The sequence below is a fragment of the Manacus candei genome, unplaced genomic scaffold, assembly GCF_025592945.1.
Source record: "Manacus candei isolate 608988 ecotype Guabito, Panama unplaced genomic scaffold, ASM2559294v1 h1tg000242l, whole genome shotgun sequence".
NCBI lineage: Eukaryota > Metazoa > Chordata > Aves > Passeriformes > Pipridae > Manacus > Manacus candei.
Genome location: NW_026138290.1, coordinates 1 through 52,869, shown reverse-complemented (window position 1 = coordinate 52,869; position 52,869 = coordinate 1). Strand labels below are relative to the sequence as shown.

Below are 52,869 nucleotides of genomic sequence, written 5' to 3'. Positions count from 1 at the left end.
ACCCAAATCTCCCCAAAAACATGGCCAGAAACACACCCAAATCTCCCCAAAAAAATGGCCAGAAACTCACCCAAATCTCCCCAAAAACATGGTCAGAAACTCACCCAAATCTCCCCCCAAAAATGGTCAGAAACTCACCAAAATCTCCCCAAAAAAATGGCCAGAAACTCACCCAAATCTCCCCAAAAACATGGCCAGAAACACACCCAAATCTCCCCAAAAAAATGACCAGAAACTCACCGAAATCTCCCCAAAAACATGGCCAGAAACTCACCCAAATCTCCCCAAAAACATGGTCAGAAACTCACCCAAATCTCCCCCAAAAATGGCCAGAAACTCACCCAAATCTCCCCAAAAACATGGCCAGAAACTCACCCAAATCTCCCCAAAAACATGGACAGAAACTCACCCAAATCTCCCCAATAACATGGTCAGAAACTCACCCAAATCTCCCCAAAAACATGGCCAGAAACACACCCAAATCTCCCCAAAAAAATGGCCAGAAACTCACCCAAATCTCCCCAAAAACATGGTCAGAAACTCACCCAAATCTCCCCCCAAAAATGGTCAGAAACTCACCAAAATCTCCCCAAAAAAATAGCCAGAAACTCACCAAAATCTCCCCTCAAAAATGGTAAGAAACTCACCAAAATCTCCCCAAAAATATAGCCAGAAACTCACCCAAATCTCCCCCCAAAAATGGCCAGAAACTCACCCAAATCTCCCCAAAAACATGGCCAGAAACACCCCCAAATCTCCCCAAAAACATGGTCAGAAACTCACCCAAATCTCCCCAAAAACATGGCAAGAAACACACCCAAATCTCCCCAAAAAAATGGCCAGAAACTCACCCAAATCTCCCCAAAAACATGGTCAGAAACTCACCCAAATCTCCCCCCAAAAATGGCCAGAAACTCACCCAAATCTCCCCAAAAACATGGCCAGAAACTCACCCAAATCTCCCCAAAAAAATGGTCAGAAACTCACCCAAATCTCCCCAAAAACATGGCCAGAAACACACCCAAATCTCCCCAAAAAAATGGCCAGAAACTCACCCAAATCTCCCCAAAAACATGGCCAGAAACTCACCCAAATCTCCCCAAAAACATGGCCAGAAACTCACCCAAATCTCCCCAAAAACATGGACAGAAACTCACCAAAACCTCCCCCAAAAAATGGCCAGAAACTCATTGAAATCTCCCCCAAAAAATGGTCAGAAACTCACCCAAATCTCCCCAAAAATATAGCCAGAAACTCACCCAAATCTCCCCCAAAAAAAGGTCAGAAACTCACCGAAATCTCCCCAAAAACATGGACAGAAACTCACCTAAATCTCCCCCGAAATATGGCCAGAAACTCACCCAAATCTCCCCAAAAACATAGTCAGAAACTCACCAAAATCTCCCCAAAAACCTGGACAGAAACTCACCAAAATCTCCCCAAAAACATGGCCAGAAACTCACCCAAATCTCCCCAATAACATGATCAGAAACTCACCCAAATCTCCTGAAAAAAATGGTGAGAAACTCACCCAAAGCTCCCCAAAAAAATGGCCAGAAACTCACCCAAATCTCCCCAAAAAAATGGTCAGAAACTCACCCAAATCTCCCCAAAAACATGGTCAGAAACTCACTCAAATCTGCCCAAAAAAATGGTCAGAAACTCACCCAAATCTCAAAAAAAATGGTCAGAAACTCACCCAAATCTCCCCAAAAAATAGCCAGAAACTCACCCAAATCTCCCCAAAAACATGACAGAAACTCACCCAAATCTCCCCAAAAACATGGACAGAAACTCACCCAAATCTCCCCAAAAACATAGTCAGAAACTCACCAAAATCTCCCCAAAAACCTGGACAGAAACTCACCAAAATCTCCCCAAAAACATGGCCAGAAACTCACCCAAATCTCCCCAAAAAATGGCCAGAAACTCACCCAAATCTCCCCAAAAAAATGGCCAGAAACTCACCCAAATCTCCCCCCAAAAATGGTCAGAAACTCACCCAAATCTCCCCAAAAACATGGCCAGAAACTCACCCAAATCTCCCCAAAAAAATAGTCAGAAACTCATCCAAATCTCTCCAAAATTATGACCTAAAACTCACCCAAATCTCCCCAAAAACATGGTCAGAAACTCACCCAAATCTCCCCAAAAACATGGCCAGAAACTCAGCCAAATCTCCCCAAAAATATAGCCAGAAACTCACCCAAATCTCCCCCAAAAAATAGCCAGAAACTCACCCAAATCTCCCCAAAAACATGGTCAGAAACTCACCAAAATGTCCTGAAAAAAATGGTCAGAAACTCACCCAAATCTCCCCCAAAAAATAGCCAGAAATTCACCCAAATCTCCCCAAAAAAATTGCCAGAAACTCACCCAAATCTCCCCAAAAAAATGGTCAGAAACTCATCCAAATCTCCCCAAAAACATGGTCAGAAACTCACCCAAATCTCCCCCCAAAAATGGTCAGAAACTCACCCAAATCTCCCCAAAAACATGGACAGAAACTCACCCAAATCTCCCCCCAAAAATGGCCAGAAACTCATCCAAATCTCCCCAAAAAAATAGCCAGAAACTCACCCAAATCTCCCCAAAAACATGGACAGAAACTCACCCAAATCTCCCCAAAAAAATGGTCAGAAACGCACCAAAATCTCCCCAAAAACATGGACAGAAGCTCACCAAAATCTCCCCAATAAAATAGCCAGAAATTCACCCAAATCTCCCCCAAATATATAGCCAGAAACTCACCCAAATCTCCCCCAAAAAATGGTCAGAAACTCACCCAAATCTCCCCAAAAAAATGGCCAGAAACTCACCCAAATCTCCTCCCAAAAATGGTCAGAAACTCACCCAAATCTCCCCAAAAACATGGCCAGAAACTCACCCAAATCTCCCCAAAAACATACTCAGAAACTCACCCAAATCTCCCCAAAAACATGGCCAGAAACTCACCCAAATCTCCCCCCAAAAATGGCCAGAAACTCACCCAAATCTCCCCAAAAACATGGCCAGAAACTCACCAAAATCTCCCCAAAAAAATGGTCAGAAATTCACCCAAAGCTCCCCCCAAAAATGGTCAGAAACTCACCCAAATCACCCCATAAATATAGCCAGAAACTCACCCAAATCTCCCCAAAAAAATAGCCAGAAATTCACCCAAATCTCCCCAAAAAAATGGCCAGAAACTCACCCAAATCTCCCCAAAAAAATGGTCAGAAACTCATCCAAATCTCCCCAAAAACATGGTCAGAAACTCACCCAAATCTCCCCCCAAAAATGGTCAGAAACTCACCCAAATCTCCCCAAAAACATGGCCAGAAACTCACCCAAATCTCCCCAAAAACATGGACAGAAACTCACCAAAATCTCCCCAAAAACATGGACAGAAACTCACCCAAATCTCCCCAAAAACATGGCCAGAAACTCACCCAAATCTCCCCAAAAACATGGCCAGAAACTCACGCAAATCTCCCCAAAAAAATGGCCAGAAACTCTCCAAAATCTCCCCCCAAAAATGGCCAGAAACTCACCCAAATCTCCCCAAAAACATGGACAGAAACTCACCCAAATCTCCCCAAAAACATGGTCAGAAACTCACCCAAATCTCATCAAAAAAATGGTCAGAAACTTACCCAAATCTCCCCAAAAATATAGACAGAAACTCACCGAAATCTCCCCCCAAAAATATGGTCAGAAACTCACAAAATCTCCCCAAAAACATGGACAGAAACTCACCCAAATCTCCCCAAAAAAATGGCCAGAAACTCACCAAAATCTCCCCAAAAACATGGTCAGAAACTCACCCAAATCTCTCCCCAAAAATGGTCAGAAACTTACCCAAATCTCCCCAAAAATATAGCCAGAAACTCACCAAAATCTCCCCCCAAAAATATGGCCAGAAACTCACCCAAATCTCCCCCCAAAAATGGCCAGAAACTCACCCAAATCTCCCCAAAAAAATGGCCAAAAACTCACCCAAATCTCCCCCCAAAAACGGCCAGAAACTCTCCCAAATCACCCCAAAAACATGGCCAGAAACTCACCCAAATCTCCCCCCAAAAATGGACAGAAACTCACTTAAATCTCCCCAAAAATATAGCCAGAAACTCACCCAAATCTCCCCAAAAAATGGACAGAAACTCACCCAAATCTCCCCAAAAACATGGCCAGAAACTCACCCAAATCTCCCCAAAAACATGGACAGAAACTCAACAAAATCTCCCCCAAAAAATGGTCAGAAGCTCACCCAAATCTCCCCCAAAAATGGCCAGAAACTCACCCAAATCTCCCCAAAAAAATGGCCAGAATCTCACCCAAATCTCCCCCAAAAAATGGCCAGAAACTCTCCAAAATCTCCCCAAAAAAATGGCCAGAAACTCTCCAAAATCTCCCCAAAAAAATGGTCAGAAACTCAGCCAGATCTCCCCCAAAAATTGTCAGAAACTCACCCAAATCTCCCCAAAAATACAGCCAGAAACTCACCCAAATCTCCCCAAAAAAATGGCCAGAAACTCACCCAAATCTCCCCAAAAACATGGCCAGAAACTCACCCAAATCTCCCCAAAAACATGGACAGAAACTCACCCAAATCTCCCCAAAAAAATGGCCAGAAACTCTCCAAAATCTCCCCCCAAAAATGGCCAGAAACTCACCCAAATCTCCCCCCAAAAATAGCCAGAAACTCACCCAAATCTCCCCGAAAACATGGCCAGAAACTCACCAAAATCTCCCCCCAAAAATGGCCAGAAACTCACCCAAATCTCCCCAAAAATATGGTCAGAAACTCACCCAAATCTCCCCAAAAACATGGTCAGAAACTCACCCAAATCTCTCCAAAATAATGACCCAAAACTCACCCAAATCTCCCCAAAAACTTGGACAGAAACTCACTCAAATCTCCCCAAAAACGTGGACAGAAACTCACCCAAATCTCCCCAAAAACATGGTCAGAAACTCACCCAAATCTCCCCAAAAACATGGCCAGAAACTCACCCAAATCTCCCCAAAAACATGGCCAGAAACTCACCCAAATCTCCTGAAAAAAATGGTGAGAAACTCACCCAAATCTCCCCCAAAAAATGGTGAGAAACTCACCCAAATCTCCCCAAAAACATGGTCAGAAACTCACCCAAATCTCCCCAAAAACATGGCCAGAAACTCACCCAAATCTCCCCCCAAAAATGGTCAGAAACTCACCCAAATCTCCCCAAAAACATGGCCAGAAACTCACCCAAATCTCCCCAAAAAATGGCCAGAAACTCACCCAAATCACCCCAAAAACATGGTCAGAAACTCACCCAAATCTCCCCAAAAAAATGGTGAGAAACTCACCAAAATCTCCCCCAAAAAATGGTCAGAAACTCACCCAAATCTCCCCAAAAAAATGGCCAGAAACTCACCCAAATCTCCCCAAAAACATGGCCAGAAACTCACCCAAATCTCCCCAAAAACATGGCCAGAAACTCACCAAATTCTACCCAAAAACATGGACAGAAACTCACCAAAACCTCTCCAAAAAAATAGTCAGAAACTCACCCAAATCTCCCCCCAAAATGGTCAGAAACTCACCCAAATCTCCCCCAAAAATATAGCCAGAAACTCTCCCAAATCTCCCCAAAAACATGGACAGAAAATGACCCAAATCTCCCCAAAAACATGGCCAGAAACTCACCCAAATCTCCCCCCAAAAATGGTCAGAAACTCACCCAAATCTCCCCAAAAACATGGACAGGAACTCACCCAAATCTCCCCAAAAACATGGCCAGAAACTCATCGAAATCTCCCCAAAAACATGGCCAGAAACTCACCCAAATCTCCCCAAAAACATGGACAGAAACTCACCCAAATCTTCCCCCAAAAATGGTCAGAAACTCACCCAAATCTCCCCAAAAACATGGTCAGAAACTCACCAAAATCTCCCCAAAAACATGGACAGAAACTCACCCAAATCTCCCCCCAAAAATGGTCAGAAACTCACCCAAATCTCCCCAAAAACATGGCCAGGAACTCACCCAAACCTCCCCAAAAAATAGCCAGAAACTCACCCAAATCTCCCCAAAGAAATAGCCAGAAACTCACCCAAATCTCCCCAAAAATGGTCAGAAACTCACCAAAATCTCCCCAAAAAAATATAGTCAGAAACTCACCAAAATCTCCCCAAAAACATGGCCAGAAACTCACCAAAATCTCCCCAAAAACATGGACAGAAACTCACCCAAATCTCCCCAAAAACATGGCCAGAAACTCACCCAAATCTCCCCAAAAACATGGCCAGAAACTCACGCAAATCTCCCCAAAAAAATGGCCAGAAACTCTCCAAAATCTCCCCCCAAAAATGGCCAGAAACTCACCCAAATCTCCCCAAAAACATGGACAGAAACTCACCCAAATCTCCCCAAAAACATGGTCAGAAACTCACCCAAATCTCATCAAAAAAATGGTCAGAAACTTACCCAAATCTCCCCAAAAATATAGACAGAAACTCACCGAAATCTCCCCCCAAAAATATGGTCAGAAACTCACCCAAATCTCCCCAAAAACATGGACAGAAACTCACCCAAATCTCCCCAAAAAAATGGCCAGAAACTCACCAAAATCTCCCCAAAAACATGGTCAGAAACTCACCCAAATCTCTCCCCAAAAATGGTCAGAAACTTACCCAAATCTCCCCAAAAATATAGCCAGAAACTCACCAAAATCTCCCCCCAAAAATATGGCCAGAAACTCACCCAAATCTCCCCCCAAAAATGGCCAGAAACTCACCCAAATCTCCCCAAAAAAATGGCCAAAAACTCACCCAAATCTCCCCCCAAAAACGGCCAGAAACTCTCCCAAATCACCCCAAAAACATGGCCAGAAACTCACCCAAATCTCCCCCCAAAAATGGACAGAAACTCACTTAAATCTCCCCAAAAATATAGCCAGAAACTCACCCAAATCTCCCCAAAAAATGGACAGAAACTCACCCAAATCTCCCCAAAAACATGGCCAGAAACTCACCCAAATCTCCCCAAAAACATGGACAGAAACTCAACAAAATCTCCCCCAAAAAATGGTCAGAAGCTCACCCAAATCTCCCCCAAAAATGGCCAGAAACTCACCCAAATCTCCCCAAAAAAATGGCCAGAATCTCACCCAAATCTCCCCCAAAAAATGGCCAGAAACTCTCCAAAATCTCCCCAAAAAAATGGCCAGAAACTCTCCAAAATCTCCCCAAAAAAATGGTCAGAAACTCAGCCAGATCTCCCCCAAAAATTGTCAGAAACTCACCCAAATCTCCCCAAAAATACAGCCAGAAACTCACCCAAATCTCCCCAAAAAAATGGCCAGAAACTCACCCAAATCTCCCCAAAAACATGGACAGAAACTCACCCAAATCTCCCCAAAAAAATGGCCAGAAACTCTCCAAAATCTCCCCCCAAAAATGGCCAGAAACTCACCCAAATCTCCCCCCAAAAATAGCCAGAAACTCACCCAAATCTCCCCGAAAACATGGCCAGAAACTCACCAAAATCTCCCCCCAAAAATGGCCAGAAACTCACCCAAATCTCCCCAAAAATATGGTCAGAAACTCACCCAAATCTCCCCAAAAACATGGTCAGAAACTCACCCAAATCTCTCCAAAATAATGACCCAAAACTCACCCAAATCTCCCCAAAAACTTGGACAGAAACTCACTCAAATCTCCCCAAAAACGTGGACAGAAACTCACCCAAATCTCCCCAAAAACATGGTCAGAAACTCACCCAAATCTCCCCAAAAACATGGCCAGAAACTCACCCAAATCTCCCCAAAAACATGGCCAGAAACTCACCCAAATCTCCTGAAAAAAATGGTGAGAAACTCACCCAAATCTCCCCCAAAAAATGGTGAGAAACTCACCCAAATCTCCCCAAAAACATGGTCAGAAACTCACCCAAATCTCCCCAAAAACATGGCCAGAAACTCACCCAAATCTCCCCCCAAAAATGGTCAGAAACTCACCCAAATCTCCCCAAAAACATGGCCAGAAACTCACCCAAATCTCCCCAAAAAATGGCCAGAAACTCACCCAAATCACCCCAAAAACATGGTCAGAAACTCACCCAAATCTCCCCAAAAAAATGGTGAGAAACTCACCAAAATCTCCCCCAAAAAATGGTCAGAAACTCACCCAAATCTCCCCAAAAAAATGGCCAGAAACTCACCCAAATCTCCCCAAAAACATGGCCAGAAACTCACCCAAATCTCCCCAAAAACATGGCCAGAAACTCACCAAATTCTACCCAAAAACATGGACAGAAACTCACCAAAACCTCTCCAAAAAAATAGTCAGAAACTCACCCAAATCTCCCCCCAAAATGGTCAGAAACTCACCCAAATCTCCCCCAAAAATATAGCCAGAAACTCTCCCAAATCTCCCCAAAAACATGGACAGAAAATGACCCAAATCTCCCCAAAAACATGGCCAGAAACTCACCCAAATCTCCCCCCAAAAATGGTCAGAAACTCACCCAAATCTCCCCAAAAACATGGACAGGAACTCACCCAAATCTCCCCAAAAACATGGCCAGAAACTCATCGAAATCTCCCCAAAAACATGGCCAGAAACTCACCCAAATCTCCCCAAAAACATGGACAGAAACTCACCCAAATCTTCCCCCAAAAATGGTCAGAAACTCACCCAAATCTCCCCAAAAACATGGTCAGAAACTCACCAAAATCTCCCCAAAAACATGGACAGAAACTCACCCAAATCTCCCCCCAAAAATGGTCAGAAACTCACCCAAATCTCCCCAAAAACATGGCCAGGAACTCACCCAAACCACCCCAAAAAATAGCCAGAAACTCACCCAAATCTCCCCAAAGAAATAGCCAGAAACTCACCCAAATCTCCCCAAAAATGGTCAGAAACTCACCAAAATCTCCCCAAAAAAATATAGTCAGAAACTCACCAAAATCTCCCCAAAAACATGGCCAGAAACTCACCCAAATCTCCCCAAAAAATGGCCAGAAACTCACCCAAATCTCCCCAAAAACATGGCCAGAAACTCACCCAAATCTCCCCAAAAACATGGTCAGAAACTCACCAAATTCTACCCAAAAACATGGACAGAAACTCACCAAAACCTCTCCAAAAAAATGGTCAGAAACTCACCCAAATCTCCCCCCAAAATGGTCAGAAACTCACCCAAATCTCCCCAAAAATATAGCCAGAAACTCTCCCAAATCTCCCCAAAAACATGGCCAGAAACTCACCCAAATCTCCCCAAAAACATGGTCAGAAACTCACCAAATTCTACCCAAAAACATGGACAGAAACTCACCAAAACCTCTCCAAAAAAATGGTCAGAAACTCACCCAAATCTTCCCCCAAAAATGGTCAGAAACTCACCCAAATCACCCCAAAAACATGGCCAGGAACTCACCCAAACCTCCCCAAAAAATAGCCAGAAACTCACCCAAATCTCCCCAAAGAAATAGCCAGAAACTCACCCAAATCTCTCCCCAAAAATGGTCAGAAACTCACCCAAATCTCCCCAAAAACATGGCCAGAAACTCACCCAAATCTCCTGAAAAAAATGGTGAGAAACTCAACCAAATCTCCCCCAAAAAATGGTGAGAAACTCACCCAAATCTCCCCAAAAACATGGTCAGAAACTCACCCAAATCTCCCCAAAAACATGGCCAGAAACTCACCCAAATCTCCCCCCAAAAATGGTCAGAAACTCACCCAAATCTCCCCAAAATATAGCCAGAAACTCACCCAAATCTCCCCCCAAAAATGGCCAGAAACTCACCCAAATCTCCCCAAAAAAATGGCCAGAAACTCACCCAAATCTCCCCAAAAACATGGACAGAAACTCACCCAAATCTCCCCAAAAAAATGGACAGAAACTCACCCAAATCTCCCCAAAAACATGGCCAGAAACTCACCCAAATCTCCCCAAAAACATGGCCAGAAACTCACCCAAATCTCCCCAAAAACATGGCCAGAAACTCACCCAAATCTCCCCAAAAAATGGCCAGAAACTCACCCAAATCACCCCAAAAACATGGTCAGAAACTCACCCAAATCTCCCCAAAAAAATGGTGAGAAACTCACCAAAATCTCCCCCAAAAAATAGTCAGAAACTCACCCAAATCTCCCCAAAAAAATGGCCAGAAACTCACCCAAATCTCCCCAAAAAAATGGCCAGAAACTCACCCAAATCTCCCCAAAAACATGGCCAGAAACTCACCAAATTCTACCCAAAAACATGGACAGAAACTCACCAAAACCTCTCCAAAAAAATAGTCAGAAACTCACCCAAATCTCCCCCCAAAATGGTCAGAAACTCACCCAAATCTCCCCCAAAAATATAGCCAGAAACTCTCCCAAATCTCCCCAAAAACATGGACAGAAAATGACCCAAATCTCCCCAAAAACATGGCCAGAAACTCACCCAAATCTCCCCCCAAAAATGGTCTGAAACTCACCCAAATCTCCCCAAAAACATGGACAGGAACTCACCCAAATCTCCCCAAAAACATGGCCAGAAACTCATCGAAATCTCCCCAAAAACATGGCCAGAAACTCACCCAAATCTCCCCAAAAACATGGACAGAAACTCACCCAAATCTTCCCCCAAAAATGGTCAGAAACTCACCCAAATCTCCCCAAAAACATGGTCAGAAACTCACCAAAATCTCCCCAAAAAAATATAGTCAGAAACTCACCAAAATCTCCCCAAAAACATGGCCAGGAACTCACCCAAACCTCCCCAAAAAATAGCCAGAAACTCACCCAAATCTCCCCAAAGAAATAGCCAGAAACTCACCCAAATCTCCCCAAAAATGGTCAGAAACTCACCAAAATCTCCCCAAAAAAATATAGTCAGAAACTCACCCAAATCTCCCCAAAAACATGGCCAGAAACTCACCCAAATCTCCCCAAAAACATGGCCAGAAACTCACCCAAATCTCCCCAAAAAATGGCCAGAAACTCAACCAAATCTCCCCAAAAAAATGGTGAGAAACTCACCCAAATCTCCCCAAAAACATGGCCACAAACTCACCCAAATCTCACCAAAAACGTGGTCAGAAACTCACCCAAATCTCCCTAAAAAAATGGTCAGAAATTCACCCAAATCTCCCCCCAAAAATGGTCAGAAACTCACCCAAATCTCCCCAAAAATATAGCCAGAAACTCACCCAAATCTCCCCCCAAAAATATAGCCAGAAACTCACCCAAATCTCCCCCCAAAAATGGCCAGAAACTCACCCAAATCTCCCCAAAAACATGGACAGAAACTCACCAAAATCTCCCCTAAAAAATAGCCAGAAACTCACCCAAATCTCCCCCCAAAAATGGCCAGAAACTCACCCAAATCTCCCCAAAAACATGGCCAGAAACTCACCCAAATCTCCCCAAAAACATGGCCAGAAACTCACCCAAATCTCCCCAAAAACATGGCCAGAAAGTCACCCAAATCTCCTGAAAAAAATGGTGAGAAACTCACCCAAATCTCCCCAAAAAAATGGTCAGAAACTCACCCAAATCTCCCCCCAAAAATGGTCAGAAACTCACCCAAATCTCCCCAAAATATAGCCAGAAACTCACCCAAATCTCCCCCCAAAAATGGCCAGAAACTCACCCAAATCTCCCCCCAAAAATGGCCAGAAACTCACCCAAATCTCCCCAAAAACATGGCCAGAAACTCACCCAAATCTCCCCAAAAACATGGCCAGAAACTCACCCAAATCTCCCCAAAAAAATGGCCAGAAACTCACCCAAATCTCCCCAAAAAAATGGCCAGAAACTCACCCAAATCTCCCCAAAAACATGGACAGAAACTCAACAAAATCTCTCCAAAAACATGGCCAGAAACTCACCCAAAACTCCCCAAAAACATAGCCAGAAACTCACCCAAATCTCCCCAAAAACATGGCCAGAAACTCACCCAAATCTCCCCAAAAACATGGCCAGAAACTCACCCAAATCTCCTGAAAAAAATGGTGAGAAACTCAACCAAATCTCCTCAAAAAAATGGTGAGAAACTCACCCAAATCTCCCCCCAAAAATGGCCAGAAACTCACCCAAATCTCCCCAAAAACATGGACAGAAACTCACCCAAATCTCCCCAAAAACATGGCCAGAAACTCACCCAAATCTCCCCAAAAACATGGACAGAAACTCACCCAAATCTCCCCCCAAAAATGGTCAGAAACTCACCCAAATCTCCCCAAAATATAGCCAGAAACTCACCAAAACCTCTCCAAAAACATGGCCAGAAACTCACCCAAATCTCCCCAAAAACATGGCCAGAAACTCACCCAAATCTCCCCAAAAAATGGCCAGAAACTCACCCAAATCTCCCCAAAAACATGGCCAGAAACTCACCCAAATCTCCCCAAAAAAATGGTGAGAAACTCACCAAAATCTCCCCCAAAAAATGGTCAGAAACTCTCCCAAATCTCCCCAAAAAAATGGCCAGAAACTCACCCAAATCTCCCCAAAAAAATGGCCAGAAACTCACCCAAATCTCCCCAAAAACATGGTCAGAAACTCACCAAATTCTACCCAAAAACATGGACAGAAACTCACCAAAACCTCTCCAAAAAAATGGTCAGAAACTCACCCAAATCTCCCCCCAAAATGGTCAGAAACTCACCCAAATCTCCCCAAAAACATAGCCAGAAACTCTCCCAAATCTCCCCAAAAACATGGACAGAAACTCTCCCAAATCTCCCCAAAAACATGGACAGAAACTCACCCAAATCTCCCCAAAAACATGGCCAGAAACTCACCCAAATCTCCCCCCAAAAATGACCAGAAACTCACCCAAATCTCCCCAAAAACATGGACAGAAACTCACCCAAATCTCCCCAAAAACATGGCCAGAAACTCACCCAAATCTCCTCAAAAAATGGCCAGAAACTCACCCAAATCTCCCCAAAAAAATGGCCAGAAACTCACCCAAATCTCCCCAAAAACATGGTCAGAAACTCACCCAAATCTCCCCAAAAAAATGGTGAGAAACTCACCCAAATCTCCCCCCAAAAATGGTCAGAAACTCACCCAAATCTCCCCAAAAATATAGCCAGAATCTCACCCAAATCTCCCCCAAAAAATGGCAAGAAACTCACCCAAATCTCCCAAAAACATGGCCAGAAACTCACCCAAATCTCCCCCCAAAAATGGCCAGAAACTCACCCAAATCTCCCCAAAAACATGGCCAGAAACTCACCCAAATCTCCCCCCAAAAATGGCCAGAAACTCACCCAAATCTCCCCAAAAACATGGCCAGAAACTCACCCAAATCTCCCCAAAAACATGGCCAGAAACTCACCCAAATCTCCCCAAAAACATGGCCAGAAACTCTCCCAAATCTCCCCAAAAACATGGTCAGAAACTCACCCAAATCTCCCCAAAAAAATGGTCAGAAACTCACCCAAATCTCCCCAAAAACATGGCCAGAATCTCACCCAAATCTCCCCAAAAAAATGGCCAGAAACTCTCCAAAATCACCCCCCAAAAATGGCCAGAAACTCACCCAAATCTCCCCAAAAAATGGCGAGAAACTCACCCAAATCTCCCCAAAAACATGGCCAGAAACTCACCCAAATCTCTCCAAAAAATGGCCAGAAACTCACTGAAATCTCCCCCCAAAAATGACCAGAAACTCACCCAAATCTCCCCAAAAACATGGACAGAAACTCAACAAAATCTCTCTAAAAAAATGGTCAGAAACTCACCCAAATCTCCCCCCCAAAAATGGTCAGAAACTCACCCAAATCTCCCCCCAAAAATGGTCAGAAACTCACCCAAATCTCCCCAAAAAAATAGCCAGAAACTCACCCAAATCTCCCCAAAAAAATGGTGAGAAACTTACCCAAATCTCCCCAAAATATAGCCAGAAACTCACCCAAATCTCCCCCCAAAAATGGTCAGAAACTCACCCAAATCTCCCCAAAAACACGGTCAGAAACTCACCAAAATCTCCCAAAAACATGGACAGAATCTCACCCAAATCTCCCCAAAAAAATGGTCAGAAACTCACCCAAATCTCCCCCTAAAAATTGTCAGAAACTCACCCAAATCTCCCCAAAAAAATAGCCAGAAACTCACCCATATCTCCCCAAAAACATGGCCAGAAGCTCACCCAAATCTCACCAAAAACATGGTCACAAACTCACCAAAATCTCCCCCCAAAAATGGCCAGAAACTCACCCAAATCTCCCCCCAAAAATGGTCAGAAACTCACCCAAATCTCCCCAAAAACATGGTCAGAAACTCACCCAAATCTCCCCCCAAAAATGGTCAGAAACTCATCCAAATCTCCCCAAAAAAATGGCCAGAAACTCACCCAAATCTCCCCAAAAAAATGGTCAGAAACTCTCCCAAATCTCCCAAAAAAAATGGCCAGAAACTCACCCAAATCTCCCCAAAAAAATGGCCAGAAACTCACCCAAATCTCCCCAATAAATCACCCACAAGTCAGCCAAATCTCCCCAAAAAATGACCAGAAACTGACCGAAATCACCCCCAAAAATGCCCCGAACTCACCCAAATCTCCCCAAAGAATGACCAGAAACTCACCAAAAACAACCCCAAAAAATGACCCAAAACTGACCCAAATCTCCCCTAAAAAATGATCCGTCAGGCAAATCTCCCCCAAAAATGACCAGAAACTCACAAAAAATAACCCCCAAAAATGATCAGAAACTGACACAAATCTCCCCAACAAATGACCCAAACTTTATTTCTTTTCTTAGCAACAAATCCCTTCCTTTGCTCCCCTCTGGCCCTGCCCACACGGCCTCAGTTCAGCTCTCAGTGAGTTCTTGCTTCTGGGCAGCGACTCCTCTGCCTCTTGCTGGGGCGGCAGCAGCTCCTGTGCCGGCAGGGAGAGGGACCCCGAGCCAGGAGAGGGACCCCAGAGCCCCTACAGAGACCCCAGAGCCATTATAGGGACCCCAGAGCCATTATAGGGACCCCAGAGCCATTATAGGGACCCCAGAGCCCCTACAGGGACCCTATAGAGACCCCAGAGCCCCTACAGAGACCCCAGAGCCCCTACAGGGACCCTACAGAGACCCCAGAGCCCCTACAGGGACCCTACAGAGACCCCAGAGCCCCTACAGAGACCCCAGAGCCCCTACAGAGACCCCAGAGCCCCTATAGAGACCCCAGAGCCCTCCAGAGCCCCTTGCTGGGTCACAGCCCCTCTTCTCCCGCCCAAACCCACCTTTCTGGCTGCAGCTGCTTTTCTTCTCTGGCTCCCCCTTCCTTCCCCAGGGAGCTTTGCCTTGTTCTTTGGCCAGGCTCCAGCTGCAGCTCAAGGGCAAAGCTGCAACTACAATTCCCCCTTCGGGTTTTTCACCTGAAAAACAAAGGCTTGGGCCAAACTCTGACCAGTCACTCGCTGAACACGAGACATCAAACAGGGCACACAGAATAAAATGCATCCAACTCTAAATCATGTTACAATGACTGTCCACCCCAATCCAGCACTGACATTAAAAACCTTCAAGCAATCAAAATGACCTCCAAACATCCCTTAGATAGAGAAAAGCACACCAGGAACAATGCAAAAAGAAAAATTCCAAACAATGCTCAATTAAATAACCATGGACTGATATAAAACATGTTTAGGGAACTTAAACCACTTCTTCCCATTATTCTCCATCAGAAATTACCCTTATTTAAGTTCTCCTTTTAACACTTCATTAAAACTGACTTATTAGGAAATGGTTTGAACCAAACTTCATAACTTGATGACTCCAGGGTTTGTGCTCCTTGACTTTGGCCTGAAGGGGTTTGGAACACAGGCTTTGTTCTGGAGAGCTTTTCCCCAATCTACAAACCCTTCTGCAAATGGGACTCCCTTCCCTCAGGGTTCGGTGGCCTCTGGTTTTCCTGAAGGCTGGGGGGGATCTGGGAGCCAAATCCCAAGGGATCCAGCCCAGCTCTGCACACACACACACACATTTCCAGCTGGTCACAGTCTCACGGGGGCCACCACCACTCAGCACATTTGCACACAAACACCCCTCTGAGTTCCTGGCACTGGGTCTGATGGACTAAGAAATGATCAGTCTGGTGGTTTGCCCTCAGAGGAGTAAGATCCAATGATGCATTTCTATTTTCATGACAATATAACCTGGAAAACACAAACATATTTCTGCTTCATGTGTAATTTAAAATTCAAAGACACAGAAACATTCCTAGAGTTCAAGTCCCCAGGTTTGGTTCCAAATGTCACTCGGTCCCCCTGGGCCAAGAACAGTGGCACACACGGACTCAACAGCCCTGCACAAGCCCAGGAGTGGGGGGGAAATATCCTTGAGAGCACTGCTGCATTTCAAAAAGAAGTCAGTCACATCAACTCTGTAACAAATAAAAAAGAGAAGCCAAAATAAATAACTGTAGACAGGGTATTAAGTACCTTGAGAATACCAATAAGAAAAAACTAAGAATAAAGGCATCTATTTGAAGTACAAAGAGTTTGGGAGACACCATTTGTTTGCCACAAAGCCTTTATTTTGTTGGCTCTTCTATAGTTAGAACCCAAACATTACCCTCCCACAAAAAGCAGAAAACCTCTTCAGAAAGTTAGGAGATGGAGTCAGTTTGGATTAATGGGTAGAATATCTCTGGAGACAAAATAAAGCAGAGAAAATAACCCCATCCTCAACAACAGAGCTGCCTCCCCACTGCCTGCCCCTGGACACTTGCTCTGGGGGTGACAGAGCCTGAAGTCTCCTGCCTAGTCCTGGGCAATACTTCCTGGGGAGCACAGCACCACTGAGTTCCTAAAAATATCACAGCTTGGGCAGGTGCTTGGATTTTGTCTGGATTAACTCCCCCCTTCCTTTCCAGGTGCTGCCCTACTCATTGTAATGGTGCTTGTACTCCCTGAGCCATTCCCTCCCCCATCCAACCATCCCTTGTGCCCTCTCTGACAAGGACAGTGGGTCCAGGTGTTCTGCCACGCTCCCAGGGCACAGGGGGGGACTGTGGAGCCACCCTCGAGGGGGGAAACGTGCCCTGCCTGCCCTGCCCAGGGAAAGGGAACTGCCCCAGTGCTCCCCAGCACAAGGCACCCTTGGAAATATCCACTGCAATGGGACACTCAGGGACAGCAACAAGCACTGCACGAGGCTGCTCTGGCACAGGACCAATTTTAGCCTCAGCTTTTCTCTGGACCACTTCACTTTGTTTGCCACCTCATCCTGCAGTCAGAACTTGCTGTCCTTGCAACCTTTCAGGGTGACCATAAATGACAGAGGCCTCTGCTCCAGCACCCACAAGGGCCTGATCCATCTGACAGGATCCATTTTTCCAGGGAATTCAAAGCTCCACCTGAGGACCAGGGTCTTTTCTCACCCATCCCTGTGCTGCAGCTTGGCCTCCATCTCCCTGTGCTTTCAGTTCCCTCCATGGTTGAACACTGGCAGCCCTGGCCCTGGGCGGAGCTCGGCATCCTGATCCCATCCCTCCTGGCCCCCGGAACCGCTGACTCAGCAATGGGGGGCCCTCCATTGCCAAGGGCACGGGCCCGGCGGGGCTCACGGGGGGAGCAGGAGGGCGAAGGCTCCAGCCCTGCTGCTACAACCTTCCACCACTACAGCCAACAGAGGAGCCTCTCCAGCCCTGCCTCCCAAGGCATCCTCAACAAACCCAGCCCAGCTCCACAGGACAAACTGCTCCCTGTCTGCCCAGGCCAGTCTAATCCCAGAGGCTCCCAGGTCATGCAGGACAACTGCCCAGGAGATCAGAGACCCCAGTCCATCTCTTCCTAGCACAGGTTTGGGTGAGTTTGGCAAAGAGAGAGACTCAGGAATTACCCCATGTGTTCCCAGTTTAACCCCTGTCACACCAATCACCTTAACACTGCCAGTCCTTCATTCTCCCTCTCTTGGGTTAAGGATTGAGCAAGTTGGACCTGTGTCTGAGCAGGACATGTGCAAACCAAATGCTGGGGACTGGAACACACACCTGGCACTCCTGCAGCTCTTACAGTCACATTCCAGAGAAAACAGCCAATTGCACCCTCACTGCTCATTTCTTAATCCCAATCCCACACTTGTTTGGCACTTGGAGCACCACTTTTAGAACCCAATTACAGCCCATTAGAGAGCTCCCTGTCTAGCAGGGACAGGGACCCCTGGGATACTCTCAGCAATGCCTGAATCCATGGCAGGGACCTTGCTTTGAGCTCCCCAGGGCCGGGCACCCCGAGGATCTCCCCGAATAATCCTTTCGGTGCGCGCTGGAGTCCTCGGGGTGCCCCAACCCGGGGGGCACCAACAGCACTGTCCCTCCAGGGGCCAATTTGGTCCTAAACTGCAGGGGGATCTTGCCTGTGTCCCAGACTGGTCCGGGGATCTGAGGCCCTTCCCGAGAAAATCTCGGTGCCGGCGTGAAGGGCCAGAGATCCCTTGGAGCCACGGGAGAGCAGGCACAGAGTCCCTCCTGGGGGGCAATTCTGCTGCCTGAAATCAGCTCTTCAAAGGAGCCTCTAAGACTCAATTTACAACTTTTATAAGCCAGGCAATCTTTTATTTCTATGATATTGAATTATCCCAGCCCACCGGGTGCCTTGACAATCAGCTCCCAAAGGGCACACACAGGTGTCTCCAGTGCAGCTGATATGGCAGCATTAGGAGAGGATTTATTTTCCTTCCTTGCATTCCTGTTCCACATTCAGGACATTTCCCAACACTTATCACCATACACACCCACCCTTAGAAGGTTTCCAAGGGGCTTCACCGAGGGCCTTCCCAGGTCTGCTCTGTCTGGAGCCCTCCAAGTCCTCAGTGCCTGCCTGAGGAACCTCAACACAACTCACCTGCTTACACAGCAACTTGGTGCTGCTTGCCTGCTGCCTCACTTCCCTTCTTCCTTCTTTCTTCACCTCCCTTGCTTGGTCCCTTTCAATCCCTGGGCTCAGCTCTGTGCACTTTCCAGGCTCCATCCCACTGCAAAAAGGATTAGCCCTTGTTACATCTCAACACTCAGAGAGCATTCCACCTTTTTTCTTAACACTGGGCCATCAGGCCAGGGTCTCATTATTTAAAGCATAGTTTGACTCCTCAGTGACAACAACTGACAGCCCTGAATCCTAACACAGGCTGAGACACAAACACGGATGGGAACTCTTAAGGATCCACTTTGTCCTGCTCACCAATCAAAAGGAGCTTTCTGAACTCAAGAATAACAGACCCCAGGTCCTTTTACTGCAACTTTACCTGCTATAAATGTGACCCACCAGACCTGCAAAGGCCCTTCCCACTTCACCTGCAGGGCTGGCAGTGCCACCACTGGACACGGCCCCAGTGGCTGGGCAGGAACGGAGGGGCTGGGGCGTCCAATCCATCGGCCCAGGCGGCACCAGGAGTTCCTGCAGTTCCTGAGGGGAGAGCCTCAAGCCAACAAAGGGTTAGGGAGAGCATTTGAAACTTCAATATGTACATCTCCTGGAAGATGGGGAGGTGGTCAAGGCCTACTGGGGCAACAAGGACACACTCAAGGCTGTCTATTCAAAGGATCTACCAGCACTCAAAAGCTATCACTGTCCTTCTGTCAGGGGGAACTCAGCAAACTCTCTTTGCCAAGAGCCTCCAGGAGGATTTCCAGCTTTTGGGGCTCCCTTTTAACCATTTTTCCCATCACTGTAGCTGGAACTATCACCTGCCCTACAGGGGGAACAGCCCACAAAGTTCACTTGCAGGGATGCCATTAACTCAAAGTCCCTTCTCAGGGGGGTCACTGCACACCTTGGCCTTTGTTTGCCCTCCCCACCAAAGATGCTTCCAACAGTTCTGACACATCTGGCAGACCCAGAGCTCTCCTCAGGGAATGCTTCAGCTGCTTAAAGGCTGCCCTTGCACCATCTATTCAAAAAGTCGCCATAACAGTCTTACCACACATCCCGAGGGAGCAATGCAGAGTCCAGCCCGTCCCACCATTCCCAGCAAGGCAGTTCATGGGCTGTCTGGGGCTCAGGGAGGAGTCACGGGGCTTCTCTTCTTCCTGCCCGATTTTCAGATTTTCTCCTGCAAAAGCAAAGGTTTCTCGGCTTTCTTTGATCAAGCAGAGGCAGCAAAGGCCATCTTTTAAATCCAATACTGGAAACTACTCCAGGTTGTCATTTCAGGGGGTTCTCTCAGGTCCTGCACTAATCAATCCCCTTGGCCATTGCTTTTCTTGGCAGGTTCTTGCATTCATGTCCTACAAGCAAACCAGGAGGAGCAAATTCAGCTGTTCCTGCAACCAATCCAGTCTGGCACTCTGATTTTAAAGGATACTGGCTTGACCTTACCTGGAGAGATCCCACATCAGGGGTAATACCTACAGGTTCTGCCCTCTTCCACTCTCCTGCAGTTCCACTGGCCCACACCACAGGAACAACTGCAGCTGCCACTTCAGTGGGGGCCTTGCTGCTGACAGGAGTTATTCCCTGCACGACAAGAGCTGCTGCTTGGACACATTTAGTTTCAGCAATTACAGTTTCAATAGACCCAGTTTTCAATTTAATTTCTGCCTCAACTTTTCCAGTCCATCTCTTCCTAGCACAGGTTTGGGTGAGTTTGGCCAACAGACAAACTCAGGAATTCCCCAATGTTTTCCCAGTTTAACCCCTGTCACACCAATCACCTTAACACTGCCAGTCCTTAATTCTCCCTCTCTTGGGTTAAGGACTGAGGAACTTGGACCTGTGTCTGAGCAGGACATGTGCAAACCAAATGCTGGGGACTGGAACACACACCTGGCACTCCTGCAGCTCTCACAGTCACATTCCAGAGCAAACAGCCAATTGCACCCTCACTGCTCATTTCTTAATCCCAATCCCACACTTGTTTGGCACTTGGAGCACCACTTTTTGAACCCAATTACAGCCCATTAGAGAGCTCCCTGTCTAGCAGGGACAGGGACCCCTGGGATACTCTCAGCAATGCCTGAATCCATGGCAGGGACCTTGCTTTGAGCTCCCCAGGGCCGGGCACCCCGAGGATCTCCCCGAATAATCCTTTCGGTGCGCGCTGGAGTCCTCGGGGTGCCCCAACCCGGGGGGCACCAACAGCACTGTCCCTCCAGGGGCCAATTTGGTCCCAAAATGCAGGGGGATCTTGCCTGTGTCCCAGACTGGTCCGGGGATCTGAGGCCCTTCCCGAGAAAATCTCGGTGCCGGCGTGAAGGGCCAGAGATCTCTTGGAGCCACGGGAGAGCAGGCACAGAGTCCCTCCTGGGGGGCAATTCTGCTGCCTGAAATCAGCTCTTCAAAGGAGCCTCTAAGACTCAGCTGGTGAGGTTTAGAAGCCAGGCATTCCTTGCTTACAACACCCTGCCATGATCCCAGCCCCACGGGGGTCCTGGCAATCCGCTCCCAAAGGGCACACGGAGGGGTCTCCACTGCAGCTGATGGGAGGGGTCAGCATTACAGGAGGGCTCATTTTCCTTCCCTGCATTCCTGTTGCACATTCAGGACATTCCCAACACCTGTTCCCATCTACACAAACCCTTATAAGGTCTCTGAGGGGCTCCATCGGGGGTCTCTGGTGGTCACCTGTGCCTGCAGCCCCCAAAGTTCTCAGTGACCACCTTATCAACTTCAAGACAACTCACCTGGTTGTAGAGGAGCCTGATGCTGCTTGGCTGCTGCCTCAGTTCCCCTCTTCATTCTTTCTTGACTTTGCTTGCTCAGTCCCTTTAAGTTCCTTGGCTCAGCTCCATGCACTTTCTAGGGAACATCCCACTGCAAAAACTCCCAGTTCTTGGTACATCTCCTAACTCAGATATCAGGGAGTGAGGCAGAAATCAACTCATCAAGGGCACTGCCGCCAAATATTGGGACAAAAACACCATAACATTCCACGGCCTCCCTTGGCAAATCAACCCCAAACTGCTCAGACACAAACAACACCCTGCACACTACAACAATCTGGCACTGCTGGTTCAACCCGGCCAAGTCAGTTGGGAAATGACACAAGGTCAACTTCCTTCCAAGTTTCAGTTATGACACAAAAGTCAGGGAGATCACAGACTCCCCCACAGAGTTTTACTCTGAGGAGAGAAGGAAACCAAAGCCATCCCCAGGGTTGCAATAGCTCAGGCTCCCCAAAAGGCCCAGGGGCTTCAGGTTTCTGAGGGGCTTCACCGAGGGCCTTCCCAGGTCTGCTCTGTCTGGAGCCCTCCAAGTCCTCAGTGCCTGCCTGAGGAACCTCAACACAACTCACCTGCTTACACAGCAACTTGGTGCTGCTTGCCTGCTGCCTCACTTCCCTTCTTCCTTCTTTCTTCACCTCCCTTGCTTGGTCCCTTTCAATCCCTGGGCTCAGTTCTGTGCACTTTCCAGGCTCCATCCCACTGCAAAAAGGATTAGCTCTTGTTACATCTCAACATGCACATATCATTCCCCATTTTTTCCTGACACTTGTCCACTAAGCCAGCGTCCCATTACTTAAAGCACAGTTTGACTCCTCAGTGACAACAACTGACAGCCCTGAATCCTAACACAGGCTGAGACACAAACACAGATGGGAACTCTGAAGGATCCACTTTGTCCTGCTCACCAACCAAAAGGAGCTTTCTGAACTCAAGAATAACAGACCCCACGTCCTTTTTCTGCAACTTTACCTGCTATAAATGTGACCCACCAGACCTGCAAAGGCCCTTCCCACTTCACCTGCAGGGCTGGCAGTGCCACCACTGGACACGGCCCCAGTGGCTGGGCAGGAACGGAGGGGCTGGGGCGTCCAATCCATCGGCCCAGGCGGCACCAGGAGTTCCTGCAGTTCCTGAGGGGAGAGCCTCAAGCCAGCAAAGGGTTAGGGAGAGCATTTGAAACTTCAATATGTAGATCTCCTGGAAGATGGGGAGTTGGACAAGGCCTACTGGGGCAACAAGGACACACTCAAGGCTACCTATTCAAAGGATCTACCGGCACTCAAAAGCTATCACTGTCCTTCTGTCAGGGGGAACTCAGCAAACTCTGTTTGCCAAGAGCCTCCAGGAGGATTTCCAGCTTTGGGGGCTCTTTTTTAACTGTTCTTCACATCACTGCAACTGGGACTATCAGCTGCCCTACAGGGGGAACAGCCCACAAAGTTCACTTGCAGGGATGCCATTAACTCAAAGTCCCTTCTCAGGGGGGTCACTGCACACCTTGGCCTTTGTTTGCCCTCCCCACCAAAGATGCTTCCAACAGTTCTGAGAGGTCTGGCAGACCCAGAGCTCTCCTCAGGGAAGGCTTCAGCTGCTTCGGCCCTTGCACCATCTAGCCAAGGCAGCAAATTCTTACAGGCGGTTGGAAAAGTTGCCATAACAGTCTTACCACACATCCCGAGGGAGCAATGCAGAGTCCAGCCCATCCCACCATTCCCAGCAAGGCAGTTCATGGGCTGTCTGGGGCTCAGGGAGGAGTCACGGGGCTTCTCTTCTTCCTGCCCACTTTCCAGATTTTCTCCTGCAAAAGCAAAGGTTTCTTGGCTTTCCTTGATCAAGGAGATGCAGCAAAGACCCTCTTTTAAACCCAATACTGGAAAGTACTCCAGGTTGTCATTTCAGGGGGTTCTCTCAGGTCCTGCACTAATCAATCCCCTTGGCCATTGCTTTTCTTGGCAGGTTCTTGCATTCACGTCCTACAAGCAAACCAGGAGGAGCAAATTCAGCTGTTCCTGCAACCAATCTAGTCTGGCACTCTGATTTTAAAGGATACTGGCTTGACCTTACCTGGAGAGATCCCACATCAGGGGTAACACCTACAGGTTCTGCCCTCTTCCACTCTCCTGCAGCTCCACTGGCCCACACCACAGGAACAACTGCAGCTGCCACTTCAGTGGGGGCCTTGCTGCTGACAGGAGTTATTCCCTGCACAACAAGAGCTGCTGCTTGGACACATTTAGTTTCAGCAATTACAGTGTCAATAGACCCAGTTTTCAATTTAATTTCTGCCTCAACTTTTCCAGTCCATCTCTTCCTAGCACAGGTTTGGGTGAGTTTGGCAAAGAGACAAACTCAGGAATTCCCCAGTGTTTTCCCAGTTTGACCCCTCTCACACCAATCACCTTAACACTGCCAGTCCATAATTCTCCCTCTCTTGGGTTAAGGACTGAGGAACTTGGACCTGTGTCTGAGCAGGACATGTGCAAACCAAATGCTGGGGACTGGAACACACACCTGGCACTCCTGCAGCTCTCACAGTCACATTCCAGAGCAAACAGCCAATTGCACCCTCACTGCTCATTTCTTAATCCCAATCCCACACTTGTTTGGCACTTGGAGCACCACTTTTTGAACCCAATTACAGCCCATTAGAGAGCTCCCTGTCTAGCAGGGACAGGGACCCCTGGGATACTCTCAGCAATGCCTGAATCCATGGCAGGGACCTTGCTTTGAGCTCCCCAGGGCCGGGCACCCCGAGGATCTCCCCGAATAATCCTTTCGGTGCGCGCTGGAGTCCTCGGGGTGCCCCAACCCGGGGGGCACCAACAGCACTGTCCCTCCAGGGGCCAATTTGGTCCTAAACTGCAGGGGGATCTTGCCTGTGTCCCAGACTGGTCCGGGGATCTGAGGCCCTTCCCGAGAAAATCTCGGTGCCGGCGTGAAGGGCCAGAGATCCCTTGGAGCCACGGGAGAGCAGGCACAGAGTCCCTCCTGGGGGGCAATTTGCCTGCCTGAAAACAGCTCTTCAAAGGAGCCTCTAAGACTCAGCTGGTGACTTCTAGAAGCCAGGCATTCCTACATAGTGTGAGATATTTTAAGGTTTTTCCTACTGAAAAGCATAAAGCTTTTATCAGGGACACCTGACCTCCCACAGACAGCTCCTTTCCTATTTCAATACAAAATTATTTTCAGGGAATCATTTAATAGGAAGTGCCCAGGAACCCCAGACTGTGCTTTCTAGAACAGAAAACATACAGAGAGAAGAAGTTTTGCACAAGTGTAACATACTCCAGAACAAACCTGACTTTAGTTTTACCCTTTGTGTTCAAATATTTCATAAAAAAGCTCCAGCAGGAGAGCTGGTACATTCCCAAGAGTATCCTGAAAGTCCCTCTCACGAGGGCTGGAGGAAAAACACAGCTGTATGAGTCCGTTGTGCATGCAGATGCCTGGGGATCCTCTCCATCCACCTCGTGCTCTCCCAGCAGCAGAAAGGGCGCTGAGACAGGAGGAAGGAAACCTTTAGCATAAAGCTGGGGAGAAACCTAAAGCTTCCTTTCCTGGGGAACTTTGCGAAGTCTGCAACGAGAAAGGGAAAATTTGCATCTCCTTTGGTACAGGTATCAACAGAGACTGAGACTTTTTGCCTTTTTCAGACAACTGTGCCCCTTTTGGCTCCCCGGCAGCTCCAATGGCACCAGAACCCCCTTCCTGCACACCCACGGCTGTCACACACAGGCACCCACACACCTTTGCTCCAGCCCACACGTGGCCAACATCTCCTCACCCTAGACATCCCAAGGTCAGTAGTTTTGCTAGAGAGCACAGCAACCCACCTGTCATTGCAAACTGCCTCCCTGCAAAAAAGGAACCATTTGTCCTGGACACTTCCCCCACAGTCAAGGTCTTTTCAAACTGCTGTCGTGCCACCAAACCTGCTCAGGGTCCCTCCCGGCTTCTGCCTGTCCTTGCATTTAAAGGCACGGGCACATTCTACCTTCCACCAGCAAACCCAGCTCCTCACGGGCAGTAGAAGCCCTGCTCTTACCTGGACAGACTGCCGGGCTCGGCACAGCTGTGGCTCATGGAGCAGCTTCCCAAGGCCGTTCTCTCTCCCAGCAGGAAGCACAACTCGCCTCCGCACCAGGGGAAACCACGAGCGAGGCTGCAAATGGACACAAAACGAGCAAAAAGCATTAACGCAGCACCAAAAAACCAAGTTAAAGCAGTCTTTGCCTCATAACCCTGCACGGGGAAAGGGTTTGGGATCCCAAAACAAAACCTGAGACACCCAGAGAGCACAGGACCCACAGCCATGCCACGGCTCCCCCCGGAGGCACCCGGCAGGTAAGGGGCTTACCCGGGCCCCGCCGCCCAGCACAAGGCGCCCCTAAACGCCCCCGGCTGCCCCGGTGCACAAACCCAGCGGCCAAGGCGCTCTCCCCTCCGCAGCCCGGGCAGCAGCGGGGCCGCACCCTCAGCCCCCACACACAACCGCCCCCACCTGCCCCGCCGGCCCTTTATACCGCGGGCCGGCAGCGCTGCCCAATCAGCACTCGAGCGCCTCCGCCCAATCCCAGCCCGCCTGGCCCTGCGGCCCCGCCCCGCCCGCTCAGCCCGGCCCCGCCCCTCGGCGCGGCCCCGCCCCCCGTTCCCTCCGCGCGGCTCCCGCCGCAGCCCCGGCGGGCGCTGCTGGGGCCGGAGAAGGGCGGGTGGGAGCTCCGCGGTCACGGCCCGGCCGGGAGCTCTCCCGGGACAAGGGGAGCGGGGCCTGCGGGGACAGCGGCCTTCTTGGGGGCGGGCCGGGAGGGTCGGGGGGCGGGGCCGGCGCGAGCTGGGGAGCGGGCCTGGGCGGGTCGAGGGGCGGGGCCGGGCTGAGCGGGCGGGGCGGGGCCGCAGGGCCAGGCGGGCTGGGATTGGGCGGAGGCGCTCGAGTGCTGATTGGGCAGCGCTGCCGGCCCGCGGTATAAAGGGCCGGCGGGGCAGGTGGGGGCGGTTGTGTGTGGGGGCTGAGGGTGCGGCCCCGCTGCTGCCCGGGCTGCGGAGGGGAGAGCGCCTTGGCCGCTGGGTTTGTGCACCGGGGCAGCCGGGGGCGTTTAGGGGCGCCTTGTGCTGGGCGGCGGGGCCCGGGTAAGCCCCTTACCTGCCGGGTGCCCCCGGGGGGAGCCGTGGCATGGCTGTGGGTCCTGTGCTCTCTGGGTGTCTGAGGGTTTGCTTTGGGATCCCAAACCCTTTCCCCGTGCAGGGTTATGAGGCAAAGACTGCTTTAACTTGGTTTTTTGATGCTGCGTTAATGCTTTTTGCTCGTTCTGTGTCCATTTGCAGCCTCGCTCGTGGTTTCCCCTGGTGCGGAGGCGAGTTGTGCTTCCTGCTGGGAGAGAGAACGGCCTTGGGAAGCTGCTCCATGAGCCACAGCTGTGCCGAGCCCGGCAGTCTGTCCAGGTAAGAGCAGGGCTTCTACTGCCCGTGAGGAGCTGGGTTTGCTGGTGGAAGGTAGAATGTGCCCGTGCCTTTAAATGCAAGGACAGGCAGAAGCCGGGAGGGACCCTGAGCAGGTTTGGTGGCACGACAGCAGTTTGAAAAGACCTTGACTGTGGGAGAAATGTCCAGGAAAACGATTCCTTTTTTGCAGGGAGGCAGTTTGTGAGGACAGGGGGCTTGTTGTGCTCTCTAGCAAAACTACTGCCCTTGGGATGTCCAGGGTGAGGAGATGTTGGCCACGTGTGGGCTGGTGCAAAAGTGTGTGGGTGCCTGTGTGTGACAGCCGTGGGTGTGCAGGAAGGGGGTTCTGGTGCCATTGGAGCTGCCGGGGAGCCAAAAGGGGCACAGTTGTCTGAAAAAGGCAAAAAGTCTCAGTCTCTGTTGACACCTGTACCAAAGGAGATGCAAATTTTCCCTTTCTCGTTGCAGACTTCGCAAAGTTCCCCAGGAAAGGAAGCTTTAGATTCCTCCCCAGTTTTATGCTAAAGGTTTCCTTCCTCCTGTCTCAGCACCCTTTCTGCTGTTGGGAGAGCACGAGGTGGATGGAGAGGATCCCCAGGCATCTGCAGGCACAAGGGACTCGTACAACTGCGATTTTCCGCCAGCCCTTGTGAGAGGGACTTTCAGGATACTCTTGAGTAATGTGCCAGTTCTCCTGCTGGAGCTTTTTTATGGAATATTTGAATATAAAGAGTAAGACTAAAGTCAGGTTTGTTCTGGAGTATGTTACACTTGTGCAAAGCTCCTTCTCTCTGTATGTTTTCTGTTCTAGAAAGCACATTCTTGGGTTCCTGGGCACTTCCTATTAAATGATTCCCTGAAACTAATTTTGTACTGAAAGGGGAACGGAGCTGTCTGTGGGAGGTCAGATGTCCCTGGAAAAGCTTTGTGTTTTTTCGCTCAGTAAGCTCTTAAAATATCTCAGAGTGTGCAGGAATGCCTGGCTTCTAAAAGTCACCAGCTGAGTCTTAGAGGCTCCTTTGAAGAGCTGATTTCAGGCAGCAGAATTGCCCCCCAGGAGGGACTCTGTGCCTGCTCTCCCGTGGCTCCAAGGGATCTCTGGCCCTTCACGCCGGCACCGAGATTTTCTCGGGAAGGGCCTCAGATCCCCGGACCAGTCTGGGACACAGGCAAGATCCCCCTGCATTTTGGGACCAAATTGGCCCCTGGAGGGACAGTGCTGTTGGTGCCCCCCGGGTTGGGGCACCCCGAGGACTCCAGCGCGCACCGAAAGGATTATTCGGGGAGATCCTCGGGGTGCCCAGCCCTGGGGAGCTCAAAGCAAGGTCCCTGCCATGGATTCAGGCATTGCTGAGAGTATCCCAGGGGTCCCTGTCCCTGCTAGACAGGGAGCTCTCTAATGGGCTGTAATTGGGTTCTAAAAGTGGTGCTCCAAGTGCCAAACAAGTGTGGGATTGGGATTAAGAAATGAGCAGTGAGGGTGCAATTGGCTGTTTGCTCTGGAATGTGACTGTGAGAGCTGCAGGAGTGCCAGGTGTGTGTTCCAGTCCCCAGCATTTGGTTTGCACATGTCCTGCTCAGACACAGGTCCAACTTGCTCAGTCCTGAACACAACAGAATGAGAATTATGGACTGGCAGTGTTAAGGTGATTGGTGTGACAGGGGTCAAACTGGGAAAACATTGGGGAATTCCTCAGTTGGTCTGTTGGCCAAACTCACCCAAACCTGTGCTAGGAAGAGATTGATTGGGAAAGTTGAGGCAGAAATGCAATTGAAAACTGGGTCTATTGACACTGTAATTGCTGAAACTAAATGTGTCCAAGCAGCAGCTCTTGTTGTGCAGGGAATAACTCCTGTCAGCAGCAAGGCCCCCACTGAAGTGGCAGCTGCAGTTGTTCCTGTGGTGTGGGCCAGTGGAGCTGCAGGAGAGTGGAAGAGGGCAGAACCTGTAGGTATTATCCCTGATGTGGGATCTCTATGGGTAAGGCCAACCCAGTATCCTTTAAAATCAGAGTGCCAGACTGGATTGGTTGCAGGAACAGCTAAATTGGCTCCTCCTGGTTTGCTTGTAGGACGTGAATGCAAGAACCTGCCAAGAAAAGCAATGGCCAAGGGGATTGATTAGGGCAGGACCTGAGAGAAGCACCTTGAATGACAACCTGGAGTAGTTTCCAGTATTGGATTGAGAAGATGACCTTTGCTGCATCTCCTTGATCAAGGAAAGCCAAGAAACCTTTGCTTTGGAAGGAGATAATCTGGAAATCGGGCAGGAAGAAGAGAAGCCCCGTGACTCCTCCCTGAGCCCCAGACAGCCCATGAACTGCCTTGCTGGGAATGGTGGGATGGGCTGGACTCTGCATTGCTCCTTCTGGATGTGTGGTAAGGCTGTTATGGCAACTTTTTGAATAGATGGTGCAAGGGCAGCCTTTAAGCAGCTGAAGCATTCCCTGAGGAGAGCTCTGGGTCTGCCAGACCTCTCAGAACTGTTGGAAGCATCTTTGGTGGGGAGGGCAAACAAAGGCCAAGGTGTGCAGTGACCCCCTGAGAAGGGACTTTGAGTTAATGGCATCCCTGCAAGTGAACTTTGTGGGCTGTTCCCCCTGTAGGGCAGGTGATAGTCCCAGCTGCAGTGATGTGAAGAACAGTTAAAAAAGAGCCCCAAAAGCTGGAAATGCTCCTGGAGGCTCTTGGCAAAGAGAGTTTGCTGAGTTCCCCCTGACAGAAGGGCAGTGATAGCTTTTGAGTGCTGGTAGATCCTTTGAATAGGTAGCCTTGAGTGTGTCCTTGTTGCCCCAGTAGGCCTTGTCCAACTCCCCATCTCCCAGGAGATGTACATATTGAAGTTTCAAATGCTCTCCCTAACCCTTTGCTGGCTTGAGGCTCTCCCCTCAGGAACTGCAGGAACTCCTGGTGCCGCCTGGGCCGATGGATTGGACGCCCCAGCCCCTCCGTTCCTGCCCAGCCACTGGGGCCGTGTCCAGTGGTGGCACTGCCAGCCCTGCAGGTGAAGTGGGAAGGGCCTTTGCAGGTCTGGTGGGTCACATTTACAGGATCTGAAGATGCAGAAAAAGGACCTGAGGTTTGTTATTCTTGAGTTCAGAAAGCTCCTTTTGGTTGGTGAGCAGGACAAAGTGGATCCTTAAGAGTTCCCATCCGTGTTTGTGTCTCAGCCTGTGTTAGGATTCAGGGCTGTCAGTTGTTGTCACTGAGGAGTCAAACTCTGCTTTAAGTAAGGAGACCCTGGCCTGATGGCTGAGTGTTAACAAAAAGGGGAAATGCTCTCTGAGTGTTGAGATGTAACAAGGGCTAATCCTTTTTGCAGTGGGATGGAGCCTGGAAAGTGCACAGAGCTGAGCCCAGGGATGTAAAGGGACCAAGCAAGGGAGGTGAAGAAAGAAGGAAGAAGGGAAGTGAGGCAGCAGGCAAGCAGCACCAAGTTGCTGTGTAAGCAGGTGAGTTGTGTTGAGGTTCCTCAGGCAGGCACTGAGGACTTGGAGGGCTCCAGACAGAGCAGACCTGGGAAGGCCCTCGGTGAAGCCCCTTGGAAACCTTCTAAGGGTGGGTGTGTATGGTGATAAGTGTTGGGAAATGTCCTGAATGTGGAACAGGAATGCAGGGAAGGAAATGAGCCCTCCTGTAATGCTGACCCCTCCCATCAGCTGCAGTGAGACACCTGTGTGTGCCCTTTGGGAGTGGATTGCCAGGGCACCCGGTGGGCTGGAATGATTCAAGAACATAGCAATAAAAGATTACCTGGCTTCTAAAGCTCACCACTTGAGGCTCAGAGGGTCTTATAAGCAATTTTAGGTAACACCTGAAGTTTTGTGTGTACTTCTGAGTTCAGTTGGAAAGAGATTGACCAGGGAACAGGAATGTTTCTCGTTCCTGGAAGTTGCGCTTGATGAACTTCCCATCTGAGCTGATGCCCTTGGCAGGAGAAGTGCTCAGCAAGGAGGCTCTTTGCTCCTAGGCAGGAAGAAAGGCCAGTGCCCTTCCTCCCCAAGGCCCAGCCCAGCAGGGCTGGCAGGAGCTGCTGGTGTGGCTGCTCTTTGGGTTCTCAGCTGTGCCCGTGGGGTGGTGACATCGTGTTCCTGCCTGTGCTCCAGGGCAGCCAAAACCCCAGCCCAGCCCCTGGGCCTTTTTGGGAGCCTGAGCTATTGCAGCACTGGGGATGGGGGTTTGGGGTTTTTTTCCCTAAAAGCAGAACCGTGGGGGGATCTCTTCTGTCACAGTTGTTGGTTTTTTGATATCTTAATTAATTACACCTTTGGAAGAAAACCTTGTGTAACTTAGCAACTGACTTGCACTGGTTACACTGAAAGTGCCAAGGAGTTGTAGTGTCCACTGGATTGTTTGTATTGAAGCAGTTTGGTGTTTACAGAGGGATAATAGCTCCTGTCAGCAGCAAGGTCCCCACTGAAGTGGAAGCTGCAGTTGTTCCTGTGGTGTGGGCCAGTGGAATTCCAAGAAAATGGACAAGGACAGAACCTGTAAGAATTACCCCTAAGCCAGAGTCTCTCCTGGTAAGGCAAACCCAGTATCCTTTAAAATTAGGAAGCCAAGCTGGATTGGTTCTAGTAACAGCTAAATTTGCTGATGATGGTTTTATAATAGAATGTGAATGCAAGGACCTGTGGAGAAAGGAAATGGGAAAGATGATTGATTGCTGGGGCTGGCAGACAGTGGCACTGGATGTTTGGCTGTGGTTGGGAATGAGCAGCTTGACCTCCCCAGGGTTGTCTGTGCTGGGGTGGGTTTGGGTCCTGTGTGGCCACAGGTCTGTGCAGCAGCTGGAGCCTGGGCAGGTTTGGGGGCTGTGGTGTGCCAGGCTGCTGAGTGTGTTGTCCCTGTTTCCTTGGAGTGTCCCAGTGTCCCTGCTTGGCTGTTTGTTGCCCTGCAGGCAGAAGAGCCCAGGCCTGAGATGGCTGAGTGTTGGTGTGACCCACAGTGGGTGTCCCTGCCCTCGGGACAGTCCCCAGAGCTGCCTTTGGCATCCCCTGCTGAAGGGTGGGAGCTGCCCAGAGCCAGCAGCATCCAGCTGGAGGATCCAGGAGGATGCAGCTCCTGTTGTCTGGGAGGTAAGAGGTGGGGTGCAGGAGCTGGCAGGGGTGTTTTGCAGGCAGAGGGAGGGCAGGAGCAGGAGAATTGCAGGTGCAGCAGCTGGGTCAGTGCTGGATGGAGTCAGGCTGGGAAAGGGCCCTGAGTGTCAGGGCAGGGGAGAGCCCAGGGGGGCCCTGGGAGCCCTGGGGCTGTGAACAAGTGCAGTGGGCAAAGGAAGGGGCACTGGAGAGCTGGGCAAACAGCTGGAGCAGTTGCAAGGGGAGCCAGGAGACTGGAATGCAGGAGCAGCAGCTCCCTGTGTGTGTGTGTAGAACCAGCTGTACTGCAGCCCCCAGTGAGGTGGGAAATGAACCTCAGGAGGCTGGGAACGAGTCCCACACACTGGTTAAAGTGGGATGGACTCTTCCCAATGTCTGATAAGCTTTTCTTCAGTGTTGCTTTATCAGTTGAAAAGTGAAGTGATTGTCAAGGTGTTGGCACTTCTTCTCCCGTGTCTTTGGTGAGGTGTTGACTCAGTACCTTTCCTGGAGCTGCTGTTGGATGAAGAGGTGCCCCCAATTCACCTGTAAGGTCCTGGTTGTCTTCCCTGCTTCTCCCAGCTTGTCCAGGAGATGGAATTCCAGTGCTACAGAACAGCTGGGTCGTGGTGCTCCCAAAAGGAGCCTTTTGTGCCTTCAGGGCAGGTTCTGGTGCCCCTGGAGCTGTTGGGAGAAGCGGAGGGTTGGCAGGGAGAGGCCTGGAATGATGTTGCTGTGGCACAGAAGAAATGAGCAGTGATGGTACAATTGGCTATTTTCTCTTGAATACAATTACAAGAACTCCAGGAGTGCCAGGTGTGTGTTCCAGTCCCCAGCATTTGGTTTGCACATGTCCTGGTCAGACACAGGTCCAACTTCCTCAGTCCTTAACCCAAGAGAGGGAGAATGAAGGACTCGCAGTGTTAAGGTGATTGGTGTGACAGGGGTCAAACTGGAAAAACACTGAGTGGTTCCTCAGTTTGTCTCTTTGTCAAACTCACCCAAACCTCTGCTAGGAATTGATGGACTGGAAAACTTGAGGCAGAAATGCAATTGAAAACAGGGGCTATTGAAACTGTAATTGCTGAAACTAAATGTGTCCAAGCAGCAGCTCTTGTTGTGCAGGGAATAACTCCTGTCAGCAGCAAGGCCCAGCCTGAAGTGGCAGCTGCAGTTGTTCCTGTGGTGTGGGCCAGTGGAGCTGCAGGAGAGTGGAAGAGGGCAGAACCTGTAGGTGTTACCCCTGATGTGGGATCTCTCCTGGTAAGTCCAACCCAGTATCCTTTAAAATCAGAGTGCCAGACTGGATTGGTTGCAGGAACAGCTGAATTTGCTCCTCCTGGTTTGCTTGTAGGACGTGAATGCCAGAACCTGCCAAGAAAACCAGTGGACAAGATGATTGATTAGTGCAGGACCTGAGAGAACCCCTGTAAGTGACAACCTGGAGCAGTTTCCAGTATTGGATTGAAAAGATGGCCTTTGCTGCATCTCCTTGATCAAGGAAAGCCAAGAAAGCTTTGCTTTTGCAGGAGAAAATCTGGAAAGCGGGCAGGAAGAAGAGAAGCCCCGTGACTCCTCCCTGAGCCCCAGACAGCCCATGAACTGCCTTGCTGGGAATGGTGGGATGGGCTGGACTCTGCATTGCTCCTTCTGGATGTGTGGTAAGACTGTTATGGCGACTTTTTGAATAGATGGTGCAAGGGCAGCCTTTAAGCAGCTGAAGCATTCCCTGAGGAGAGCTCTGGGTCTGCCAGACCTCTCAGAACTGTTGGAAGCATCTTTGGTGGGGAGGGCAAACAAAGGCCAAGGTGTGCAGTGACCCCCCTGAGAAGGGACTTTGAGTTAATGGCATCCCTGCAAGTGAACTTTGTGGGCTGTTCCCCCTGTAGGGCAGGTGATAGTCCCAGCTACAGGGATGGGAGGTATACTTAAAAAAGAGCCACGAAAGCTGGAAATCCTCCTGGAGACTCTTGGCAAAGAGAGTTTCCTGTGAGTTCCCCCTGACAGGAGGACAGTGATAGCTTTTGAGTGCCGGTAGATCCTTTGAGTAGGTAGCCTTGAGTGTGTCCTTGTTGCCCCAGTGGGCCTTGTCCACCTCCCCATCTCCCAGGAGATGTACATATTGAAGTTTCAAATGCTCTCCCTAACCCTTTGCTGGCTTGAGGCTCTCCCCTCAGGAACTGCAGGAACTCCTGGTGCCGCCTGGGCCGATGGATTGGACGCCCCAGCCCCTCCGTTCCTGCCCAGCCACTGGGGCCGTGTCCAGTGGTGGCACTGCCAGCCCTGCAGGTGAAGTGGGAAGGGCCTTTGCAGGTCTGGTGGGTCACATTTATAGCAGGTAAAGTTGGAGAAAAAGGACCTGGGGTCTGTTATTCTTGAGTTCAGAAAGCTCCTTTTGGTTGGTGAGCAGGACAAAGTGGATCCTTAAGAGTTCCCATCCGTGTTTGTGTCTCAGCCTGTGTTAGGATTCAGGGCTGTCAGTTGTTGTCACTGAGGAGTCAAACTATGCTTTAAATAATGAGACCCTGGCCTAATGGACAAGTGTCAGGTAAAAAGGTGGAATGCTCTCTGAGTGTTGAGATGTAACAAGAGCTAATCCTTTTTGCAGTGGGCTGGAGCCTGGAAACTCCACAAAGGCGAGCCAAGGAATGTAAAGGGACTAAGCAAGGGAGGTGAAGAAAGAAGGAAGAAGGGAAGTGAGGCAGCAGGCAAGCAGCACCAAGTTGCTGTGTAAGCAGGTGAGTTGTGTTGAGGTTCCTCAGGCAGGCACTGAGGACTTGGAGGGCTCCAGACAGAGCAGACCTGGGAAGGCCCTCGGTGAAGCCCCTTGGAAACCTTCTAAGGGTGGGTGTGTATGGTGATAAGTGTTGGGAAATGTCCTCAATGTGGAACAGGAATGCAGGGAAGGAAAATGAGCCCTCCTGTAATGCTGACCCCTCCCATCAGCTGCAGTGGAGACCCCTCCGTGTGCCCTTTGGGAGCGTATTGCCAGGACCCCCGTGGGGCTGGGATCATGGCAGGGTGTTGTAAGCAAGGAATGCCTGGTTTCCAAAACTCACCAATTGAGTCTTAGAGGCTCCTTTGAAGAGCTGATTTCAGGCAGCAGAATTGCCCCCCAGGAGGGACTCTGTGCCTGCTCTCCCATGGCTCCAAGGGATCTCTGGCCCTTCACGCCGGCACCGAGATTTTCTCGGGAAGGGCCTCAGATCCCCGGACCAGTCTGGGACACAGGCAAGATCCCCCTGCAGTTTAGGACCAAATTGGCCCCTGGAGGGACAGTGCTGTTGGTGCCCCCCGGGTTGGGGCACCCCGAGGACTCCAGCGCGCACCGAAAGGATTATTCGGGGAGATCCTCGGGGTGCCCGGCCCTGGGGAGCTCAAAGCAAGGTCCCTGCCATGGATTCAGGCATTGCTGAGAGTATCCCAGGGGTCCCTGTCCCTGCTAGACAGGGAGCTCTCTAATGGGCTGTAATTGGGTTCGAAAAGTGGTGCTCCAAGTGCCAAACAAGTGTGGGATTGGGATTAAGAAATGAGCAGTGAGGGTGCAATTGGCTGTTTGCTCTGGAATGTGACTGTGAGAGCTGCAGGAGTGCCAGGTGTGTGTTCCAGTCCCCAGCATTTGGTTTGCACATGTCCTGCTCAGACACAGGTCCAACTTGCTCAGTCCTTAACCCAAGAGAGGGAGAATTAAGGACTGGCAGTGTTAAGGTGATTGGTGTGACAGGGGTCAAACTGGGAAAACATTGGGAAATTCCTGAGTTTGTCTCTTTGCCAAACTCACCCAAACCTCTGCTAGGAAGAGATGGACTGGAAAAGTTGAGGCAGAAATGAAATGGAAAACAGGAGCTATTGACACTGTAATTGCTGAAACTAAATGTGTCCAAGCAGCAGCTCTTGTTGTGCAGGGAATAACTCCTGTCAGCAGCAAGGCCCCCACTGAAGTGGCAGCTGCAGTTGTTCCTGTGGTGTGGGCCAGTGGAGCTGCAGGAGAGTGGAAGAGGGCAGAACCTGTAGGTATTACCCCTGATGTGGGATCTCTATGGGTAAGGCCAACCCAGTATCCTTTAAAATCAGAGTGCCAGATTGGACTGGTTACAGTAACAGCCAAATTTGCTGTTCATGGTTTGCTTTTAGAATGTGAATGCAAGAACCTGCCAAGAAAAGCAATGGCCAAGATGATTGATTAGTGCAGGACCTGAGAGAACCCCCTGAAATGACAGCCTTGAGTACTTTCCAGTATTGGATTGAAAAGATGGCCTTTGCTGCATCTCCTTGAGCAAGGTAAGCCAAGAAAGCTTTGCTTTTGCAGGAGAAAATCTGGAAAGCGGGCAGGAAGAAGAGAAGCCCCGTGACTCCTCCCTGAGCCCCAGACAGCCCATGAACTGCCTTGCTGGGAATGGTGGGATGGGCTGGCCTCTGGATTGCTCCCTCGGGATGTGTGGTAAGACTGTTATGGCAACTTTTCAGAACAACCTGAAAGCATTTGCTGCCTTGGCTAGATGGTGCAAGGGCAGCCTTTAAGCAGCTGAAGCATTCCCTGAGGAGAGCTCTGGGTCTGCCAGACCTCTCAGAACTGTTGGAAGCATCTTTGGTGGGGAGGGCAAAGAAAGGCAGTGACCCCCTGAGAAGGGACTTTGTGTTAATGGCATCCCTTTGTGTTAATGCAAGTGAACTTTGTGAACAAGTGAACTTTGTGGGCTGTTCCCCCTGTAGGGCAGGTGATAGTTCCAGCTGCAGTGATGTGAAGAACAGTTAAAAAAGAGCCCCAAAAGCTGGAAATGCTCCTGGAGGCTCTTGGCAAAGAGAGTTTGCTGAGTTCCCCCTGACAGAAGGACAGTGATAGCTTTTGAGTGCTGGTAGATCCTTTGAATAGACAGCCTTGAGTGTGTCCTTGTTGCCTCAGTGGGCCTTGTCCACCTCCCCATCTCCCAGGAGATGTACATATTGAAGTTTCAAATGCTCTCCCTAACCCTTTGTTGGCTTGAGGCTCTCCCCTCAGGAACTGCAGGAACTCCTGGTGCTGCCTGGGCCGATGGATTGGACGCCCCAGCCCCTCCGTTCCTGCCCAGCCACTGGGGCCGTGTCCAGTGGTGGCACTGCCAGCCCTGCAGGTGAAGTGGGAAGGGCCTTTGCAGGTCTGGTGGGTCACATTTATAGCAGGTAAAGTTGCAGAAAAAGGACCTGGGGTCTGTTATTCTTGAGTTCAGAAAGCTCCTTTTGGTTGGTGAGCAGGACAAAGTGGATCCTTAAGAATTCCCATCCGTGTTTGTGTCTCAGCCTGTGTTAGGATTCAGGGCTGTAGCTGTTGTTGTCACTGGGAAGTCAAACTGTGCTTTAAGTAATGGGACACTGGCTTAAAGGACAAGTGTCAGGAAAAAATGGGGAATGATATGTGCATGTTGAGATGTAACAAGGGCTAATCCTTTTTGCAGTGGGATGGAGCCTGGAAAGTGCACAGAACTGAGCCCAGGGATGTAAAGGGACCAAGCAAGGGAGGTGAAGAAAGAAGGAAGAAGGGAAGTGAGGCAGCAGGCAAGCAGCACCAAGTTGCTGTGTAAGCAGGTGAGTTGTGTTGAGGTTCCTCAGGCAGGCACTGAGGACTTTGGGGGCTCCAGACAGAGCAGGCCTGGGAAGGCCCTCAGTGAATCCCCTTGGAAACCTTCTAAGGGTGGGTGTGCCCTTTGGGAGCTGATTGCCAGGACTCCTGTTGGGCTGGGATCATGGCAGCGTGTTGTAAGCAAGGAATGCCTGGCTTCTAAACCTCACCAGATGAGTCTTAGAGGCTTCTTTGAAGAGCTGATTACAGGCAGGAAAATTGGCCCCCCAGGAGGGACTCTGTGCCTGCTCTCCCGTGGCTCCAAGGGATCTCTGGCCCTTCACGCCGGCACCGAGATTTTCTCGGGAAGGGCCTCAGATCCCCGGACCAGTCTGGGACACAGGCAAGATCCCCCTGCCTTTAGAAATGAGGCCTTCTTGTGGCTGGGAAAACATTGGGTAATTCTTCAGTTTCCCTCTTTGCCAAACTCACCCAAACCTGTGCTAGGAAGAGATGGGCTGGAGTCTCTGATCCCCTGGGCCGTTGTCCTGCATGACCTGGGAGCCTCTGGGATTAGACTGGCCTGGGCAGACAGGGAGCAGTTTGTCCTGTGGAGCTGGGCTGGGTTTGTTGAGGATGCCTTGGGAGGCAGGGCTGGAGAGGCTCCTCTGTTGGCTGTAGTGGTGGAAGGTTGTAGCAGCAGGGCTGGAGCCTTCGCCCTCCTGCTCCCCCCGTGAGCCCCGCCGGGCCCGTGCCCTTGGCAATGGAGGGCCCCCCATTGCTGAGTCAGCGGTTCCAGGGGCCAGGAGGGATGGGATCAGGATGCCGAGCTCCGCCCAGGGCCAGGGCTGCCAGTGTTCAACCATGCAGGGAACTGAAAGCACAGGGAGATGGAGGCCAAGCTGCAGCACAGGGATGGGTGAGAAAAGACCCTGGTCCTCAGGTGGAGCTTTGAATTCCCTGGAAAAATGGATCCTGTCAGATGGATCAGGCCCTTGTGGGTGCTGGAGCAGAGGCCTCTGTCATTTATGGTCACCCTGAAAGGTTGCAAGGACAGCAAGTTCTGACTGCAGGATGAGGTGGCAAACAAAGTGAAGTGGTCCAGAGAAAAGCTGAGGCTAAAATTGGTCCTGTGCCAGAGCAGCCTCGTGCAGTGCTTGTTGCTGTCCCTGAGTGTCCCATTGCAGTGGATATTTCCAAGGGTGCCTTGTGCTGGGGAGCACTGGGGCAGTTCCCATTCCCTGGGCAGGGCAGGCAGGGCACATTTCCCCCCTCGAGGGTGGCTCCACAGTCCCCCCCTGTGCCCTGGGAGCGTGGCAGAACACCTGGACCCACTGTCCTTGTCGGAGAGGGCACAAGGGATGGTTGGATGGGGGAGGGAATGGCTCAGGGAGTACAAGCACCATTACAATGAGTAGGGCAGCACCTGGAAAGGAAGGGGGGGGTTAATCCAGACAAAATCCAAGCACCTGCCCAACCTGTGATATTTTTAGGAACTCAGTGGTGCTGTGCTCCCCAGGAAGTATTGCCCAGGACTAGGCAGGAGACTTCAGGCTCTGTCACCCCCAGAGCAAGGTGGCAGCCCAGCAGTTTATTGGTTGGTTTGGCTTTTGGTGACAACAGGGTCCTCCTTTGGGACCAATCCTTGGCCTGGGCCATAAAGTGTCAGGACAGAAGTGTGAGTTTGAGTGGGAAATGAGCAGCAGGGAGGGTTGGAACCAGCTCAGGGAGCAATTCAACAGGCTCTGGACCTGTGGCCAATATGAGCTGGAGAGGGGGGACTGAAGGTTCCTGCCAGTGATAATGATGCCAATTGGAGCCTCTGGCAGAAGTAGGGTAGTGTAAGGGGGGTACTTTTGAATTAGATGATCAATGGAGCATAGAGGTGTGAGAAAGAAATCATATTAGGATGTGAAACCAGCTAGAGTGTGGTACAATTTGACTTCATGGCACGAGCTAATTGTAAGGTCCATTGTGCTTTTCAGCAAGTCAGCCTGATATCCCCTGTTACCAGAGCTGAGTTCTTCCTTGGTTCTGCTCCATCTTGCAAGGTAGGTACATCTACCCTTGAAACACAATGTTAGAGGTCATAGCCAGGGGTGAGAAGGATGATGGTGAGAGGAAGATGATGTGGGCAGGGGTCGCTGGCCCCTTGCCCTCCAAGTAGGGCAGGCCCAGACTGTTGCCATCAGGCAATGCTCAGGCGGGGTTTGGCTGCCATTCAGGCCTCCCCTTACACTGCGTCCTGGCCCCACGTGGTGTAAGGTGGAGCTGATCAAATGGGCTGTCAGGACTGCTGAGCTGAGCGATCCTCATCCTGCCACCGAGCCTGTGCTGCTCCGCGGGGACGCCCGCCAAGGGATGGGCACCGACCAGCTGCTGCACATCCTGACAGCCCTGCCTGGCTGGGGGGTGGGCACGGGTTAGTGAGAGGAGGCAACAGAGAAAGAAGGCTTTAAATATCCTTCAGTGTTCCTTTATTTAGTGTTCATAATATTTCCCCTTTAATTTCCCCTTTTACTAACCAAATATCGTGTTAATAGTTATCCATAATATTGTGTTAAGATCCTTTTTGGTATCCCTTTAACTCCCTTTTTACTAGTTAGTATTATACTGTATTGAATGCTGTTCTTAGTATTTGTTTTAATGCCACACAATAAGGCAGTTCACTCGTATCCTTTATTAACTTTTGATTCACTTTGCTAAGTTTATTATTATTATTATTATTATTATTATTCTCACTGCAATAAAGGTATTTTGTGTGTTTGAATGTTTGTGGCACTTGTCTTTATTCTGGGCATGTATCCTAATGAACTGTTACAGTGCCCTTAGGATTTGGGAATAGGAAGTTACTGGAAGCCAGCCCAAGGTAGCCCCCGTTGGAGAAGTGGCTCTGAGTATGTTCTTGGGCTTTAGTGGCAACTCAACAAATGATAAGAGGGCCTGAAATGCCCAGAAGGCCGTGGGTACAAAGCTCCTCCAGGGTGCACAGGCCAGGCCCTGCTCAGGAAGGCAGCACCATGGAATGGAGATGGTGGATCCAAGCCAGAGCCAGAGCAGGGGCCGGGGCAGGAGCGAGGCCTCGGGAGGGAGTTGCCACCGGCCCTGTGGTTGAAGCAACAAGTGTAGATCCCCTGGACAGTGAGCACAGATCACTGGGAAATGGGGAGAAGCCCCAGAGCAAGTGCTGGGAGCAGAGGGGGAGCATGCATGGCTCACTGCTGGGTCAGCCCCATCTGTCAGTGGGAAGCACTTTGGGAAAGCAGGAGCTTATAACCCGTGCCAGAGGGAGTTTGAAGTCACGAAGGGGGGAGGCAAAAGTAGTCCATGTGCTGAGTGAGACACTGTACCTGTGGGAATGAAACAGGAAGAACTAGGGCAGTGTCAGGTTTGTAGGGATTTGGGGTCAGTTGGCAGTGGTTTGGCTACTTGGCTCCCAAGTGACACCATCACGGGATTAGTGATTAAATGCAGACAAGGAAAATGGGAATATGTTTGTGTGAATAAATGTTAGTGGAGGGAATGATATTGCCATGTTGTAGCTTGATATCTTACAGAAACTGTGGATCCTGGCCATCCTCAGAGCCCTTGTGGTCCCTCTGGGCGATGCTGCTGGCCCGGGCAGTGCCCTGGAAAAGGTGCCTGGGTGGGGTGACTTGGTTTGATTTGGATGGAGATGGAAAAGCAGCTCCCAAACAGGCCCCCAGGCCAAGGTGACCCGGGAAGCAAGTGGCCCTTGCCCAGGGGTCAGTCTCCCTTTGTGCCCGGGGCACTCTCTGGCAGGGCCGGGGGCTGTCGGGCTCATTGTGGGGGCGGCTGTTGGTGCCCTCGGTGGGATTGGATGGATGTGATTCCAGGGGCTGGGAGCACTGTGGCCATGCAGGACTGGAGTTTCCCTTATGGTGCTGGCTCCGGGGGGTCTCCCTGGCATCGTTGTCCCCCTGGGTGAGCGGTGCCAGTCCCAGCCACAGTGTCACAGCAGCAGGGCCGTGCCCTGGGCTCTGCCTGCTGGGCTGTTCTGGGTCAGTGCTGCCAAAAGAGCAAAGGGATCAGCTTGGGCAGGGGATGGCACAGTTGGGCATCATCCTCCCGAGGAGAATATTGGTCCAACTGTTGGGTACCTGCTGCCTGTGTCCTGCAGCCCAACATCATCAGGATAACAGAATTCCTTTCCCCACTCTGATTCCAGTGCTCCCATCTTGGCCCAGGCAGCGAGGCTGGGGGGACACGGGGCTGGGAGGAACAGGAGCTGGTATTGGATTTGTAGGCAGTGGAGACATGGAATTGTTTGGTAACCAATGGCAAAGAGCTGGGCCAGGTGTATCCCGAGTGCTGAATTTAGGAGCACAAGGGATGCCCACTGTATTTACCCCCCCTTTCATTCCAGAATGTGATGGGGAGTTTGGGCAGCTCTCTAATGGTTCCCCAAGATGTAATTGTTGTGCACAGGGGAACACCAGTAACTTAGGAACTGGGCTGAGTGCACATGACATGGTGTGTATATTGTACTACAAAGAAATGAGGCACAGAAGGACTTAATGAGTACCAGTGAACTGCTCTGGAGGGCTGTATTCACATCCTGGACTGCAAAAATTCACTGGATTTTGTCTCCTGAATTGCTGCAGTGCACCAACTGATATCGTGCTGGAAAAATAACCCACTTCAGTGTAAGTAAACCAGGGGTTTCTTTGGATGTAAACACAAATTTCAAATTTGCAGGGCAATAATAAGACTTGATCACCAAGTGCAAACAGTAACTATAGGGGTCAATTAGTGACCTTTGGGCATCAGGTAGAACAAGTCCCTGCTCACCACTGGTGGGACATATTTACAGGATTCTCACCATCTGCTACAAAGTTTGTGAACACTTTAATCCATCCCCTGGTTAAATCAGTAATTATACTGATTTTATGAAAAATATGCAGTTGTTGTCTCTGGGATCAATTCTAAGAAGTTGTTTCTCCCGTGTCTCTGCCCTGCCCAGGGATCAAAGGACCGAAGGAAAGGATGAGAAGTTCCCTGAGAATGGAGCCCCGGGGCTGCTGGCCCTGAGGAGCAGGGTAAGGGCTGGGTGTGCTCAGGGGCCCTGGCTAAAGGCTGCAGGTGCAGTGGGTGTGTGCTGGGCCAAGGCAGCCAAGGTGTGTGCAGCTGTTCCGTGCCCTCCACCCTTGGCCCCGCCGGGGCGCCTGCCCAGCGCTCCAGGGGTGGCCAACGGGGAGCTCACGGAACCTGCCCGTGCCCACGGCCCCACAGTGCCAGGCCTGGCCTAAAGCCGGCTTTGTTGGGCACAGCCTGGCCAGCGGGACCCCCTTGGAGCCGCCCCGCAGCCTCCCCTGGGGTGGAGGCACCCGCAGGAATTGTCCCGGGGCCGGAGCCTGCGGGATCGGCTGCCCCGGGGCTGCCGGGTGGGCTGGGGGGGAGCGGGAGGGGGCCGGGGGGGGCATTTCTGCTGAGCCACAGTTCTGCCTTGCTCATTGCCTTTTGTATCCCCTAAATCTGTAGCCCGTGTGCTGGACTGTGTTTGGGCTGTTCCTGTTATTCCATGACTGGGGAGGAGTTGTTTTCTGGAGTGCCCTGTCTGTCAGCAAAACACCAGGCCCAAAGGATCCTGGCAAGTGCAGCCCTGGAAGAGTCAGGAATACTCAAAAATGCACCAGTTCTCAGGAAGTACAACTTTGTAAACCATTTATGAAGCTGAAATTCCGCAGCCTTGAGCTGTTGGCTCCCAAATAATAGTGGAGGGAGAGGCAGAAAATGCCACTGCTGCTGGGGCTGAACTGTCTGCAGTGACTGGGCAGGGCTTGGCCCTGATGTCTGAGTGCATCTTTAGGATAGATCCCAACTGTCAGCCCTGGCTCCATCCCTTGAGAAGATGGTGCTCCTGCAAGCCCAGCTGCTGTGCTGGTGGTCCTGGGGGCACCCCTTGCCCTGGCCTGTTGTCAGTGTGTTTGTGTTGCAGCTCAATAAAGTCCCTTTCAGTGGTGACTGTGTCATTTTGGTGTCAGTTCCTCTCCCCTGCTCCAGTGGCTGCATCACTGGCTTGTGCCTAAAGGAACTCTTCCCCTGCAGCAGTTCCCTGCTGCTCTCAGACAGGGTGGAGTTGAGGCCCCTGAGCAAAGGGAAAAAGGATCCATCCAAGGCAGGCCCGTGCTCACCCCCTGCCTCCCTCCAGCCTCCTGTGTTTCCAGTTCCCATCCCTGCTGGACACACAGCCTGTTCCCAAACAACCCCTGTTCCTGTTCTCTCTCCGTGTCTCCCCTCACACCTCCCCTCCTCTAATCTCCAGCTGCCCAGGCCCCTGTTTTTGAGGGGCATTCCCGGGCTGCTGCCCCCCAATTCTTTAAAAATGAGGTGCCAAGAGCCCCAAGTGCAGAGAGGTCTGCAGGGAATCAGTGCCAAGAGCTGCCCGTGCCTGCCTGTGTTCCTGCAGTTCTCCTTCCTGTTCTCCCTGGGCTGGAGAGACCTGCCTGCCCTGGGTTTATTGGAGCAGAGGGATGGGATTAAATTGGTGCAGAAGGGATGTTCACAGACATGTTTTCTGACAGGCAGTGCCATTTTCCTTTTGCCTTTCCCAAGTTTTTCCAAGTGCTGCCCAGCACGGGGGTCCGTGTGCTGGGACAGTGATTGGCAGCAGGAAGGGGAGCCTTGGCCTCACCTGCCCAGCTCAGGTGGGTGGCACAGAATTGGGGTGGGCTGGCAAGGCATGAACACATTTCTGAGTTCTGGAGTGCCTTGAATCCTTTCCCTGTCAGGTTTCTCTCCCTCATTTCCTGGGCTCCATCGTCCCAGGTGTCTCTGTCCAAAGTCCAATGGCAGAGGATTGACTGACTCCCAAGGGGGGTTTGGAATGAAAAGGGTTCTGTTCAAATGGGGCAAGGAATGCAAGATGAGCCTCCTTTTAGTGCCTGAAACAGGTAGGAATAAAAATGCTGGAAAAGGCCACGTTTCATTTGTTGTCCCCCCTGGATTTTTCATGGTTAAAACTCTCTAGTGAGCAACTGAACAGAAGGGTGAAGGGCAGGAGCCTTTGACTTGCCCAGTGCCCTTAATTGCCTTGTTCTCCTCTCTTCCAGGCCAGGCCAAAGCCCTGATCCAGCCCAGCTCTGCCAAGTGCCCTGGGCTGGGAGCAGCCAAAGGCAAGAGGCTGCAGCCCCGCCGGCCGGGCTGGGGGCTCCTGGTGCTGCCCGTGGGGTGGGGTAAGTCACAGGGACACCTTTCTCTCCTCCTGGTGTTGGCATTTGCTCCCTGGGCACTGGATGTGTAAGGAAGGAGGGAGTAGCAGGGAAGGGCAGTATTTCCAAACTGTCTGAATGTTGCCCCCAGGTCTGGGATGGAGCAGCCAGGGGGGTGGTTGGGTTTGGCCTGGGCCGGTCAGGATCAGCCAGAAAGGACCCACCAGACCCTGAACCCTCACTGGACATGTCCAGCCCCTCAAGTCATTAGTTTTCAATCGAGGACAAAGTATTGGTACTTGCTTCTGATCTGTGGAGAATTTCCTTTGGAATGATCAACCAGAGAGTGTATCAGTGCAAAGCATCTTTTTGGGTCTTTTGTTTGTTTGTTTGTAATTTCCTCTCTGGCTTCAATGAGTTTGGTGTGCTCCTGTTAAGGAAGCAGCCTGTTTTTATCTTGAAATTTGGGGTGGTTTGGTTTGTTTAGGGTTTTTCCCCCCACTGACTCGGGCCTTCCGTGCATAGTCCGTGTTGTCCCGCAGGACTGCTTTGGTTCTGGGTCAGAGAGAGAGAAGGGAAGTGGCTTTTCCTCATCTGGAATGTTTCCAAGCAGAAGTGGGGTGTTGCCTACCCAACTGCCTCCAAGTCCTGATGGACTGGAGTGATGAGTGCTCTCAGCACAGGTTATTTCTTGACATTGTGTGGCTTTCCCTCAGCTGTGGGTGAGGAATTGTGCAAGCAAGGCCTGTGTGCCCGTGGGTGTCTCCCGTGGGTGTCCGTGTGGCAGGGCTGGGACAAGGACTCGTGCAGGGACCCAGCTGGCACTGGAGCTGCTGCCATCCTGAGCCACTGCCAAGGGCTGGGGAGAGACCATCTGGGAGGCTGTTCCCGGGATTCCATTGGAGCTGGATCTCCCTCCAGCTGCAGCAGCCAGGGGAGGGTTCTTCCTTGGGCAGCCCAGTGGCTTCTGCTCAGGCTGGCCCAGAGTGGGGCTGGGGCAGGTTCTCCAGGGAACTGGAGCCAGCCCTGAAGGGGCCCTGGAGAGCAGGAGCTGCAGGGACTGAGGTTTGCAAAGCTGGGCTGAAGTTTGTCAAAGCAGCAGAACATTCTCATTCCTGGGGGTTTGTGGGGTCCGTGTTGGTGCCCAGGAGAACTGGGTCAGACTGGCTCTGTGGTCCGAGAGCTGCCCCCCTAAATGTGGCAGGCTGTGTGTGCTGGCAATGAAGTGCTAGCCCAGAGGCTGATGGTTTCTGTCTCCAGGGATGCCCAGGACGCTGCTAATGCCCAGGGATCTGCTCTGGGTCCAGGCTGTCCGTGCTGGAGGGCCCTGGTGGCTGCAGTCCCTGAGCCCGCAGAGACAGAGGGAGCCCCGGCCCGAGTGGCCTTTGGCCCCTTGTCCTGAATTTGGGGTGAGCCTGGGAGCGTGTGGAGGGTGAGAATGAGGGCTGTGCTTCCAATGCATCATCCCTGGGAAGATCCTGTTGTTCCAGAGCGCTGGGGACAGTTTGGGCTTGGCAGCTTCAGAGCTGGGTTGGAGCAGCCCCTGAAAAGAATCAGGAGAGTGGAGGTTTGTCCCAGTGGTGCTTTCACACCCCACTGGACAGTCTGGGCTTCGTGTTTGAGGTTGTCCTGTATTTGCTCTGCAGAAAATGTGCCCTTCCCAATTCAGCCCAGCAGATCCCCAGGGCTCTGACGGGAATATTTGTTCTTTCCTTCCCTTTGGGATAACTTCATCTCCAAACTGCCGTGAGCAATTCCTTAATTTCTGCTGGAGAAAACCAAGTGTCAGAGGCAGTTTGCCAAGGAGGCCAGAAGTGTCTTTGGAGCAGAGAGAACGAACATTTTGGGATAAACTAAGGCAGTCATCAGGGGACAGGTAAAACTTGAGAAACTCCCCAGGGTGGAGAATGAATATTTGGAGGTCAAAAGGAGGTAGTCAGTGGTGAGCAGGTGGGGAAAGTTTTGAGAGTGAACTTGAGGTGGTCTGTAGGGTAGAGCAGGAACATATTTAGGTATACATGAGGTGATCAGCTGTGGAGAGGTAGGGAAATTTTGGGGGTCCCACTTGATCAAATGTGCAGGGCAGAGAATGAATATTTGGAGGTCCAAAAGAGGTAATCAGGAGTGTGCAGGTAGGGAAGACTCTGGGGAGAGAATGACTGTTTTTTGTTCAAAAAGAGGTAATCAGGAGTGGGCTGGAAGGGGAAAGTTTGGGGGTTAAAAAGGAGGTTCATTCTCTGCAGGGCAGGGAATGAACACACTGAGGTAACCTGAGGTAGTGAGTGGGGACAGACACAGACAATTGTGGGTGTTATAGTTCAGGTGATCTGCTGGGCAGAGAAGGAATGTGTTGAGGTAAAGATGAGGCACTCGGTGGCAGACAGGTGGGGAGAGGTTTGAGATAAGCCTGAGGGGTGTGTGGGGTGCAGAATGACCCTCTGTAGGTACGAAGGAGCTGGTCAGACGTGGACAGGTAAGGCAGATGTTGGGAGTAAAATGTGGGGCAATCTGTCCCAGAGAGAATGAATATTTTGGGGTAAGGTGAGGCAGTCAGTAGTGGGCAGGGAGGGAAATCTTGGTTTGTCAAAGCTGAGGTAATGTGCAGCAGAGAGAATGCACCTCCTGGGGTAAACTGGGGTAATCAGTAGTGGACAGGTAAGGAGGTTTTGGGGGAAACTTTGAGGTCATCTCTGTGGCAGAGGATGAATGTTTGGAGGTAAAAATGAGGTAATAAGTAGTTTGCAGGCAGGGAAAACTGTGAGGGTAAGTGTGGATGTCCCCTAGGGGAGAAAATGAGCCTTTTGAGGTCCAGTAGGCAGTCAGTGGTGGGCAGGGAGGGAAAATTTGTGTTTGTAAAATCAGAGGTCATGTGGAGGAGAGAGAATGCACCTCCTGGGGTAAACTGGGGTAAACCTTGCAGACCTCCAGGGAAAATGTTGGGGGGTAAAACTTGTGGGAATCTGCAGGGCAGAGAGTGACTCTTCTGAGGTGAAAATGAGTTCCTGGGTGGTGGAGAGGTGGGGAAAGTGTTGAGAGTAACCTGGAGGGGGTCTGCTGGGTAGAGAATGAACATCTTGATGTAGAAGTGAGTTGCTGAGATGTGGAGAGGTCGGGAAAATGCAGTGGGTCCAGTGTGAGGTCACCTGTAGCAGAGAGGATGTGCCTCCTGATGGACACTGAGGCAGTCAGGGGTGGGCGGGAGGGGAAACCTTTGGGGGTAAAACTTGAGGGAATGTCCAGGGCAGAGAATGAATATTTTGAAGGATAAATGAGGTACTCAATGAAGTATTCATTGGATTGCAGAAATGTTTTCTGAAACCTGTCCCCTTCTTTGTGCCTTTTGCTGACAGACCTTCTCTTTCTGCCTTTGAATTTACAGCCTCTGTGTGGCTCCCAGCCAGGAAAACCTGGGATAACTGAGGAGGGACAGAGATGAAGGTTTTATCTACACACTTGGGGTAATTTCTAGGGGATACAGCAACTGTTTGCCTAGCAAACTGTGTTTAACCACATTGGACCAAGTTGTGTTTGCACCAGCTGGGGCCAGAGGTACCAGGCAATCCAAAGCAAACCCTGCTCAGCCTCTAAATCCCAGGGGAAGTTCTCCAAGCTGCTCATTGAGGGACTACAGATACATTGAAATGGAACCAAGAGCACTACTAAGTTTCCCGGGAATCCCAGGATTGCTGTCCTAGAATTTTGAACAGGTTTTTAAGCTTTTTATGACAATAAGGGCTTCCTTCCTTTGATTGAATCCTGCGGTAGGATTTGGGGTTTCTTTGGATTCTGAATCCCTCCCAGTGGCCCTGACACTGGTCAGAGCTGGCAGGACAAACAGAGTCAGAGCTCCTGGCAGGCACAGGGGCTTTCCCCCAGAGTGGATCCAACAGCTGCCCCCAGCCTGGCCCGGTGGGATCTGCTTTGGCTCCCGGCTTCTGCCAGAGGCAGAATGTGTTCCCTTGATTGGAATGAGGATCCCGTAGCTTCATCTCCTGGAGGTTCCCTGGGCAGCTGATCCGCTCTGCCCCGTGTCCTGCTCTCAGTTCCTGCCCAGACAGAGCCAACTGTGCCAAGGGCACGAGCACTCCCAGCCTGGATAGGGAACGGGGGACTGGCTTGTGCACAATTCACCTAGAAAGTCAAACGAGGGGATTGTTGGAGTATCTGGCTCCTTAGGGAACCTGCTGGCAGTAGAGAACCACAACCCCAAACCTCCAGCTGTGAGTGGAGTCGGGGAATGTAAACCAGCACAAACTCATCCCCCAAAATGAACCGTGGGAGAGCAGGACCAAATAAGGGTCAGTGTCCCTGTGGAAAGGCAAAAGGAATCTTTTGGGACTTGGATTGTCCCCTTGGGAGATGGAGGTTGCTGGGATGCAGAGAATGCCCTCCCTCAGGCTGCCAAGATCTCTCAGTGCAGCAGCTTTGGCCGACAGGGCAGCACAAAGATCGTTCTCTGCGGGGCCCAGGTTTGGGTTCCGGTCTCAGCTTTGCAGGTTTGGATGAATTCTACCTACAGCCCGCAATTCCATGGGGAATTCCTGCTGGAACAGCCTCCCAGTGCCTCCTGGAGCCTGGATCTTCCCCCGCAGAGCTGCTGCTTTAATGCCAGGTTTGCCGGGAAGCAGCCGCGGTTCCAGGTTTGCTCAGCGGGATCGGGACAAGGACAGGTTGATATTCCACAGGCTTTGCTGTTTATAACCCTCCTTCCCCAACCCCGCTGGTGTCCCGGGGGGACTTGAGCGAGTTCCCTGGAATTGGGCCGATTCTCCGCCCCGGGCCGGGCTCCAGGGGATGTGTTGGCCCGGGAGAAGGCGGGGGCCGGACGCGCTCCCGGCCCGGGGCGAGGCAGCCCCTGAGCACGGGCGAGGACGTCTCTCCGGCCGGGAAGCCGCTGTCCCTTCGGAGCCTCGGGAGCGGCCCCGGGGAGTTCTTTTCCCCGAGGAAAGGGATGCACATCCCTGCCTTCAGGGCACCTCGGCTCTGCCCCACCTGTTCCAGCTGTCCACGGGTTCTGCGGTTGCGGTTGGGTCCCCGAAAAACTGCGAATTGTCTCCAAGCCCCACATTCTCCAAGCACCCCCTTTTCCTTTCAGGCATCTCCGAGGGCTCTCGCTCGGGATTTAGTGCCGCTGAGGGCACATGGCCCTGGCTTTAAGGCTGCTGCTGCCTGCTGGCCTCCGGCTGGAAGGGCAGGGATTTGGGGCGGGCGGGACACACGCGGGGGGCGCGGGGGAGCTCCGGGAGGTGGGCCCTGGGAACGGCTGCCCGCGCTGCTCTGCAGCCCCGCCGTGCCGACACTGCCGAGGGCCGGCTGGATTCTTTGGGGCCTTCTGGGCTGGCGCTGGGGCGTGTCCAGGGTGAGGCATCTCAGGGGGCCCGTTCAGAGCAGCCCCCGGCTGAGGAGCCGCGGGCAGCCCTTTCCCCGTGCCCACCCCACGGGGGCTGTAGGGCACAGCTCCGGGGCACAGCTCCTCCAGCCCCTGGCAATAGGAAGCCCAAGCAGGACTGGGTCACTCTGTCGCTCCGGCGTCCTCCCGGCCCGCGTTCCCTGCCCAGCTGGGACTGCCTAGGGAGCCCCGAGAACATTCCTGGCGGGAAGCAGGAGCCGCCGAGGGCTCCGTCCAACTCCGGGCCCGAAAAGCGGCCCCGACCTGAGCACCCCCAGCATTTTGGGATCCAAACGCTCACCTGGAGGAGACGACCCCCTGCAGGCGGGACCAGGCGGCGACACTCGAGCAACGCCCTTTGCCTCGGAGCGAGGGATCCCTCCGGACTGGGTTGGCTCTTTTATCCCTGGAAATGAGCTCGGTTGTCGCACGAGCACCTTTGCAGCCGTTGGGTGAATCCCGGGCAGGGCCGGAAAATCTCCCTGAGCAGGGCAGTGATGAATTGGTGCCCGTCCCCAGCCGGGCACAGCCCAGCCGGCCGCGCTCCCTCCGGCCCGGGGCTGCGAAGGGCTCCTGCCGAGATTGAATAAAAGCGCATTTCCTGACTCTATTTCTCTGCGGTCTTGCCCCTCTTTTGACTCGCGCAGCGCCGTCCGGTTGGAGCATTTCTTGGTTTCCTCCCCTGTAGCCGTTTCCCTCCCAGGCAGGACCTTCCCCGTCTGCAAATAAAGAGGAAATGTTTCAACGGGATTTTGAAAAACCAGAGGGTTTGGCCCGGGAGGGAGCGAGTTGCCGAGGAAACAGGGGAGAGGAAGGAGAGCCTCAGGTCTCACCTGGCAGGTGTCAGATGAGCCGCACCTTATGGATGGCAGGGCAAAGAACTGCTGTGGGTAATTGCCCAAGTTCCGCAGGCAGAGCTGGGAGCAGCCTGTGCCCGACCCGCGGCACGGTCAGTGCCAGCTCCTGGGGCCGCCTGAGGACAGACACAGGGACACGGGGACAGACGGGTAGCTCTGCTCGGGGTCCCGGAGCACGGGAGGAACGGGGAAAGGGCTGCCCTCGTTCTTCCCTGCCCCGGCAAACCCCCGGCTCCCCGCGGCCGGAGCGGGCCCGTGGCCGGAGCCCCGGCGGGGCCCAGAGCCCTCGTTCCCGGGGGGCCCTGCGGGCGGGAACCCCCGCGGCCGCGGGGAAGGGGGAGGCGGGCGATGTTCTCCCCGGGAGCGGGTGCGGTGGCCTCGGGGGTGCCCGAGCGGGAGAGCTCCGATCCCGCTGGGGGTGCGGGCGGCACCCCTTCTCGGGGGTCTCGGGGTCGGCCCGGCGTGTCCCCGCGCCCCGGCCGGTCCCCAGCCCCGGCTCCGCGTCTGCACGACGAAAGCGCCGCCGTTCTCCCCCGACCGGGCCCCGGCAGAGCCCCGGCCCGAGCGGCCCCCGCCGCGCTCGGCCCCAGCGCCCGCCCCGGAGCGGCTCTTCCCGCCCGGGTTGCCGGGGGGTACAGGCGGCGAGGCCGGGCTGGGATGAGCCCGGCACCGATCCTGGTCCCCGTCCGGGTGCCGAGCCCCATCCCAGCCCCAAGCCAACCTCGCTCCTCCGGTCGCGGTCCCGGTCCGGATCCTTGTCCCGCTCCTCCTGCCGAGCTCCCTCGCCAGCCTCGGTCCTCCGACGCGCCGATCGCTCCCGCAGCATCCCGGTACGAGCTTCCTGCACAAGCTCGGGACGAGCGCGGCTCTGCCGGCTTTGAACGGCGCGGCCGGGGCGGGGCCGGGGCGGGGCCGGGGCGGGGCCGGGGCGGAGCGGGGCCCGCACAGGTGTGCGAGGCGGGGGCCCGTCCAGGTGCGCGGGGCGGGGACGGGCAGGGGGCGGGTCGGGGCGGGGGGTATTTAAGCGCCGGAACTCGCCCCCGCCGCCATTTGCTCGGGCGGTGCGCGGGGAGGCGGCATCGCCGCGGGAGCCTCTCGCTGCCGCGGCTCTTTTGCTTTGCTTTCGTTTTTACTTTTCTTTTACTTTTCGCCCTTTTTTCCGTCCCCTCCCTTCCTCCCCACCCTCCACCCGCTCCCCGCACGCCGCCTCTCCCCGGCCGCTGTCGCTGCCCTCCTGCACAGCCCGGCCCCCCCCTGCCCCCGGCCCCCCCTGCCTGCCCCTGCTCCCCCCTCGCTGCTCCGCTGCACAGCCCGACCTGCCCGCACCCCCGCTCCGTCCTTGCCCCCCGCCCGTCCCGTCCGCCCCCCTGTCCCCCGGGCCGTGTCCCCGCAGCCGCGGGCTTGGGGGCGCCGCTTTAATAAAGCCGCGAGGGCCGGAGCCGGCGCCCCCCTGGATCCCCCCCCACGGGGCCGGGCCCGCTCGGCGGGTCCCCCCTGCAGTTCCCAAGCACCGCCCGACACCGCCGGGGGCTCCGGCCCGTCCCGACATCACACGGGGGGGCTCCGCGGGCGGGGGGACGAGGGGGAGGCGGGGGGGCAGGGGATGAGGGTCCCCTCCGGAGGAGGGGGGGAAGGGCGGGGGCCGGGGGGGCTCGGGGGAGAGGGGCGGGGGATCCCCTCCGGAGGAGTGGGGTCCCCGGGTGGGAGGGGCCAGAGGGGGGAATTCCTCCCGCTGCTCCCTCCCCACCTCGGGATTCCCCC

General features: G+C 52.1%; 1 protein-coding gene and 2 long non-coding RNA genes across 3 annotated transcripts; 2 read left to right on the top strand and 1 right to left on the bottom strand.

Annotated features, from left to right (window-relative positions):
- Window positions 1-20,064: 20,064 nt before the first annotated feature.
- Window positions 20,065-25,053, bottom strand: LOC127464605 (uncharacterized). Its single transcript, XM_051774958.1, has 6 exons — window positions 24,951-25,053; window positions 23,304-23,435; window positions 22,656-22,767; window positions 22,207-22,336; window positions 20,325-20,429; window positions 20,065-20,200 (listed from the first exon to the last, which is right to left on the bottom strand). Exons 1-6 carry the CDS (start codon window positions 25,000-25,002, stop codon window positions 20,123-20,125), a joined length of 609 nt encoding a protein of 202 aa, XP_051630918.1. The 5' UTR covers window positions 25,003-25,053; the 3' UTR covers window positions 20,065-20,122.
- A 1,478-nt stretch (window positions 25,054-26,531) lies between these two features.
- On the top strand, window positions 26,532-43,620 carry LOC127464603 (uncharacterized). The gene is made up of 10 exons (XR_007901468.1): window positions 26,532-26,702; window positions 26,960-27,076; window positions 29,149-29,455; window positions 29,956-30,080; window positions 30,399-30,528; window positions 33,684-34,443; window positions 37,587-37,716; window positions 39,676-39,741; window positions 42,675-42,750; window positions 43,193-43,620. It is a non-coding gene; the product is annotated as an uncharacterized LOC127464603 (long non-coding RNA).
- Window positions 43,621-44,238: 618 nt separating this feature from the next.
- LOC127464604 (uncharacterized) lies at window positions 44,239-48,742 on the top strand. The gene is made up of 3 exons (XR_007901469.1): window positions 44,239-44,358; window positions 44,764-44,886; window positions 48,242-48,742. It is a non-coding gene; the product is annotated as an uncharacterized LOC127464604 (long non-coding RNA).
- The last annotated feature ends 4,127 nt before the right edge of the window (window positions 48,743-52,869 follow it).

Coding starts and splice junctions, on each gene's coding strand:
- LOC127464605 (XM_051774958.1), bottom strand. CDS start 25,002: ATGTACCAGCTCTCCTGCTGGAGCTTTTTTATGAAATATTTGAACACA. Junction 22,768..23,303: donor TTGCTCCCTCGGGATGTGTG/GTAAGACTGTTA, acceptor CTCTCCCCTCAG/GAACTGCAGGAACTCCTGGT. Junction 20,201..20,324: donor AGTGGAAGAGGGCAGAACCT/GTAGGTATTACC, acceptor GTTTGCTTGTAG/GACATGAATGCAAGAACCTG.